The sequence below is a fragment of the Homo sapiens genome, chromosome 17 (genome assembly GCF_000001405.40).
Source record: "Homo sapiens chromosome 17, GRCh38.p14 Primary Assembly".
Taxonomy (NCBI): Eukaryota; Metazoa; Chordata; class Mammalia; order Primates; family Hominidae; genus Homo; species Homo sapiens.
Genome location: NC_000017.11, coordinates 13619133 through 13691221, shown reverse-complemented (window position 1 = coordinate 13691221; position 72089 = coordinate 13619133). Strand labels below are relative to the sequence as shown.

The 72089-nt window shown below is 38.5% G+C and overlaps 1 long non-coding RNA gene across 1 annotated transcript, besides 7 other annotated features; it reads right to left on the bottom strand.

The window, feature by feature from the left end:
- Positions 18739–19238: an enhancer, noted in NCBI's record as "H3K4me1 hESC enhancer chr17:13575301-13575800 (GRCh37/hg19 assembly coordinates)". NCBI's record gives its function as "activates a minimal SCP1, AML or CMV promoter by ChIP-STARR-seq in naive H9 embryonic stem cells {active_cell/tissue: H9 hESC(naive)}" and the evidence as "EXISTENCE:reporter gene assay evidence [ECO:0000049][PMID:30033119]".
- Positions 19239–19740: an enhancer, noted in NCBI's record as "H3K4me1 hESC enhancer chr17:13574799-13575300 (GRCh37/hg19 assembly coordinates)". NCBI's record gives its function as "activates a minimal SCP1, AML or CMV promoter by ChIP-STARR-seq in primed H9 embryonic stem cells {active_cell/tissue: H9 hESC(primed)}" and the evidence as "EXISTENCE:reporter gene assay evidence [ECO:0000049][PMID:30033119]".
- Positions 47087–47888: an enhancer, noted in NCBI's record as "OCT4-NANOG-H3K27ac-H3K4me1 hESC enhancer chr17:13546651-13547452 (GRCh37/hg19 assembly coordinates)". NCBI's record gives its function as "activates a minimal SCP1, AML or CMV promoter by ChIP-STARR-seq in primed H9 embryonic stem cells {active_cell/tissue: H9 hESC(primed)}" and the evidence as "EXISTENCE:reporter gene assay evidence [ECO:0000049][PMID:30033119]".
- Positions 47889–48690: an enhancer, noted in NCBI's record as "OCT4-NANOG-H3K27ac-H3K4me1 hESC enhancer chr17:13545849-13546650 (GRCh37/hg19 assembly coordinates)". NCBI's record gives its function as "activates a minimal SCP1, AML or CMV promoter by ChIP-STARR-seq in naive and primed H9 embryonic stem cells {active_cell/tissue: H9 hESC(naive and primed)}" and the evidence as "EXISTENCE:reporter gene assay evidence [ECO:0000049][PMID:30033119]".
- Positions 50249–50766: an enhancer, noted in NCBI's record as "NANOG hESC enhancer chr17:13543773-13544290 (GRCh37/hg19 assembly coordinates)". NCBI's record gives its function as "activates a minimal SCP1, AML or CMV promoter by ChIP-STARR-seq in naive H9 embryonic stem cells {active_cell/tissue: H9 hESC(naive)}" and the evidence as "EXISTENCE:reporter gene assay evidence [ECO:0000049][PMID:30033119]".
- Positions 56984–57484: an enhancer, noted in NCBI's record as "H3K4me1 hESC enhancer chr17:13537055-13537555 (GRCh37/hg19 assembly coordinates)". NCBI's record gives its function as "activates a minimal SCP1, AML or CMV promoter by ChIP-STARR-seq in naive H9 embryonic stem cells {active_cell/tissue: H9 hESC(naive)}" and the evidence as "EXISTENCE:reporter gene assay evidence [ECO:0000049][PMID:30033119]".
- Positions 57485–57985: an enhancer, noted in NCBI's record as "H3K4me1 hESC enhancer chr17:13536554-13537054 (GRCh37/hg19 assembly coordinates)". NCBI's record gives its function as "activates a minimal SCP1, AML or CMV promoter by ChIP-STARR-seq in naive H9 embryonic stem cells {active_cell/tissue: H9 hESC(naive)}" and the evidence as "EXISTENCE:reporter gene assay evidence [ECO:0000049][PMID:30033119]".
- LOC105371544 (uncharacterized) lies at positions 63572–71490 on the bottom strand. Its single transcript, XR_934239.3, has 3 exons — positions 71135–71490; positions 69377–69557; positions 63572–63654 (listed from the first exon to the last, which is right to left on the bottom strand). It is a non-coding gene; the product is annotated as an uncharacterized LOC105371544 (long non-coding RNA).
- Between the last annotated feature and the right edge of the window lie 599 nt (positions 71491–72089).

Below are 72089 nucleotides of genomic sequence, written 5' to 3'. Positions count from 1 at the left end.
ATAGCAGTTTTATTCATAACCACTAAAACCTTAGAAGTGGCTACGATGTCCTCCAACAGGTAAATAATCAATGGTATATCCATACAATGGGATCCTACTTAGCAATAAAAAAGGAGGAGCTATCAACAAGCTATGCAAAGACATGGATGAATCATAAGTGCATATTTCTAAGTGAGTGAAGTCAGTCTGAAGAGGATACATACAGCAAAATTCCATTTATATGACATTCTGGAAAAGTCAAAACTGTAGCAGTCATAAAATTCAGTGTTTGCCAAGGGTTTGGGGATAGAAGAAAGAATTGAATTGGTGAAGCTGGAATTATTTTAGAATGATGAAACTATTCTATATTATATCACAGTAGTAGATACAGGAAACTATGCATTCATCAAATTTCATAGAACTTATAGCACAAAGCATGGAATCATTATTATTATTATGCTTTAAGTTCTGGGATACATGTGCAGAACGTGCAGGTTTGTTACATAGGTACACATGTGCCATGGTGGTTTCCTGCACCCATCAACCCATCATTGACATTAGATATTTCTCCTAATGCTATCCCTCCCCTAACCCCCAACCCCTGGACAGGCCCCAGCATGTGATGCTCCCCTCCCTGTGTCCATGTATTCTCATTGTTCAACTCCCACTTACGAATGAGAACATGCAGTGTTTGGTTTTCTGTTCCTCTTAGTTTGCTGAGAATGATGGTTTCCAGCTTCATCCATGTCCCTGCAAAGGACATGAACTCATCCTTTTTATGGCTGCATAGTATTCCATGGTGCATATGTGCCACATTTTCTTTATCCAGTCTATTATTGATGAGCATTTGGGTTGGTTCCAAGTCTTTGCTATTGTGAACAGTGCTGCAATAAACATACATGTGCACATGTCTTTATAGTAGAATGATTTATAATCCTTTGGGTATATACCCAGTAATGGGATTGCTGGGTCAAATGGTATTTCTGGTTCTAGATCCTTGAGGAATCACCACACTGTCTTCCACAATGGTTGAACTAATTTATACTCCCACCAACAGTGTAAAAGCATTCCTATTCTCCACATCCTCTCCAGCATCTGTTGTTTCCTGACTTTTTAATGATCATCATTCTAACTGGCATGAGATGCTATTTCATTGTGGTTTTGATTTGCATTTCTCTAATGACCAGAGCTTTTTTTCATGTATTTGTTGGCCACATAAATGTCTTCTTTTGAGAAGTGTCTGTTCATATCCTTTGCCCACTTTTTGATGGAGTTGTTTGATTTTTTTCTTGTAAATTTGTTTAAGTTCCTTGTAGATTCTGGATTAGTCCTTTGTCAGATGGATAGATTGCAAAAATTTTCTTTCATTCTGTAGGTTGCCTCTTCACTCTGATGATAGTTTCTTTTGCTGTGCAGAGACTCTATAGTTTAATTAGATCCCATTTATCAATTTTGGCTTCTGTTGCCATTGCTTTTGGTGTTTTAGACATGAAGTCTTTGCCCATGCCCATGACCTGAATGGTATTGCCTAGGTTTTCTTCTAGGGTTTTTATGGTTTTAAGTCTTATGTTTAAGTCTTTAATACATCTTGAGTTAATTATTGTATAAGGTGTAAGGAAGGGGTCCAGTTTTAGTTTTCTGAATATGGCTAGCCAGTTTTCCCAACACCATTTATTAAATAGGGAATCCTTTCCCCATTGCTTGTTTTTGTCAGGTTTGTCAAAGATCAGATGGTTGTAGATGTGAGGCATTGTTTCTGAGGACTCTGTTCTGTTCCATTGGTCTATATATCTGCTTTGGTACCAGTACCATGCTGTTGTGGTTACTGTAGCCTTGTAGTGTAGTTTGAAGTCAGGTAGCATGTCACACTACCTGACAGCATGGAACCTTAAGGTATGCAAATTTTTTAAAAATTTAGGAGGTCAAGGAAATTCCAGAATGAAGTATAGAATGTAACAAAAGAAACTGTATTACAGGTAGGGGGAGGGTCCAAGGTGGACATTTAGGAACAGCGCTGGTCTGCAGCTCCCACTGAGACAAATGCAAAAGGTGAGTGACCTCTGCATTTCCAACTGAGGTAACCATATTTTCTTATCGGGAGAGAAATGAAAAAAGCAGGGTGAGACCACAGTTCAACTAGGAACTGCACAGGGCAAAGGGACCTTCCTCCCACAGCCAAGAGAGTGGTGAGACACTGTGCTACCTGCCCAGGGTTCTACACTCCCCACAGATTTTTGCAATCTGTGGATCAGAAGATTCCCTCGTGTGCCTACACTACCAGGGCCTTGGATCCCTAGCACAAAACTGGGAAGACCCATGGCAGCTGCTCCAGTCAGCAGCTGTTCAGGCAGGCACTGAGCTGCAAGAGTTTTTACATACTCCGGCAGCTCCTGGAATTCCAGATTGATTAAATACTTAAATTAAGACCCAAAACTATAAAAATACTAGAATAAAACCTAGAGCAAATTATTCTGGGCTTCGGTCTAGGCCAACTTTTAATATGTAAAAATGCAGTTTCTGCAAAGTACAATAAAATGAAGTTCAATTAAAAAAAAAGAAGAAGAAGAAAAATTGTATTACAATGGCGAGGCGCAGTGACTCACACCTGTAATTCCAGCATTTTGGGAGGCTGAGGTGGGTGGATCACTTGAAGCCAGGAGTTTGAGACCACCCTGGTCAACATGGTCTACTAAAAATACAAAAAATTAGCTGGGTATGGTGGCATGTGCCTGTAGTCCCAACTGCTTGGGAGGCTGAGGTGGGAGGATTGCCTGTGTCTAGGAGGTCAAGGCTGCAGTGAGCCAAGATTGTGCCATTGCACTCCAGCCTGGGTGACAGAGTGAGACTCTTTCTCAAAAAAACAAACAAACAAAAAACAAAGCTGTATTACAAATATATGAAATAATCTCTCTGAATGGGATGGGAGAATAAGGACTAACTTTTGGCATGAATAGAATCTGTAACACTAAAGGGAAAAGGAACTCTGCAGAAGCAATGCACTCTATTTGATTAAGCTTTTCCAACAATAGTATGGGTTAACAATTTGGAAACCACGATACAATTGACCCTTGAACAATGCAGGGGTTAGGGGCATCAACCACCATGCAGCAAAAATCCATATATAACTTTTGACTGCTACTAGTGGTCTAAAGTTGACTGGAGGTCTTACTGGTGACATTAACAGCCAATTAACATATGTTTTGTATGTTATACGTATTCTATACCATATTATTAAAAAAACTAGAGAAAAGATAATGTTATTAGAAAAATAATAAGAAAGATAAAATATATTTACTATTCATTAAGTGGAAGTGGTTTATCATAAAGATCTTCCTTCTCATTTTCTTCACATTGAGTAGGCTGAGGAAGAGGAAGAAGAGAGGAGCTGATCTTGCTGTTTCAGGGATGGCAGAAATGGAAGAAAATCTGCATATAGGCGGATCCACACAGTTCAAATTCATGTTGTTCAAGGATCAACTGTACATGTATAGTGGAATTTAAAAATTAAGTGGACGGATGATGGATTGTGGGAGACAAATTTCTCACTGTTTGAATAGGAAGTTACATTTAAGCAAGGAGAGGAGATTAGAATGATCAACAGGGTAACATATTAGAATGAGAGACATCAGTAAAACTCATGCTTAGTTTAAATAGATACAAATAGTTACATATAAAAATATTTATAGATATGTTTCACACACATGGCTTAGTATACATCTACATATATCTCCTTGACTTATCAACTAGGCCTAGATGCAATACCACTCCAATTGAATGAGCACATCTAGCATCTAGATTTTGGTTTTCTTTTCTTTCTTTCTTCCTTTTTTTTTTTTAATTTGAGATGGAGTCTCACTCTGTTGCCCAGGCTGGAGTGCAGTGGCACGATCTCAGCTCACTGCAACCTCCACCTCCCAAGCTCAAGTGATCCTCCCACCTCAACCTCCCAAGTAAATGGGATTACAAGCATGTGCCACCATGCCTAGCTAATTTTTATATTTTTAGTAGAGATGAAGTTTCACTGTGTTGGCCAAGCTGCTCTCAAACTCCTGACCTCAAGTGAACCGCCCACCTCGGCCTCCTAAAGTGTTGGGATTACTGGCATGAGCCATCGTGCCTGGCCCAGATTTTGGTTTTCAGTACTATTCTCCAATTAAAAAAAAAAAAAAAAAAAAAAAAAAACAAGTCTTGGAGAAATTGGTGATTCTAGGATTAAGGCAGGAAATATACTAGATGAGCCTAGAGCATCTCATAGTAAAAGTAAAAAAGTGCTGAAAAAGGAAGTAAGTGCTTTCAAACAAACACACACAATTATGGGAATATGTTAAATGGATAAAAGGGCCAAATGAAATAACTTCCAGTGGCCAGAACTAAAACAACCTGGGCAACAAAATATTATAAATAAGGTAGAATTAGATTATAACCCAAGGTATAAAATAAATGTTCATGAGTTTATGCTGATATAGATACATGATTGAACAAAAAGTAAACGGAGGAAAATAGACACATCTCCTATGCAGAATTTCAAATAATCCTCAAAGAGATGGAGCATAACTTCCTATATTGAGAGCTGTACACAGTGACATCCTTCCAAAGAATGGAGTATAAAAAGAGGAAAAAAAAATAGCCTCACAGCAAAGAAATCTGAAAAACATCACTTCAACCAAATGACCAGTTTTGACATCAATATTGATAAGTCATGTTGATAGTATTTAGCCTTGGTATGATGTGATAAGTGGCACTTTACCTCTGTGGTTTTCCTCCCAGATACTCATAACCCTGTCTGATTGTGATATATTTACAAAATAACTAACCAGTATCCCTCAAAACCTTCAAGGACATAAAAAATGAAGAAATTCTTGATAAACTACCAGAGCCACAAGGAACATAAGGCAATACACTAAACACAGTATGGTCTCCTGGATGCCTACATGGAATTATGAAATAGAAAAATAACTTGGATAAAAACTAAGGGAATGCAAATAAATATAAACTTTAGTTAATATGAATGTATTAACATTGGTTCATTAATTATGGCAAATGTACCACACTAATGTAAAATATTAATAATAGGAAAAACTGCTTCTGGGGTATATGGGAACTCTCTGTATTATCCTCATATTATTTGTAAATCTATTACCATACAAAAGGAAAAAGGTTTATTAAATAGATGTCGATTAACACATTTATAGAATTGGCTTATCAGAAGATTAGACATAGCAAAAAATTAATTCAAAAACTTGTACAATGGAAATTATCCCATGTAAAAGGAAGAAAAATAATTTTTTTTTTTTTGAGATGGAGTCTCACTCTGTTATCAGGCTGGAATGAAGAGGCACAATAATGGCTCATAGAAGCTTTGACCTCCTGAGCTCAATGATTCTCCTGCCTCAGCCTCCTGAATGGCTGGGATCACAGGTGTGTGCCACACCATCTGGCTAAATTTTTTGGTTTTTGTAGAGACAGTCTTGCCATGTTATCCAAGATGGTCTTGAATTTCTAGGCTTAAGCAATCCTCCTGCATTAGTATCCCAAAGTGCTAGAATTACAGGCAATAAATTTAAAATAGAATTACATTACTATAAATTATAATGTTTGTGAAGTAATATAAACCAATTTAAGATAGACTGAATTAAGTTAAAGATGCATGTGGTAATCTAACCATAAGAAGGCAATAAAAGAAGAACAGAACAAAAAATAGGTGAGTCAAGTAGAAAACAAATAGCAAAATGGTAGAATTAAACTTAACCATATCTACAAATACATCAAATATAAATTAACTGAAAAGTCTAATTAAAAATTATTAATTGGCAGCCTGAGTTAAAAAAAAGAATGATAATCTAATGGTCTTTACAAAAGGTACAGTTTAAACAGAGATACACTGAAGCTAAAAGATGGAAAAATATATACCCTAAAAACACTAATTACAAAAAAAGCTGTTGTAGCTGCATTAATATCAGACTAAAAAATGAGTAATGCAGGAAATAATGGGGAATATTTTATAATAATAAAAGGATCAATTCATCATGACAACATAACAAACATAAATGTATATGCTGTGACTAACATAGTTTCAAAATATTTGAAGCCAACAGTGATATATCAGAAAAGACAAACAAATTCCTAATCATAAAAGAAGTTTTAGTAGTTTTCTTTCAGTAATAGATCAAAGAGTAGCACAAGGATATAGAATAGTTGAAAATCACTTTTAACCAGCTTGGTCTTATTGATATTTTTGAAATTGTTTCCCCATATTTTTATTATAGAGTCTTTTCAAATGTACTTAGAACATACACCAAGATAGACAATATTTCTAGCTATAAACAATCTCAACACATTTTCAAAATTAAAATCCTACTGAATATGTTCTGAAAACCCAATAGAATTTTTTAAAAACAGAAATAAATTTATAACTAAATTAAAACACACACACATCATTAAAGAAAAAATCAAAATAGAAATTTGAGAATATTTTGAGCTCAGTAAGAAGAACACAAAGTATCAAAATTTGTGTATGGAGGTAAGCAGTACTTAGCAGCAAACTTACAAGTTTAAAGACATATATATGTATACACACATATATGACAAATTTAAAAGGCATATATATAATAAGAATCAATTATTCAGTTTACTAAAACAACTAACATAACAAGAACAAATTAACATGGATAAAAAATAAAGAGCAAAAATCAATGAAAAAAGACAAGGTAAATAATAGAAAACATTAACAAAACTAAAAATTTGTTTGTAAAAATATTAATAAAATTGATAAACTCCTAGAAAAAGCCATCAGAAAAAGAGGAAAAGCATAATTTGCCAGTATCAAGAATAAAAAAGAAGCCATCTCACAGATTTTTTAGCTATTAAAAAGATTGCAATAGGGTATTATTAACAACTTTGTGCCAACAATATTGATTACTTGGAGGAAATAAACAAATCCCTTGACAAACACAGATTTTTTAAATTGGGCACACACACACACACACACACACACACACACACAATAGAAAATTTGAATATCCCTGTGTCTTTTAAATACACTTAAACAAAATATAATCTTTTCCACAAGGAACACTAGGTCTAGATGGCATAAATGTGAATTTTTCTTGAAGGAAGAAATAATTTCCATATTATACAAACTCTTTCAGACAATTAAAAAAAAACAACAACAGAACTCTTGTCTTCTGGTTTGGGGGCAGGATAGCCCTAATACTAATACAAGAGAAAAACAATACAGGAAAAAAAATCACTGAATAGTATCTTTCATGAACATAGAGAGGTTCTTAACAATGAGCAAATAGAATCTAGCTATGTATAAATGGGAAAATAAGGCTACCAATCCAAAAAGCTTAGAAAACTCCAAGGTAGGATGACATTTACTTCTAGACACATCACAGTCATACTGCAGAAAAACAAAGATAAAAAGATGAACTTAAAAGTAGCCAGAGAGGGGGAAAAAAGAAACTGAATATACAGGAAGACAATGATAAGAATGTTACCTGACCCTTCATCAAAAATAATGGAAGCCAGAAGATAATAGAATAATATTTTTAAAGTGTGAAAGAACAATTAACTGTTATATTTGCTAAAAACATCCTTCAAAAACTAATGGTGGCATAGAGATATTTTCAAACAGACAAAAGTTGAAAGAATTAAACTCCAGCAAAACTATCCTACAAGAAATAATAAAATAATTTACATAGGTTTAAAAGCAGTGACATCAGATAAAAACTCAGCTTTATAAGAAAGAATAGAGTGCATTTAAAAATATTTTGAAAATTATTTTTTGTTTTCTACACATAAATTGTTAAATATCCTTAAAGAGTACTGACTATGTAAGGTAAAAAAAAACCCAAAAGAACATAGATTTTATGCAATATGTAGAAGTAAAATAATAAGGCCTCAAAAGGCAGAGGGTAATAATTGGAAATATATTGTCATAAATATCTGAAATTGTGAGGTAATTAAATATTTTTGAGATAGTCATAATTTAAGAGTGTATATGATAATTTTTAAAGCAACTGTTTAAGAAATGTAAACCATGTAACTAAAAAATTATTAGAGGAAAAAATACTAAGATTAAACAGGATAATGCATTATAACCAAGTGGTGGTAGTCTCTAGAATGCAAAGTTGTCTCAATATTCTAAAGTCAATCAATATATTCACCATATTAATATAAAGTTTAAATTACATAATCATCTCAGTGTAATAGATATAGAAAAAACATCTGATAAAAGTCACTGCCCATTTATGAGGGGAAAAAAATCCTTCAGAAAACTGAAAGTAGAAGACTTTCTCAATCTGATAAAGTGTTATGCACATTATACTTTAACACAAAATATTGAACACCCTAACATCAAGGAGAAGGCAACAATCTTTGTTTTTCCCACTTCTGTTTGACATTGTACAGAAAGTACCGTAAGCCAAAAAAACAAAACAACCAAAAAAAAAAAAACAGAAGAAAGCACAAAGAACAGGAACAAGTAGAAATTTTACATTAAGTAAAACTGTCTTTGTTCATACATGACATGATTGTGAATGTAAAAATCCAGGGAAATCTACTTAAAAAAAGCTAGAATGAAAAGTGTAAGTATTTCTATACACAAGAAATAGAAATAAATAGGAAATGAAATTAAGTAAACAACATCATTTATAATAGCTTAATAGTTAAAATCCAAGTACAAATAAATAAATTTAACAAAAGATGTGCATCTATACATAGAGAAATTATAGTTCTAAATAAATGGAGATATATACCATATTCATGGATTTGAAGATTCAATCTTGTAATCTTTATTTTTCTCCCCATCAAAATCTATAGATTCAAACAATCTCAAGCAAAATCCAAGCAGATATTTTTGTAAAAATTGACAAACTAATTCTAAAATGTATACGGAAGTGCAAAGTGCTTAGAATGACCAAGTTTTAAAGATATAAAGTTAGAAGCAGGTTAAAGATATACAGTTAGGAGATTTACATTGCCTGATTTCAACACAGAGTGTAAAACTACAATATATTAGGCAATTAGTTATTGGCATAAGGATAGACAAATAGATTAATTGTACAGAATAGAGAACTTAGAATTGTATTCATATTTGTGAAGTTTATTGATTTATTAAAAAGATGTTAATAAAATTCAGTAGAGGAAAAAGTCTTTTCAGCACGTAACGTTAGAGAAACTGGATATCTCTATAAAAAATTAATCTTCACCCTTTTATTATGTCCTATACAAAAATTAGTCAGATGAAACATATACCTAAATATAAGAGCTAAAAATTAGAAAGCTTCATAATGAAAATATTGGAAGAATATTTTTATATTCTTGAAGTAAGCAAAAAATAAACAAAAACATGGATGAATCTCAGAAATATTATGTTGAATGAAAGAAGCCAAATATGAGTCTATACTATATGATTCCACTATATGAAGTTCCAGAACAGGCAAAAGTAATCTCTGGTTACAGAAATTGGAACAACAATTTCTCTGGAAGAGAGATATTGACTGGAAGTGCCACACGGAATGCTTCAGGGGCAATGGAAATGTTCTGTGTCTTGATTTGAATGATGTTAGAAGGGTATGAACATTTGTCAAAATTTGTTGAACTATACACTTAAAATCAAAGCATTATACTGTATGTAAAAAATACCCCAATTAGCAAATTTATAAGCAGGAATCTCCCTACTTTTGGTCAAAGCACCTCTGTCATTTGAAATATTGAGGTAAACCAAATCAGTGAGGTGAATTATGATTTCTCAATAAAAGCAGAAAGGGCAGATTTCATTTGGGGGACATATAACTACCTCTTCTCAAAATCATTCTCTGTCTGATGGTTAAATCCTAATATTATTTCGACAGAATGTGATTTAAAAAATAATTTCAGAGAGAAAGAGACCAACACAAATGTATTAAACATTGTTATCATAGTAAGGCAGCATTAATCAAGGACTGGATAAAATAGGAGGAAGGAGCTGAAAAGGAGACATCAGAGAAAAGGAAAGAGAGACAAAAAATTTACTTCATTCTTGAAGGAAAAAGATGTCCCTAAACAATCTGAACTCTATATTGTAGTGAATGGACTTAAACAACTCACTAACTTTGGTGACATCTCAGCAATTCTACTCACCGTATGTATGATTTTGGTGTGTCATTTTAACTCTTACCTTCACTTCCCTAAGTCTAGAATAGTAACTGCTACACCAAAGCTTATCATAAATACAACTTAAAGGGAAGTCTAGGCCAACCCTTTCCCCTAATCCTTTGAAATCTGCACCAAATACAGGGAAATAATGAGTCTTTATACTGCTACCCTTGTGTTCGTAGAGATAACTGGAGATGATATTTAGTCCACAAATTTGAAGAAAAAATTTCACAAAGTGAAAAAAGAGGTTGATTTCAAAGCTTCTTCTCGTTTTTTGTCTTTTGTTTTTTTTTTGTTTTTGTTTTGTTTTTACTTGAAGGCAACTATCTGATATAGATGGTTTTGTGGTTTAAGGAAGCAGAAAATGAGCATGATTTTATACACACCCATTTCTTCTGGGAATGTTTAAAGGAAAGATAAAAGATTGCTGACACTGCTGTATATAACATGGAAAGTATTGTGGACTGAAAAACCTATATTGTCCCAGCACTTTGGGAGGCCGAGACAGGCGGATCAGGAGGTCAGGAGATCGAGACCATCCTGGCTAACATGGTGAAACCCTGTCTCTACTAAAAATACAAAAAAATTAGCCGGGCGTGGTGGCGGGCACCTGTAGTCCCAGCTACTCAGGAGGCTGAGGCAGGAGAATGGCGTGAACCCGGGAGGCAGAGCTTGCAGTGAGCCGAGATCGCGCCACTGCACTCCAGCCTGGGCGACTGAGCGAGACTCCGTCTCAAAAAAAAAAAAAAAAAAAAAAAAAAAAAAAAAAAAAAAAAAAAAAATCTATATAGGTTATGCTGCATTTACGGAAAAAAGTTTCTTATTTTCCATGTAGACCATATGTTCTATGAAAACATTGTCTATTGTTGGGAGATATGTGTAAGTGTTTAGCCTTATAGTTAAGAAAATCATACGAAGAATAAAAAAGACATATCTAGACTTCATATGAGAGAGAAGAGACTTTGAATGGGATTGGATTCAAAGGATTAAAACCAACCTTGAAGTTCTCTAATATATTTTGGAGACTCATAACTGAATTTCTCTGCTGAAACAACGTATGATGTATTTCTCAACTTAATGCCTTAGCTTTTAGGAAAACATGTTTCTGTAGGATAGTGTGGCCTATGGTTTGCCCTGGAAGAAAAAGATGATGAAATCCAAGGTGATATCAATCCTCATAAACTGCAGATGTGGATTTTTAAAAGACAAGCAGAGATTTGAAACAATAATTAAAAAATATACCTCTCTGAGCATGAAGGAAGGGAGACTTGGGAGACTGAGAACAGGAGTTTGAACTGGGCCAGGCTTGGGAGACTGAGAACAGGAGTCTGAACTAGGCTGCTTCCCGAAGGCTATGATGAAGAGCTACTTCATTTATTCATCCATTCACCCAACTGTCTTCTATTTATTTATTGCCTTTTCTTTGGGGCTCGATGAAAATCATATTTTACATGCAGTTTTAAGTTATTCTTTCCTCTATTGTATAGAAAGTTCCATCTCTATAATATCTGTTGTAAATAGAGACTGGTATGGTAGGCTTGGAAGAACTGAGAGATACAAGAGCAAGGGAAATTTTCCTGTCCCGTTTCCTCATCTCCTGCTAATATCACAGGAGAAACAGCATCACCTGGAGGGGGAAGTCAGAGTTCCAGAGTTTTAGGCAATGGTGGGCAGCACAGCCAGTATGGTTCAAGAGGGAGCCAAGAGCAACAGAGAGAAACATGCAACCCAAAGCAGCAGCTGCAAGGAGGAGCAAGAAACAGTTTTAACACAAACTCCCCTTTCCCAAAATATGGGGAAAGGCAAGACTAGTCTAATACTTGCATTACATATGGATTATGTCAGATAACATATATTCTGCACATAGTAAGCACTGGATATATGGTAGCTATTAAAATAATAATAATAAATCTAAACGAATCCCACCTGGAACTATTTATCTGTGGAGGAATCTGGAGAGAGAGGTATGGCAGATCAAGAAGCCTCTGGGAATGAAGTAATATTATTTAAAACATCAACAAATACTGACAACATAGAAGCAATGAATGCTACAGCTGGGAAGTCTCAGTTATTTTAGTTTAACACTTTCATTTTACAAATGTATTAACTGAGTCCCCAAGAAATGAAGTGACTGGCTCAAAATCGCCCCGTATTTGTAGCAATGGAGCTGGGATTTTTTTCCAATAAAGTGGAATTTTTTTTTTTTGGATCATTTCCCAAGAAATGCTCAATGTCTGACATCCGCAAATAAATTTAAGAAAACTCTAAATAATACTTATAATAGATTTATCTTAGTGGGGATGTTACTGGCAGACAGTTTTCCAGAAAAATGATGCCATTCAGTGGGTTGGGTTTCAGTGATAAACATCAACTCAAAAGAATGAAAATTCTTCCCTATAAAATATCATAAAGGATGTTCAATTTTGTGAGTAACCTGAAAACCTGGTTTTCAGTTTTCCATGTTTGTATACACTGACAGTCTTGCTGAGACAGTAGAAAGTTATCTAAACCTCTTTTATACTACAAAATTGGAGTTCTTTGGACCAGGACCAAGGAAAGGGACAGAAGCCAGCCTGCTAATACAATGGGGGTTGTGACCATGGGATAAGGAGAGAGCTTGCACCCAGCACAGCCTGTGGTTAACTCAATGCAGAGAAGCTGGACTTGCAATGTTAGCCACAATCCTTTATCTCCATTTGGAATCTTCCAACTATAATTTTTAATTGATATACAATATTTTAGATATTTATTGAGGATATGTGAGTATTTGTCACATACATTCCCCTTTCCCCATATCCACACCAACATCTATTGTTTTTTTGACTTTTTAATAATGGTTTTTCTTGCAGGAGTAAGATGGTATCTTATTGTGGTTTTAATTTGCATTTCCCTGATAATTAATGATATTGAGCATTTTTTCTTAAGTTTGTTGGCCATTTGTGTATCTTATTTTAAGAAATGTCTATTATGTCCTTTGCCTACTTTTTAATAGACTTACTTGTTTTTTCTTGCTGATTTGTTTGGGTTCCTTGATTCTGGTTACTAGTCCTTTGTCAGACGCATAGTTTGCAAATATTTTCTCCCACTCTGTAGGTTGTCTGTTTACTCTTCTGATTATTTCTCTTGCTGTGCAGAACCTTCTCAGTTTAATTAGGTATCATTTATTTATTTTTGTTTTTGTTGTGTTTGCCTTTGGGGTCTTAGACATACATTCCTTGCCCTGGCCGATGTCTAGAAGAGCTTTTCCAACATTGTCTTGTATAATTTTCATAGCTTCAGGCCTTATATTTAAGTCTTTGATCCATCTTGAGTTGATTTTTGTATAAGGTGAGAAGTAGGGATCCAGTTTCATTCTTCCACATGTGGCTTGCCAGTTTTCCCAGCACCATGTATTAAATAGGATGTCCATTTCCCAATATATGTTTTTGTATACTTTGTCAAAAATCAGTTGGTTGTACATATTTGGCTTTATTTCTGGGTTCTCTATTCTGTTACATTGGTCTATATGCCTGCTTTTATACCAGTACCAAGCTGTTTTGGTAACTATAGCCTTGTAGTATGATTTGAAGTCTGGTAATGTGATGCCTCCGGATTTGTTCTTTTTGCTTCGGATTGCTTTAGCTATTTGGGCTCTTTTTTGGTTCCCTGTGAATTTTAGAACTGTTTTTCCTAATTCTGTTAAAAATGGTCTTGGTATTTTGATAGGAATTGCATTGAATCTGCAGATTACTTTGAGCAGTGTGGTCATTTTCGCAATATTGATTCTTCCAATTTGTCAGCATAGGATGCACTTTCATTTGTTTGTGTCGTGTGTAATTTTTTTTCAGCAGTGTTTTGTAGTTCTCCCTGTAGTGATCTTTTATGTCCTTGCTTAAGTATATTCCTAGGTATTTAATATTTTTTGCAGCTGTTGTAAAAGGCATTGGGTTCTTGATGTGAGTCTCAGCTTGGTTACTGGTGGCGTATAGCAGTGCTACTGATTTGTGTACATTGATTTTGTAATCTGAGACTTTACTGAATTCATTTATCAAATCTAAAAATATTTTGAAGGAGTCTTTGGAATTTTCTAGGTATACAATTTATATAATCTGCAGATGGTGATAGTTTGACTTTCTCTTTTCCAATTTGGATGCCCTTTATTTCTTTCTCTTGCCTAATTCCTCTGACTAGGACTTCCAGAACTATATTGAATAGGAGTGGTGAAAGTGGGCATCCTTGTCTTGTTACTTTTCTCAAGGGGAATGCTTTCAACTTTTCTCCATTCAGCATGATGTTGACTATGAGTTTGTCATATATGGCTTTTATTTTTTTTATTTTATTTATTTATTTATTAAAAAAAGACAGGGTCTTGCTACGTTGCTCAGGCTGGTCTCAAACTCAGGGACTCAAGCGATCCTCCCACCTTAGCCTCCCAACATGTTGGGATTACAGGCGTGAGCTGCTGTTCCTGGCCTGGCTTTTATTATTTTGAAATATGTCCATTCTATGCTGAGTTTTTTGACTTTTTATCAAAAAAAGCTACCAATTTTCTTTAATGCTTTTTCTGTATCTATTGAGATGATAATATAGTTTTTGTTTTCAAATTCTGTTTATGGGATGTATCACATTTATTGACTTGCATAGGTTAAATCATCCCTGCATTTCTGGGATGAAACCCACTTGATCATAATGAATTATCTTTTTGATGTGCTGTTGGATTCAGTTAGCTAGTATTTTGTTAAGGATTTTTGCATCTAAGTTCATCAGGGAAATTGTTCTGTCATTTTTGTTGTGGTTGTTGTGTCTTTTCCTGGTTTTGGTATCAGAGTGATACTAGCTTCATAGAATGATTTAGGGAGGATTCCTTCTTTTTCAATCTTTTGGAATAATTTCAGTAGAATTGGCACCAGTTCTTCTATGAATGTCTAGTAGAATTTAGCTGTGAATCCATCTGATCCTGGGCTTTTTTTTTTCTGTTGGCAATTTTTAAATTACTGATTCAATCTCGCTGCTTGTTACTAGTCTGTTTCTATTTCTTCCTAGTTTAATCTAGGAGGGCTGTATGTTTCCAGGAATTTATCCATTTCCTCTAGGTTTTCTAGCTTGTGCACATTAAGGTATTCATAGTAGTCTCGAATGATCTTTTGTATTTCTGTGGTGTCAGTTATAATGTCTCCAGTTTCATTTCTAATTGAGGTTTTTTGGATCTTCTCTCTTCTTTTCTTGGCTAATCTAGCTAATGATCTATTGATTTTGTTTATTTTTTTCAAATAACCAGCTTTTTCTTTCATTGATCTTTTAATTTTTTTGTTTGAATTTCATTTAGTTCTGCTCTTTTCTTTGTTATTTATTTCCTTCTTCTAGCTCTAGGTTCAGTTTGTTCTTGTTTCTCCAGTTACTTGAGGTGTGACATTAGGTTGTCAATGTGTGTTCTTTAAAACTTTTTGATGTAGGCATTTAGTGCTATAAGCTTTCCTCTTAGCTTTTGCTGTATCCCAGAGGTTTTGATAACTTGTGTCATTATTATCATTCAATTCAAATTATTTTTAAATTTCCATCTTGATTTCGTTGTTAACCCAGAGATCATTCAGGAGCAGATTATTTAATTCCATTTGTTTGTATAATTTTAGGGATTGTTTTTGGAGTTGACTTCTAGTTTTATTCTACTGTGGCCTGAGAAGATACTTGATATGATTTTGATTTCTTAAAATTTATTGAGACTTGTTTTGTGGCCACTCACATGGTCTATCTTGGAGAATGTTTCATGTACTGATGGGAAGAATGCATGTTCTTCAGATCTTGAGTAGAATATTCTGTAAATATCTGTTAAGTCCATTTGTTCTTGTGTGTCACTTAAGTCTATTGTTTCTCTGTTGACTTTCTGTCTTGAAGACCTGTCTAGTGCTGCCAGTGGTATACTGAAGTCTTTCACTAATATTGTTTTGCTGTCTATTTTGTTTCTCAGGTCTAGTAGTAATTGTTTTATGAATCTGGGAGCTCCAGTGTTTGGTGCATATAAATTGAGAATTATAATATCTTGTTAAATTAATTCATTTGTTATTATATAGTGACTATCATTGTCTTTTTTTTTTTTTTGAGATGGAGTCTCACTGTCACCCAGGCTGGAGTGCAGTGGTACGATCTCGGCTCACTGCAGGCTCCGCCCCTGGGGTTCACGCCATTCTCCTGCCTCAGCCTCCCAAGTAGCTGGGACTACAGGTGCCTGCCACCACGCCCGGCTAATTTGTCTTTTTTTTACTGTTGTTACTTTGAAGTCTGTTTTGTCTGATATAAAAATAGCTATTTTTGTGCATGCCTGTTAATCCCAGGGAGGTTGAAGTGGGTGAATCACCTGAGGTCAGGAGTTTGTGACCAGCCTGATTCACATGGTGAAACTTCGTCTCTACTAAATACAAAAAAATTTGTATTTTTTTTTGTACACTGGGTGTGGTGGCGCATGCCTGTAATCCGAGCTAATTGGGAGGCTGAGACAGGAGAATCACTTGTACCTGGGATGCGGAGGTTACAGTGAGCCGAAATCACACCATTGCACTCCAGCCTGGGCAACAAGAGTGAAACTCCATCTCAAAAAAAAAAAAAAAAAAAAAAAAAAAAAAGAAAGCTATTTCTGCTCTTTTTTGGTTTCCATTTATATGGAATACCTTTCTACCTTTTTCTATCCTTTTACCTTGAGTTTATATGACTCTTTCCAAGTTAGGTGAGTCTCTTGAAGACAACAGATACTTGGATTGTGATTTTTTATCCATTCGGCCATTCTATATCTTTTAAGTGGAGTGTTTAGGCCATTTACATTCAACATTAATATTGAGATGTGAGGAACTGTTCTCTTCATCGTGTTAATTCTTACCTAGATAGTTTTATTGCATTGTTATTGTTTTATATACCCTATGAGTTTTAAGTTTTCAAGAGGTTCTATTTTGATGCATATTGGGCTCTCATTTTAGGGTTTAGAACTCCTCTTAGTATTTGCTGTAATACTGGTTTAGTAGTGACAAGTTCCTTCAGCATTTGTCTGAAAATGACTTTATTTTTCCTTCATTTATGAAACTTAGTTTTGCAGGATACAAAATTATTGGCTGACAGTTGTGTAAGGAGGTTGAAGATGAGACTCCAGTCCCTCTAGCTTATAAGATTTCTGCTGAGAAGTCTGCTGGTAGTCTGATCAGTTTTCCTTTGTGGGTTACCTGATGCCTTTCTCTTACTGCTGAAGGAATTCTTTCCTTCATATTGCCTTTAGATAACCTAATGACTACATGACTTGCTGAAGATCTTTATGCTATGAATTTCCCAGGAGGATCACTTGTACCTGGGAGGCAGAGGTTACAGTGAGCCAAAATCGTGCCATTGCACTCCAACCTGGGCAAGAAAAGCGAAACTCTGTCTTGCAGTGTCCTGGATTTGGATATCTAGATTTCTATCCAGGCCAGAGAAGTTTTCCTCAATTATTCCCTCAAATAAGTTTTCCGGACTTAACTGTTTTCTCTTCTCCCTCAGGAACACTGATTATTCTTAGGTTTGGCCATTTTACATAATCCCTCATTTCTTGGAGACTTTGTTCATTTCTTTTGATTTCTTCTTTATTTTTGCCTAATTGATTAAATTCAAAAGCCTTGTCTTCAAGCTCTGAAATTTTTATTTTACTTGTTCTAGTCTATCATTAAAACTTTCCCCTGCATTTTGTAATTCTCTCAGTGTTTCTTTAATTTCCAGAACTTCTGATTTGGTTTTTCTTTATGATATTTCTCTCTCTAGAAATTTTTTAATTCATATCCTGAACTGCTTTTTTAATTTCTCTATGATGGTTTCACCTTCCTCTGATATCTCCTTGAGTAGCTTGATAATTGACCTTCTGAGTTCCTTATCTGGTATTTTGAAGATTTCATCTTAGTTTGGGTCCATTGCTGGAGAGCTAGTGTGATATTTTGTGGGTGTTATAGCATCCTGTTTTGTCATATTAACAGAGTTAGTTTTCTGGCTTCTTCTCATTCTTGAATGTACATATGATTTGACTGTGTTTCTTTGAGTTTGTTTGCTTGTTTGTTTTTAAATGCTTTTTTCCCCTTAAGGACAAGACTTTAATGCTTAAAGTTAATTATAGTCTAATTCAGTTATTGGTGCTTTCAGGGGTGATGACTCTATAAGAGTTCCTTGATTACAGAAAGTCTTTGTATGGTGGCTTTCTTATATGCTGGCTGTAGTAGCAATGTGCCAAATGTATGAGCAAGTTCACTATCTTCTAGGGGGTTGGAATGATCAAGGTATTTTAAAGCTTATCTTATCCCCCCCGTGGCATGCACTTTTTTTATTTATTTGTTTTTCCTCAATGTTTTATTTACTGGTTTGATGATTTAGGATTCATTCCTGGGTAGGAACTGGTTGCAGATAAAGCAGGTGGATAAATGAAGTTGCAACCTTGACAGAGGTGGGTGGAGGAGGCCTCAGTCTGTAGCACTAAGGTCTTATCAGGGGAAAGAGTTGGAGCTACTTCAGCTCCCCAGCTGGGTCAGCAGGAAAGGTATCCACCTCTCAGACACACTCCTGTCTCAGTGCTCTGGCTACTCACATCAGATAGGCACCCCTTTTCATCTGTAGGAATGTTGATGTTCCAAGCAGAGAAGAACTGTGACTCTGTCTCTCATGCAAGCCTGAACCTGGAGGGTGCTCCTTTTGTGGGGATGCAGTCACCCTGATAGATCCCAGAAAGGCTGTCTATAGTTGCACTCATGCTGAGATCTTGTGGAAGAAGCACCACTGTGCATACAGTGGTAGACAAGTGAGGAAAGATTTTTTCTTCTCCAAGACCCCTCATGTGCATCAGGGCTGTCTGACTATTGGGATAGAGCTGAAGACTTTTTCTGCTGGGTCCAGCACTGCAACTGTGCCTCTGCTGAAAGAAACTACACCAGCAAAATGATCCAGTGTTCAAGGCCTGCCATCCAGATTATTTTGTCCCACAGGGCGTTTCCTTGGTGTGGTGCACTCTCCCTTCCCCTAGAAGTGGGAGTCCCTGGGAGCCAGACTACTGTGAGCGAGCTGAGTTCCAGTCAGCCTGAAACTACCCTGAGTCATAAGCTTTCCCTGTGAAGACAGAAATTGCGGCTTTCAGGCCACGCCCCTCCCCATCGGCTGCAAAGCTGGACGCCTGGCTCCTCCATTCATGACTCCTACACTTGCAGCCTACTTTTCACTCTCCCGCTCACTCCAGCCCTGACCAAGGGAGTTCATCCCCATCTGAGGTTACATCATCATGATACCCAGCTGGGGACTTCTTTCAACCTGCGACCACTTCCTGAACTTTTTGGCAGTCCTCTGCAGGAACCCCTGTGAAGAACAGTAAGGAATAGCTGTCCCCCAGCTCGCACTGGGATCTGGGAATGCATGCAAGGGTCTTCCCACTGCTGCTCCTACTTTTATATTCCACAACCCTCCCAAAGTTGGTTCCTGTGCTGGGTGGGGTTAGGGCCTTCCCCTATGGCCTGGACTTTCAGGGTCCCTAGTGGGGGTGTATGTCTCAGAGGCAGTCTCTCCTTCTCTCACAATCTGGGGACTTGCAAGCCTTCACCTGACTCACAGTGTGGGCTGCAGCCTCCTGCTTCCTTCAAAGGGTATGTAATTCCTTCAGTTTTACTGTTCAGTTCCTGTGTTGCTTCTTGAAAAAAATTTCACAGTGTGAATCGCTACACGCTATTTCGTCCCTCCAAGTGGGAAAGGTATGCTAGCAATGCCTCTAATCTGCCCCTTTGAACAAAACAAACAAACACACAAAACAACTAGATGCTTTTTATTTTCTGCTTTTGCTTGATTGTTCTGGCGAGGACTTGCAGTGCTATGTTGAATAAGAGTGGTGAAAGTGGGTATCTTGTGTTCCAGTTCTTAAAGAAAAGGTTTTCAGCTTTTCCTTATTCAGAATGATGTTAGCTGTGGGCTTGTCATATGTGGCCTTTATTATGTTGAGGTATGTTCTTTCTATGCCTAGCTTGTTGAGAATTTTTATCATCAAGGGATGTTAAAATTTATGAAATGCTTTTCCTGCATTTATTGAGAAGAATTGTTACATGGTTTTTGTCCTTTATTCTGTCGATGTGATGTTTTATATTTATTGATTTGCATACGTTGAACCATCTTTTCATCCCTGGGATAAATCCCACTTGATCACGGTTTATTATTTATTCGATGTGCTGTAGAATTTGGTTTGTGAGTATTTTTGTTGGGATTTTTTGCATCTGTGTTCACCGGGGGTATTATCCTATAGTTTTCTTTTTTGTTGTTGTTGCATTCTTGTCTGCTTTTGGTAACAATGTAATACTGGTTTTGTAAGAATGAGTTACATTCTTATGAAAGGAGAATTCTCTCCTTTTCATTTTTTGGAATAGTTTGAGGAGAACTGGTGTTATTTATTTTTTGAAAGTTTGGTAGGATTCAGCAGTGAAGCTATTCAGTCCTGGATTTTTGTTGGGAGACGTTTATTATGGTTTCCATCTCATTACTTATTATTGGTCTGTTTAGGTTTTCTATTTCTTCCTGACTCAATGTTGGTAAATTGTATGTGTCCAGGAATTTATCCATTTTGTCTCAGTTCTCCAGTTTGTTCGTGTGTAATTGTTCATAATAGTCTTTAATGACCGTTTGTATTTCTGAGGTATCAGTTATAATGTTTCCTTTTTCATTTCTGATTTTTTTTTTTAGGTCTTCTTTCTTTCTTTTCTTGGCCAGTCTCACAAGTGGTTGATTAATTTTGTTTATATTTTCAAAAATCAGCTTTTTGTTTCATTCACCTTTGTATTTTTTTAAGTCTCTATTTTATTTAGTTCTGCTGTGATCTCTATTATTATTTTCCTTCTGCTAACATTGGGCTTAGTTTGCTGAGTTTTTTTATCCTTTCATTCAGTCTATACTATATTCTTTAAGAGGAAATTTCAATATATTTACATTTAAGGTTAGTATTGATATGTGAGGTCTTATTTCTTTCATTTTATTAATTCATTTCTGGTTGTTTTGTATATACTTTGTTCCTTTTTTTCTCTCTTAATATTCGTCATTGTGGTTTTCAGTAGTAGTAATATTTGAGTCTTTTCTTTTCCTTTTTCATATGTTTGCTCTACCGGGGGTATTTATGTTGTCATGTGTTTTTATGATTGTAGATACTGTTCTTTCACTTCCGGGTGTAAGACTCTTATGCAGTTTTTGTAGGGCCCATCTGGTGGTGATCAATTTCTTCAGGTTTTCCTTGTCTGTGATAGACTTAATTTCTCTTTCATTTATGAAGAAGAATATTACTGAGTCATCCTTGGCTGACAGATTTTTCTGTCAACACTTTGAACGTATCATGCTATTCTCCTCTGGTCTGTTAGGTTTCTGCTGAGAAATCATCTGTTAGGGTTTTGTTTTGTTTTTTTTTATAAGTGGCTAGATGCTTTTGTATTGCTATTTTCCAAATTTTTCCCTTTGACTTTTGACAGTTTGACTATAATGTGCCATAGAGAATACCTTTTTGCACTGTATCTGTTTGGGAATCTCTGAGCTTTCTGTATCTAAATGTCTAAATATCTTGCTAGACTTGGGAAGTCTTCATCTATTTTTTATTAAATTCATTTTTGAACTCTTTTGTTTTCTCTTCACCTTCTGGTATTCAGAGAATTTGAATATTTGGTGGCTTTGTGTTGTCCCATATATCACATAGTGTTTGCTCATTCTTTTAAATTCTGTTTTCTTTATTTTTGCCTAATTGGGTTATTTTTAAAGACCTGTCTTCAAGTTCTGAGATTCTTTTCTCTGCTTAATCCACTGTATTGTTGAAGCTTTTAAATGTACTTTATATTTCATTCAATTTTTTAGTTCTAGAATTTCTGTTTTTTTTTTAAATGATCTTTATCTTTCTGGCAAATTTCTCATTGATATTCTGCATTATTTTTATGATTAATTTGTATTGTGTAGTATTCTCTTGTATCTCACTGAACTTCTTGAAAATCAATATTTTAAATCCTTTCTTTAGGATTTTGTAATTTTTTTACAATTAGGATCTGTTGCTGGAGAATTATTGTGTTCCTTTGGAGATGCCTTATTTTCTTGCTTTTCTCTGTTTCCTATGTCCTTATGTTGATATATGCATATTTGGTGAGACAATTGCTTCCTTTAATTTTTTTGAATTTGCTTTCATAGGAGAGGATTTTTCTTGAAGATATATCTATGGTGTTGGTCGAGTAGGACACTTTGGTTTTGATTCTTGGTGCATGCAGTAGCGTAGTTTCTGTATGAGTTCCTCTGTAAACAAAATCAATGGTGTCTGTGATTTTCTTGGTGGCTTAAGGGGTTATTGTTAGTGAAGGCTGCAGTGAATTTTGCTTGAGACAGGGATGTCAGGTGGGCCAGTCTTCAGAACCCAGTGGTGGCAAGGGTGGCCTGAGTGTGCCTGTCCTTGGGATCTAGGGTGGCATATGCAGGCAGTGGTATTAGCAGGTCAGGTGGGCCAATTCTTGAGTCTCTAGGTAGCTTGCTTGGATTCTTATAATGGAGGAAGTAGGTAAGTTATTGGGCTCCTGAACAGCAAATGTGGCCCAGGTAATGGCAGTTAAGTGGTGGGACAACTCTCCGAGTCTTGAGTGGTGCACACTGCACAGTGGCTGTGTTGGGCTAGGTGGGTCAATTTCCAGGCCCACAGGTAGTACATGCAGATGGATTCTAGCCATGGTGGTAGTAGCAGGGTGGGTGTGTCCAACTGCAGGCACTTGGGAGGAGTGCTCACATGCCCAGATTCCCCTGCCTGCAGCTTCTGACACTCTGGGTTGCTGCCACCAGGGCTGAAGTGGCGAGTGGGAGGGAGGTTGATGCTGCCAGGCCGACAGTGGTGGACTGGCCTGGGTGGTCCCCAGGCCACTTTATTACATGCTCTGGCACTGGGAGCAGGGAGTGAAGCTGGGCCACGGGGGCTTGTCCTCAGTTCCCTGGCAGTGCAGGCACTGGCTGTGGTAGGCAGAGTCAGGGTGGTCCCCAGAATCTGGGTAGAATGTTCAGCTGGGGGGTAGCAACAGCTGCTACTGAAGAGGGCAGTGTTGCTCTCAGTGGCAGCCGCAGGCAGGCAGGTGAGGAGCGTGCACTTTGTTCATATTTCGGCCTTTGTGCTGGCAGCCCTCACTTTGCTTGTTCCTCAGCCCCGGCAGCAGCAACCTCCCTCCCACTCGCCACTTCAGCCCTGCTGGCGGCAACCCAGAGTGTCAGAAGCTGCAGGCAGGGGAATCTGGGCATGTGAAAATGCATGGTGGCTCCACTGCCAGGGGCAACGGAGTCACTGTTGGCGGCCCATGCCTTGGTTCTTTGCAGTCTATTGAGGGATGAGCTCTTAAAATGGCACCTTGCTGTAACTGCATAGGACTCTGGGCTGTGAGGGACGCACTGTGAGCTTCCTTGCTGGAGCGTTGTGTGGTCTCCAGGAAGCTCCCTATATCAGCTTCAGGGCCTGCTATAGTCAAGAGACTCTCCAGTGACTATGTTTGCAGGAGTCTATGGTGGGAATGTGGACCGCTGGGGGGGTCTCTGATTTACTCTTTCCTCACAATGGGGAGACTCTCCAGGTCCCCAGTCAGTCTCAACCCAGCAGGCTGCCTCATTTATCTTTCCTTCCCTGCTTTGGGGCTTCCTGTCACTTCTCTGTTGAATTCCAGTGTTCTCTCTCAGACGATCTATTTGAAGTGTTACTATCTGCTCACTATTTTGGTTCTTTGTGGAGAAGGTGAGTATGAGATGTCTGTAGTGAGCCATCTTGAAGCCTGTTCTATAACTGTCTTTGGTCAGTAAGCTATTATCCTGGGAAACAATATCTATTGTCATGCACAAAAATATCTTTACACATCGTGAAATGCTGTCACAGAGGGGAAGGGATGAACTTCAACTTTCAGAACCAGCACTAGCACCTGTGGTTTTTAATTCTTAGATTTTTCCAGGAGATCAAGACGTCATACCACCATTGTTAATTCCAAGTTGGTAAAGGTGTGTAACAGCCAAGGTAGCTGCTGTGCCTGAGGTCAGATGGTCTGGATCATTAAAAATAGTCTTTCAGCCAGGCGCAATGGCTCATGCCTGTAATCCCAGCACTTTGGGAGTCCGAGGCGGATGGATCACCAGAGGTCAGGAATTCGAGACCAGCCTAGCCAACATGGTGAAACCCCGTCTCTACTAAAAATACAAAAAGTAGCTGGGTGTGGTGGCGCACACCTGTAGTCCCAGCTACTCGGAAGGCTGAGGCAGGAGAATCGCTTGAAGCCGGGAGACAGAGGTTGTGGTAAGCCAAGATTGCACCACTGCACTTCAGCCTAGGCGTCAGAGCAAGAGTCCATCTCTCTCTCTCTCTCTCTCTCTCTCTCTCTATATATATATATACACACACAAGTATTATTTTATTTATTTATTTATTTTTCTACAGTAGGACAGCTGCTTTAACATCTATTTGCTCATGAATCCAAATTCTGGTCAACCTCTTAATAAAGAAGTGACCTCTGCCTGGCCGCCACACCGTCTGGGAAGTGAGGTGCCCCTCTGCCCGGCCACCCCGTCTGGGAAGTGAGGAGCACCTCTGCCCGGCTGCCCAACGTCTGGGAAGTGAGGATTGCCTCTGCCCGGCTGCCACCCAGTCTGGGAAGTGAGGAGCTCCCCTGCCCAGATGCCCACCATCTGGCAGAGGAGCGCCTCTGCCCGGCCACCGCCCTGTCTGGGATGTGAGGAGCACCTCTGCCCGGTCCCCCAACCCTCACCATCTGGGATGTGAGGAGCACCTCTGCCCGGCCCCCGCGTTGTCTGGGATGTGAGGAGCCCTCTGCCCAGCCGCCCCGTCTGGGAAGTGAGGAACATCTCTGCCCGGCCGCTGTGCAACCTTCCAATTGTGAAGTGATAGCCTTGTGTGTGATCTTTCTGCCTTCCCCAAGTTTGCATTTTCGACATTAAAGTTTACTTTTTAATTAAAAGTTAAAAATAGATAAATAATAAAGAAGTGGCCAAATTAACCTATCATCAAAAGCTTATTATGCTGACATACACAGTTTCCTTAGAAACAATGTATGTCTAAGCATATCTAGTCCTCTCTTCTCCAGAGTCTCCCAGAGATTTTCCATATGCAAGTCTTGCCTCCCTTATCTCAGGTTTTCTGTCTGTCAACCGTCTCCCCAGGTCAGGTCTTCTTTATAGGGATCCTCGTTTTAGGTGCTGCCCAGATGCTACTCCCAGCAGTGCAAAGGGTTTTATTCTCAGGATACGGAAAACTCATATTCAAGCTCTAGGTGAAGGAGCTAAAGACAAAAGCTGAGTCTAAAATGGCATGGATGTTGAGGTTGAGATAGTGAGTAAAGACTAGAGAACAGAAGAATAACTGAAAATAATTTCACTCTTTTTACCTACTACTTAGAGAAGACTATAACTTTAGATATACACACACACACACACAAATATATACATATTAGGTTGGTACAAAAGTAATTGCGGTTTCAGACTGTGAATTTTAAATCCATATAGCTAATTTCAGACACATCTTTATTAAGCAAAATAGGAACGATTACAGTCAACACATTCTTGCCAATGAGAAATAAGTTTGTTTATTCCTGTAGGTATAACAAGCCTTCCTTCAGGACTCGACGAACTCTTGGAAAGCATTTTCTGAATTCTGCTGGTTGTGAAAGCATTTTCCCTGCAAAACGTTGTCTAGATGCTTGAAGAAGTGGTAATCGGTTGGCAAGAGGTCATGTGAATATGGCGGATGAAGCAAAACTTCATAGCCCAATTCGTTCAACTTTTGAAGCATTGGTTGTGCGACATGCAGTTGGGAATTGTCATGGAGAAGAATTGGGTCCTTCCTGTTGACCAATGCTGGCTGCAGGCATTGCAGTTTTCCATGCATCTCATTGATTTGCCAAGCATTATTCTCAGATGTAATGGTTTTGCCAGGATTCAGAAAGCTGTAGTGGATCAGACTGGCAGCAGATCACCAAACAGTGACCATGACCTTTTTGTGGTGCAAGTTTGACTTTGGGAAGTGCCTTGGAGCTTCCTCTCAGTCCACCTACTGAGCTGGTCATTGCTGGTTGTCATATAAAATCCACTTTTCATCACATGTCACAATCCGATTGAGAAATGGTTCGTTGATGTTGCGTAGAATAAGAGAAGACAACACTTCAAAAATGACGATTTTTTACATTTTCACCCAGTTCATAAGGCACCCATTTATGGAGCTTTTTCACCTTTCCAATTTGCTTCCAATGCCAAATGACCATAGAATGGTCAACGTTGAGTTCTTCAGCAACTTATCATGTAGTTGTAAGAGGATCAGCTTCAATGATTGTTCTCAATTGGTCGTTGTCAACTTCTGATGGCCAGGCACTATGCTCCTCATATTTTTTTTTTTTGGGGGGACAGAGTCTCGCTTTGTCGCCCAGGCTGGAGTGCAGTGGCGCGATCTCGGCTCAATGCAAGCTCCACCTCCTGGGTTCACGCCATTCTTTTGCCTCAGCCTCCCGAGTAGCTGGGACTACAGGCGGCCACCACCTTGCGTGGCTAATTTTTTTTTGTATTTTTAGTAGAGACAGGGTTTCACCGTGTTAGCCACGATGGTCTCAATCTCCTGACCTCGTGATCCGCCCGCCTCAGCCTCCCAAAGTGCTGGAATTACAGGTGTGAGCCACCGCACCTGGCCTATGCTCCTCATCTTTAAGACTCTTGTCTCCTTTGCAAAACTTCTTGGACCACCGCTGCACTGTATGTTCATTAGCAGTTCCTGGGCCAAATGTGTTGTTTATGTTGCGAGTTGTCTCCACTGCTTTATGACCCATTTTGAAAAGCTCCAATTTACTTTTGGTCTAACATCATTTCCGTAGTCTAAAATAAATATAAAATAAACAGCAAGTAATAAGTCATTAGCAAAAAAAAAAAAACAAGACATGCATGAAAATGTGTAACATAACCACATTTATTTAAGAATGTATTCTAATATCAAATGCCAAATTTAAACAATGCAAAAACTGCAATTACTTTTGCGCCAATCTCATTGTATTTTCTAAAACACATTTTATATGATATATACATTCATATATAAGAGTATTTATATATGTATATTTATACGTAAATTTAAAAATACAACTCAAATAGCTACCAGAGTTAAACCCTTAATTCAGTAATTTACATGGCCCGCAATTCCTGTGAGAGATCAGAGTCACTTGTTCTGATTTCTACAGGAAGGCACTCTGAGAGCTGGACCCCTTTTTACTGGATAAGGAGCTGCGTCAAGCCTGGGCTTTACATCTTTTTGCACTACCCAGACAAAACAATCCCTGAGACCTCCTACTTGCCATGTCATTACCACTACAGAACCAAGGAGGGGCTGTACTTGCTTCCCTCTTAGATGTTCACTGTTTCATTCACACCCAAGATTCTCTAGAATTCAGAGAAATTCCCCAAAACTCTTTGGGCCCCTTTATCTTCCTAAGTCACATCTCAGAAAACTTCTCACTATTTGTGAAATCGACAGCCCACATCACAAGTACACCCCTGTGTCTTTTCCTTCTTCAACTTCCCCAACCAGCTGCTCTCTGTAGCATCAGGATTTGGATTATATCAATTCTTTTGACATTGCCTCTTTTGGATCTTTGTTTTCCTAAGGGGAGCCCAGTTTAATTGAGTGTGGATGTTAGTATCATACAATCAGCAGCCAGATGGTCCAGAGACAGGGATTTTGATACATGTGGTCTCTGTCCTTCAGAAGGAAGTGATTGCTGCTTCTCGCTGTGTCTGAGATGCTGTAGGTATTGGCAGTATTAACAATAGGCCTCTCAGTGCAAAGCAAACGTGACATATAATAGAGCACAATCTCATCCTGAGATGTCTTTCTCCTAGTATGCATCCTCCAGCCAGCAGAGTTCTGGAGAGAATTCTGAGACTGCCACAGGGCATCTGGTTCCAGTTCAAATTCGCAAAGTTTGTAAATGAGTGAACTGAGGCCCAGATAAGACTCCCTCAGAAAGTAAGTTACTGGCAGACACAAAACTAGAGGCCAGATTACTAAACTCTCATTATAGTGCTCAGTTTTACCCACATTCTGGATCTAGATAATTAAAATAGAATGCATAATCATTTACTGTATATCTAGTATATTGTATAGTAGTGTATACATAAATATTAAAAATTAATATAAAAAGTACATGAAAATACAAATAAGTTAACATAAAGAAAAGTCTCAAAGTGGTTATAACTGCATTGACACATGGAAGGAAACTGCTTTTACAAGAGAAACCAGGAGTCAAAAAAGTGATGTGACCTGGGGAGAGAGCTGCTGTGACATCCTCAGAATTTCTATGACTATGATAGTAACCCATGAAATTATTTGACATGTAAGTCTTGTGTATTGAGATATAGTGCAGTTGCCTAGACTTATGGAAATACTGAATGTGGAGGAGAGGATAGCCAATACCCCTCTTCCAAGTTCATTTCAATTGTTTATTCAACTAATATTAAGCTTTTATTATATTGTAGACACTGTGCAAAGCATTGGAAATGAAACAGGTGACCAGATCATCATGGAATTTTGTCCTGATGGTACTTAAGAGTCTTTAAGCCTAGAACTCTAACACCTGGTGTGACTACACTTAATAACTCCATAATATATACTGGAAATTTGTGAAGAGAGTAGATTCCAAGTGCTCTCAGCAAAAAAAAAAAACAAAAAGGGAAAAAAAAGATAGCTACATGAGGAGATGGACATGTTAATTTGTTTCAATGCAGTCATCATTTCAATATGAATATATACATCAAAACACACTGTACATGTTAAATATATACAACTTTTATTTTTAAAAACACTCTATGGAAGAATATGAAGTACGTCACAGAACGTCAGGAAAAACAAAGTAGTTTTATCAGAAAGCGTTGTGGAATTCCAACTTTAACTCATTGGGCATGCTTCCATATTTGCTGAATTGTCTAAAATTTTAGCTTTAATAAAATCATTTCTACTATACAAAAGTATAGTTGTGATGACAGTGTGATATTTCAGTGAGTCTAGATAAATATATCAATGAAAAGAATGTGGCTTCCAGAAGTAAACTCCTACGGACATGGTCATTGATGTTTGACAAGACCAATAAGGCAACTTAATGGGAAAAGTTTTCTCAACATACTGTGCAGGAACTGAATAGTTACGTGGAAGAAAGTAAGCCTTGATTCTCACTTCACCTGATACACAAAAATTTATTCAAGATGGGCAATAGAGCTAAAATAAGAGGTCGAATCATAAACCTGCATGAAGAAAATATAAAGGAATATTTACAACATTGGGGTAAGGAAATATTTAATAGCCAGCAAAGAAAAAGCACTAACAATAAGGGAAAAAATACTGAATTGGATTTTGTAGAAATTTAAAATTTCCGCTTAACAGAAAGGACCATGAAATTATTAAACAATCAAGCCACAAACTGCGAGAAAATATTATCAATACATATATCTCACAAAGAACTGTATCCTGAATGCCTGCAATTTAAAAAGTTTAAAAATAAAAATGAACAAAGACTTAGACACTATAAAAAGAAAGTGTACAATAAACACATGTCTATAAACATGTAAAAAGCTGCTCAACCTATCCAGTCTTCAGGAAGGCAGGCTGTCACCACATTCCCATGCAAATAACGGAAATAAAAATATTTGACAACAGCAAGTGTTGGTGAGAACAAGAAGCAACAGAACTCTCATTTATTGCTTGTAGGAGGTATAAAATGATGTAACTACTTGGGAAATTTACTAAACAAGTTCTTATACAGTTAGTCTTATACCTTCTCTTTGACCCTATTACCCTAGGAAATAACTTTAAGTAATGAATAAATAAATAACTACATCTACAAAAAGATTTGTGTAACAATATTAACAGCATTATTCATAATTGCCAAAATGAAATGAGCCAAATGTACAACAGAAAAATGTACATCAAGTACCCAGCAATAGGAGAAAATGAACTATTGATGCAATCAGCAACATGAATGAATCTAAAGAGTAATTATGTTGAGTGAAAAATGCCAGACACTAAATGATACGTACTGTGTAATTCACTTATATGAAGTCCTACTTCTGGCAAAACTAAGCTATGGTAATAGCAATATAAATCATGGTTACATTTGGTGGTGGTGGAGAGGGAGTGGTGGCTTGAAAGGAAACAAAGGAAAGTCTCAGGTTGATAGAGATGTTCTGTATCTTAATGGGGGTGGTGGTTACTTGGTAGTTACACTTGGATGTAAAGTCATCACATTACACACTTTAGTCTGTGCAATTTGTTTGCAGATAAATTATATCTCAATTTAAAAGGTTACACTGTGAAATATTTTTGATTCAGCCTTAAGTCTAAAAATCAACTAAAAAGCCCTGAAGGATATATATATATTCTTATATATATATTATTATATATATTTGTATATATATATTCTTATATATATTTGTAAATATATATTCTTATATATATATTCTTATACATACATCTATATGTATGTATATATTGAAAAAATGAATATTATTAAGATTTCAGTTCTTTCTCATTAACCTATATATTCAATGTACTTTCTATCAGAATACCAACAGACATTGTGCTGAACTTTAACAAGTTGGTTCTAAAAATTATAAAAACACAAACAGCAAAAGTGAATCTGGATAATATTTACATGAATTTTCACTGAGATGTCCATTTATATTTTGAGCACTTTTCTGGATATATTATAAATCAGTTAGAAAAGTTAAAAAGATTTACACCTTGAAGAATTCCATTCTAAATGTCTAAGAGAAATACATGTGCACAAAGATATATGCAGGAGAATGTTGACTGCTTATCGCTTTAAGAGCAAAGAATTGGAAACTGTCTAAATAGGAATATTTTAAATAAATAGCACTATTATTTCAACTATAAATTACTATCAAGCACTTACAGAATTTTAAATTACTATGTGGAAAATGTGATTACTCAATGATAGTTTGATTCCAATTACAAGTATGTTGTGCACATATTTCATATAGATGAACGGAATATATTTTGTATTATTTCAGTTTTTTCTTCACAGTTACCTTTATTTTATTTTATTTTTTCAATCAGAGTCTCGGTCTGTCACCCAGGCTGGAGTGCAGTGGTATGATCTCGGCTCACTGCCACCTCTGCCTTCCGAGTTCAAGCGATTCTCCTGCCTCAGCCTCCCGAGTAGCTGGGACTACAGGCACCCACCACCATGCCCAGCTAATTTTTGTATTTTTAGTAGAGATGGGGTTTCACCATCTTGGTCAGGCTGGTCTTGAACTCCTGACCTCGTGATCCACCCACCTCGGCCTCCCATAATGCTGGGATTACAGGCGTGAGCCACCGCACCTGGCCCACAGTTACCTTTAGAAAATTGAATTCATATTGCTGATGATGAAATGAGTGTATGGTAAGGGACTTTTTACTTTTTCTTCCAATTTTTTTTTCTTTCTTTTTGTCAGGTTGGATAATTTCTATTGATTTATCCTTAAGTTCATTCAATCTTCTGAATGTCCATTCTAATATTAACCCTATCCAGTAAATTTTAATTTGGATATTAAAATTTTCAATTCTAGAATTTCCATTTGATTTTTTGTATACTTTGTGAGATTTCCTATTTTTTAAATTTATTGTGGGCATATTTTTCTTTCTGTCTTTGAGCATAGGTAAAATTGTGGCTTTAAACTTATTGTCTGATAGCCATGACATCTGAGTCCTCTTAAAGTCAATTTCTGCTGATTCCCTTTTCTTTTGAGAATAGGTGGCATTTTCTTGTTTATTCATATTGTCAGTAATTTTGGATTGTGTGCTGGACATTGTTAATGATGTGTTGTAGGAACTCTGGCTTCTAATAGGTTCCTCGTGTTTTTGTGTTTTTTCCTTTTTTTTTTTTTTTTTTGAGATGGAGTCTTGCTCTGTCCCCCAGGCTGGAGTGCAGTGCAGTGGCACAATCTCGGCTCACTGCAACCTCTGCCACCTGGGTTCACGCCATTCTCCTGCCTCAGCCCCCTGAGTAGCTGGGACTACAGAGGCCACCACCACGCCTGGCTAATTTTTTGTATTTTTAGTAGAGACAGGGTTTCACCGTGTTAGCCAGGCTGGTCTCGATCTCCTGACCTCGTGATCTGCCCGCCTCTGCCTCCCAAAGTGCTGGGATTACAGGCGTGAGCCACCACACCCAGACAATGTTTTTTTCAATTGGGCAATTAACTTGGCTAAATTCAAGCTGAAAATTCTGTCTCCCCTGTGAGAAGCAGCAGCTGAAATGTTAGTCCTTTTAGCCTTAGCTGGGCTTCTTGGAGTCTACACTACATACACATGGTTAAGGGGTAAGACCAAGTTTGGAGTTTATACACATAATCCTGGGTATTCTCTCTAGGACTCTCTCATTTCCAGATGTTCCCCTTATTTTCTAGTGGCTCTAGTTACCCTGAACACTGTTTATGAAATTTCTATCCAGTAATTACTACTATTAATCCATTGCTGTATTTCCTCCTTACTCTCCTGTGTGCCTTGTATCTTTGTATATATAAATACCATGTATTTTGAATTAAAATTGGGTTTATTTTACAAACATATATTTTATATCTTGCTTTTATCAGTTAAAATTGCCTTTTGGGTATTTTCTTATATCATTATATATTATTCATCTTTCAATGTAGATATTTCCATAATTTCTCTTGGGTTGTTTTGAAATTATGCTATCATAAATAAGAGTGAAATCAATTTCTTTCACATAAAAGTTTATTCACCTCTCTGAATATTACCTTACTTCACACTTCTAAAAGCGAAATTACTAAAACTTGGGTTAAATAATTAACCTCACCATCTATCACTTCCTAGGCATTCTGGGTCACTGGATAATATGGAAACTGTTATGTTCATCCTCCTCAAGAAAAGGAAGTATGAACCTAAATGGTCAAATTGTGGGTCATTTATTGGGCTATGTTCACTGGAAGCTAGGTTCCAGAGTGTTAAATATTCCTTATAATGTACAGGTTTTCCTTAGGAGGTTTTGTGTATCCTGAAAGATCTATTCCAAGCTCACCATTTTGCTCAACTTTTCCTCTTATTCACATGCATGCTTCATTTCACTTGTCTTTGCTATGAATTTCTGTATCACCTGGACTGCCAGAGGATCTTAGAATGTCAATATCTGTAAATATAAAACTTAAAAGGCTTAGAGGTTTCTTTTAGGCATTGAGTCTGACCACAAGTTCTAAACCAACTTTTTCAGAGGGTTACATAGGAGGCTCCAGGTTCCCAACTGATTATCAAATGGCACATAACGTATTTGACCGAAGAACATTGAACTTAGGAACTTTCATAAAGACTAGCAAAATCACATTTCAGAGCAAGAGCATGCCAAGAGATGCAGCAAGACCATGCAGAAGAGATGCAGGCAACTTTGGCCATTATTTGGACCTGTGGTTAATGGATGCCAAATAGACAAGTACAGAATCTAAGAAAACACAGTTAGGACACTTGTTTATAATGAAAACAATTAAAATGCAAGCGTTATTTGGGTAAATGTTTAAAAGAATTAAAAAGAAGCCAGAAGATTTTATACAACCTGCCCCTTCCACCTCATATCCTGCTACCCTGCAGTGGGCTCATTCTGCCTCAGCCATTGACCTGTTGGAGATTCCTGGAAAAAAGTAGGCATGGCTCTGCCTCAGGGCCTTTGCACTTGCTGTTTCATCTACCTGGAAAGTACTTCCCCAGATAGCTGCAGGATTTCCTTCCTCAAGTCTTTACTCAAAAGTTACCTTCTCAGTGGGGTCTTCCTAACCACCCCTTCTAAAATGTTAACCCCACTTAACACATCTAGCCTCCTTTCTCACTTTGTTTTTTGCTCTTTAGCACTTATCACTAACATGCTAAATATTTTAATTTTGAATGTCTGTTCCCCACTAAAATGAGGGTAGGGATTTGAAAATGAAGGTAGGGATCCCTTCCCTGAGGGTAGGGATTTGTTCGTTTTACTCACTAATGTACCCTCAGGCCCAGTGTCTTTCAAGCTAGTAGTAAGGGAAAAATGTTGTGAGTTGAGCAAAAATGTTAGTGGAGAATAGAGAAAGAGAAAGCTTCCCCCATGCAAAGAAGTCTGCAGGTTTAACCGTTAAATAAAATAGATATAAGTATATGAATATGTAGAAATAAAATATACATATAAAGAGAGAGTATATAAAACACACAAATATACATATACTTATATACATAGTGAGATGGTAGAACCTTTAGCATGCATTGACTTATACCAGCAGCCTTCATGTTTATTTGAACCACAGGACTCTTTGTCATTGAAAACTATTTTGGAAAAGCTGGTCTCAGTTATGGCTATGGGGAGAGGAAAGAAAACTGGCATCTCTTTCTTTTCTCTTCTTCTCATTTCCTAAGACAATGAGAAACCCAAGGCTTCTAAGGATAGTTTCAGACTACATCTTAATGTTGTCCAGCCCAGGATGCCAATGTTTTATCGCACCTCCCTCTTAGCTCACATCTTTTGTCTGCCTACAGCAACTTATCTCCCTTCCAATTTTCATATGGCTCTTATGCCCAACTCAGGCATTGTCTGACTTCTGCCACCCCTCCCAGACGACCCCCTTCCCTCTGTGTCCCCACCCCCACAGCCCAAGTCTAGGCAAGGCATCCTTTTACATGCCCCTAGGACATATTTCACACACCTTTCTCATAATGTCTATTACCCTGTTTTGGCTGCAAATGGGTGGGTGAGATTGTAATTATTTGCAAAAGGCATAGCACCTCGTTGCTTCATAGATATTCAAACTTGAGCAGTGTATTAAGTCAGTTTCATGTTGCTATAAAGAAATACCTGAAGCTGAGTAATTTATAAAGAAAAGATATTTCATTTTGGCTCGCAGTTCTGCAGCCTGTACAGGAAGCATGGTGCCAGCCTCTGATTCTGGTGAGGCCTCAGGAAGCTTCCAATCATCACAGAAGGTGACAGGGAGCCAGCATGTCACATGGTGAGAGTGGGAGCAAGGGAGGGAGAAGGGGGAGGTCCCAAACTTTTAAACAACTAGATATCACAAACTAATTGAGTGAGAGCTCACTTATCACCATGAGGATGGTGCTAAACCATTCATGAGGGGTTTGCCCCCATGATCCAATCACTTCCCACCAGGCACCCACCTCCAACACTGGGAATCACATTTCAACATCAGACTTGGAGGGGACAAACATCCAAACTCTATCAGGCAGCATTTCTTTCTTCAGGCTTAGTTTCTACCTTAAAGTATCTGGTGTCTTAGAATTCTTAACTATTCTGAGTCTCAGTCATATTTTCCAGCATTGACGTGATTTATTAACCCATATATCCTAATGTCACTAGGAAAACCTGATCACAAACATAATCTGATGGTGTTCTGTTTACAGGCCGTAACAAGAGTTTAAATATTGATTAAATATTTGTGCACTGATGTCCATAGCAGCATGATTCACAATAGCCAAAAGGTAGAAGCAACCCACGTGTTCATCAACAGATGAATGGATATCAAAGTGAGGTAAATCTATACAATGGAATTATTATTCAACCTAAGAAAAGAAGGAAATTCTGACACATGGGTGAACCTTGAGGACATCATGGTAAGTGAAATAAGCCAATCAGAAAAAGACAAATACTATATGATTCCACTTACACAAGGTACCTAGAGTAGTCAGTTTCATAGAGACAGAAAGTAGAAACAAGATCACCAGGGGCTAGGGAGAAGAGAGAATGGAGAGTTATTGTTTGAGGAGTATAAATTTTCAGTTTGGAATGATGAAAAGTTCTCGAGATGGATGGTGGTGATTTTAAGTACACGAGTGTACTTAATGCCACTAAATTGTAGATTTAAAAGGGTAAATAGTAAATCTTAGGTTACACATATTTTCACGAAATACTTTTAAAACATTGATTACATTCAGTGCCTGATTCCTAGATATCTTACCTCTTTGCCTTCTTCTGGCCGTTAGGTAAAATCTGAATGAATTAAAGAGACAAGTTTATTTCCATTGCATGGAATAAGCCTCAAATATTGATGAGAATAAATCCTGCAGTGCAATCTTTATTGTTATGTACACTCACTATCTTCACTGCTTTTCCTTCCTGTTTTACAAAATAAAACTTCTCTGAAGTTGTCTTTTAAAATGTTCTTTGCTAAGAAAATTTTAGTTTATTATATTTCACTAGGGACCATAGAAGCATTTATTGCACAAATTTCTCTGTGTGCTGTGTTTTGAATAACTAAAGTACGACTTGTAAATTCTTAAAATTTGTTTATCAGCTTGGAACAATAAAAGTGATAGTCCACGTATGAAAACATGCTTTAAATAACTCTAAATGCATTCTTTTTTATGTAACTCAGTAAATTTTGTATATTATGTGCATTTGGCCTGCAAATGACATTATCAATTCAATGAAAATATTGTGAGAGTTATTTCATTTATGCAATAGAGATTTAAAGAAAAAACTTTCATTGTTCACATTTTAGACAATGGGATCATGTAAACATAAATCATGGAGAAGAGGTTTCCATGGAATGCCTGTACAGTAGTACTTTAAAAGCTTCTTACATTTTCATAGCTCATTTGTTATTAGATGGCATTTTAATAAATAATAATTTACAATTTAAGGATAGTCAATAGTTAATATAATGATTCAGAAAACTATGCCTGCCTCAGAAAGACCTTAAGTCTAAGTATATTAAGCACTATTTTTAGCACATGTATTATTAACATATACTAATATTTATATATATATTTCTATGTGCATTTTTTCTGAACAGAGCATAAGAAAATAGGTTTTTCACATGCAGAAAATGTGAATTCTTTTTTAGAAATAAGGGATCATTTTAAAAATAAAGTGATCAGGTTTCATAGATTGATCTTGAAATCCTGGTTCTTTTTGGGAAAAATCCTTTCCTTTTTGCAGTTTCTGCATCACTTATCTGGACCAAATCTCTCGAGTGTCATCTTAAGAGCTGTCCAAAACATAAATCATGCCAAATGGGTAGTAAAAAATGATAGAAGGTGATAAGCTGATTTGCACCATTCTTCTTTCTGACAGTTCTCTGTGATCTGCATTGTGATAACTGTAAGTCATGGAGCCCCGGGTCCACTCATCATTGCTCTTTGCACATACCTCCAGGTGTGCCAAGGGGCACAGTGAGGCCCATGGAAAGCTGACAGAGCACAGTACAGAGGAGAACGTGGATGGGGTGCTATGGATGAGGAAGCCTTGGCTCCTCTGCATCTGAGTTCGTCCACAGGACTATTGAGCATCTTCAAGGCACAGCCACTAGTTTGCCACAGAGACAGCCATTTCAAGAGAGCCCGGGTGGAAGCTGCAATGCCCTTTATGATTAATCTTGGAAGTCCCACCGTCCCGGCAGCCCTACCCTATTGGTCACATGGAGCATCTCTGATTTGGTGTGGGAGGGAAATACACAAGAATGTAAATGTCCAAAGCCTGGGTCACTTCTCACAGATCACAAAGCACTCCTGGAGCAGCCCCCACCTGCTTCCTCTCTGAAGTCTCACCTGAGCTGTCCACTACTGCTCTTCTCCTCCTACCCAGGGGAACCCTTTTTTAGGTTATTGCAGGGTGTAGATGGAAGGCCCACATTTTCTACTGTTGTTAACCAAGGTAATTGTCCAGTGTGCATGAATTATTTATCTCACTCATAACTACCCGAAATTCCCCTGAGGCATTGGTTTTCAATGCTGGCTGCGAATTAGAACTACCTGAGAAGAGAGAGAGAGAGGGGGGGACGGGGGTGGGGGAGAGAGAGAGAGAAAGTATGTGTGCGTGTATGTGTGTGTATTCTATTTTATATACAGTCACGTGCTACTTAAGGATGTTTCAGTCAACAATGACTACTTCCGGGATGGGGGGCCGGTGAGATTACAATACTGTATTTTCATGCTACCTTTTCTACGTTTAGACACACAAATACTTACCATTGTGTTACAATTGCCTCCAGTATTCACTGCAGTAACATGCTGTACAGATTTGTAGTCTAGGAGCAAAAATAGGCCTTTCTATATAACCTAGGTGTGCTGTAGACTGTGCCATCTGGGTTTGTGTAAATGCACTCTATAAGGTACACACAATGACCTAACAACGCATTTCTCAGAACGCATCCCCATCATTAAGAGACGCATAACTGTATTATCCTTTTTATATTCTATTCTATTTCAACAGTAATTCTCCCGCATCACAAACGTGAGCTTCCCCAGTCTTTCTCTGATTTACTTGATCTGGAACAAGTTCCAACAAACTAATTTTTTTTTTTTTTTTTTTTTTTGAGACGGAGTCTTTTTCTGTCTCCCAGGCTGGAGTGCGGTGGTGCGATCTCGGCTCACTGCAAGCTCCGCCTCCCAGGTTCACACCATTCTCCTGCCGCAGCCTCCCGAGTAGCTGGGACTACAGGCGCCCGCCACCACGCCTGGCTAATTTTTTTGTATTTTTAGTAGAGACGGGGTTTCACCGTGTTAGCCAGGATAGCCTCGATTTCCTGACCTCGAGATCCATCTGCCTTGGCCTCCCAAAGTGCTGGGATTACAGGCATGAGCCACCGCGCCTGTCCAACAAACAGTAATTTTTAAAAATTGTCCTTGAAAAATCCCAATGTGTGTTACAAACCACTGCATACGTGTTTCAAAAACAAAAGCTAGAGAGCCTGGCTAGATAAAGCGCACAAATGTTAACTGTATCACTCAATACATTTTTAGCAACTATGCCAAGCATATCCAAACTGTGGTCCCTGGGCTGCATGCAGCCCAGGATGGCTTTGAATGAGGCCTAACACAAATTCATAAACTTTCTTAAAACATTATAAGATTTATGCATGTACCTTTTTGTTTTTAAGCTCATCAGTTATTGTTAGTGTTAGTGTGTGTTTTTTTGTTGTCATTGTTGTTTTTGTATTTTTTTTGAGACGGAGTCTCCCTTTGTCACCCAGGCTGGAGTGCAGTGGCACAATCTTGGCTCACTGCAACTTCCACCTCCTGAGTTCAAGCAATTCTCCTGCCTCAGCCCCCCGAGTAGCTGGGACTACAGGCAAGCGCCATCATGCCCAGCTAATTTTTGTATTTTTTTTTTTTTTTTCGGTAGAGACAGGGTTTCACCATGCTGGCCAGGTTGTTCTTGAACTCCTGACCTCGTGATCTGCTCACATAGGCCTCCCATAGTGTTAGTGTATTTTGTGTGTGGCCTAATTCTTCTTCCAATGTGGCCCAGGGAAGCCAAAAGATTGGACACCCCTGGCTACATCATCCAGTTCATTATAGTGCAATTACAGCACACCAGAGAGCTGGCTGGTGGTCCTCCCAGTCAAACCCTCTCAAAGGTAGCCACTATTCTGACTTTTATCACCCTATATTATTTTGCTTATACTTGAACATTATTTATATAGAATGATACAGTATGAACTCTTTTGTGTCTGTTCGCTTTTTTACACTCAATAGTTTGAATGTGAGATGCATTCATTTTGCTGCCATTAGTTGCTTCTTTTTTAGTGCTGTTCAATTTACCATTATTTGAGTAAACTATACGTTATTTATCCGGTGGATTATTTCCAGTTTTTGGCTAACAAAATTGCTATGATCCATTCTGTGGATGTCATTTGGTAGACATAGCCATTCATTTGTGATGAAGTAGAATTCCACAAGCAGCATTTTGGAATCATAGGTTAGGCATCTGCGGAGCTGGAGAAAATATTACCGAACATCTTTCCAGAGTGGTTGTACCAATTTTCCCTTCCATCCCCACGGTATAGGAGTTGTAATTACCATGCACCCTCATCAACACTTTGTATTTTCAGTTTTTTTCAATTTTATACATTCTGGTGTATAATATCACAATGTGGCTTTAATTTGCATTTCCCTGATGATCATGAAGGGCACATTTTTATATATGTATATAAAACATATAATTTGGATATCTTTTGGATACTTTCTTTTGTGAAGTGCATATTCAAATCTCCTGCTCACTGTGCAACTGAATTTTTTTCTTTTTTAAAACTATTTATTTGTAGGAGTTGCTCATGCATTATGGATATAAGTCCTTAGTTGGTTATTTGTATTGCAGATATTTTGTTTCCAGACAATGGCTTGCCTTTACTCTCTTAATAGTATATTTTCATGAATAGAAGTACTTAATTTTCATGAAGTTCAAAATTTATCAGTATATTTTTTATGGCTTTTTTTGGTATCCTGTTTAAGGAATCTCTGCCTTTCCAAGATCATAAAGATGTTTTTATAGATTTTTTCTAGAATATTCTATTAAATCCTTCTTTAGTAGCTGTGAAGGCAGAGCCAGTTATTTACTTCAGCCGGAAGAAGAAAAAAGAGAAAATACAGAAGAAATTGTGAAAATATGAGATAATACCTAAAAATAGTATCTCAGTACAATTTTATCTGCTAGATTATAGGCTCTTTGAGGGCAATAACTGTGTCTTACTCATCTACACATTTAGTTCAATGGCAAGCTCAGTGCCTCACACACAGCAGACATATATAAAAATAAAGCTGAATTTGCTTACTACCCAAGTTCAACCTCTGTGCTCATCCAAACAAAGAGCCCTCACTAAAAACCAACAAGAACAGTCAATATGCAAGATGATGAGAACTTGGAAAAGCCTTAGACATGGCCCAACCAAAGTCACATCACGGCAAAGGAAGCAGACGGGACTTCCCGGGTCACACACCAACTTAATGACAGGGCCACAATGTGACCCCAGGACTCCTGCCTTCCGGTTCACAGACCTTTCCCACATTTCAAATCCTCCTAGAAAACCCCAGGTCTATTTTTAGAGAACCCACATGAGTGTCAGCTGTTAGATTTCTTCACTGTTGATTCAACATATAAACAAAAGAGTTCTGCAGTTCTTACTATGTCTCTCTGTTGAATTACCAAGAGGCAATCAGCAGGAAACTAAAAACATCATAAACTTGAAGGGGAGCTGTGGAAAAGGGAGAGTAATAAAAAAATATTGGTTTTGGGTAACATTGTCTTCACGTAAGGGCTTGTATGGTTACGACCAATTTTGAAGAGGGCTTTGATTCCTTCCAGGCAATCCATGTTAGCTCACACTTGTGTATTCTGTTCCCACTTACTTCAGACACAGGTAACTGAAATTCCATGTGTACCAGTAACTGTAAAAGCACTTGCTTCATCCTTCCTTAAGGCAAAAGCATTTATTTAAACTGGATGTTTCACATTGGAAGCCTGTGGGGTGGATAAGGAACACAGATGGGGTCATCCATTTATATGTTTAACAAGCCAAAATTTTGCTAAAGTTTCACATAAAAAATAAGCAGAATGTCTAGATTTTTTTTTGAAAAAGAGAATTGATCTCTTAAAGAGGAGAAGAAGAATCGATCTATGTGATAATAATAGATTTGCATCTCGACAACGATGCACTTGAGTTGGACTGGCTTGCTTTCTTTCATTCATTGCTTCATTCATGGACATCACCTCTCTTCCCTCTGTGGGCTTTTGACTTAGGGGCCCTGACTTAAGCAATAGCATAAATTAGGTAATATTATTTTCTGCTTATAGCCAAAATATGCACTGAATTTTTTAAAATTCTAACATATATATACATTCTAAGTTTTATATATATTGTGCTATGGACTGAATTATAAGCCCCAAAATTCATGTGTTGAAGCTTTAACCCCTAAATGTGACCGTATTTGGAGATAGATCCTATAAGAAGGTAAGTAAGGTTCCATGAGGTCTGATAGACTGAGCATGGTGACTTATGCCTACAATCCCAACAATTTGGGAGGCCAAGGCGGGTGAATCACTTGAACTCAGGAGTTTGAGACCAGCCTGAGCAACATAGTGAAACCCTGTCCCTACCCAGAATTAAAAAATAAGCTGAGCATGGTGGCACACACCTGTGGTCTCAGCTACTGGGGAGGCTGAGGTGGAAGGATCACTTGAGCCCGGGAGTTAGAGGTTGCAGTTAGCTGAGATCATGCCACTGCACTCCAGCCTGGGTGACAGAGTGAGACTCTGTCTCAAAAAAAAAAAAAAAAAATGAGTAATTAGGTCTGATAGGATTAGTGCCCCTGTGACAGGAGATGTCTGAGAAGTCACTTTCTGTGTGCATGCCCTGGTGAAAGGCCACGTGAGCACAAAGCAAGAAGGCAGCCATCTGCAAGCCAGAGAGCCCTCACTGAAAACCAACCACACTGACACCTTGATCTTGGACTTCCTAACCTCCAGAACTGTGAAAAAATAAATTTCTGTTGTTTAAGCCCCTCAGTCTATGATATTTTGTTATGGCAGCCTGAGCTAACTAATACACACATGCATACTGCAAGTTAGATCTTTTCAGCTCCTCCATAAACTGCACATTGACTTCACTGATCCTGGAGCATTCTGGCTTCTATTTGGCTGCCAGTCAGGCATTAAAAACCTCATTGACATCTTCCTGCTACTCATTCTGTACGTTAAATGGCCTCAAAGGGATTTAAAATTATTTTGGCATAATTCTTCCTCTAAGGGAGGCAGTGGCTTCATGGATGTAACTCTCAGCATCTACTTGAATCTATGTCTTATCCATAACTGTCTCTAATGATTTTCTGAAGCGACTGGAAGTCTCTTACATAGGGACTGTGTAACGGCACTGTCTCAGCTTTGATTGTCCCCAGTTCCCTGTCCTAGAGTTATGACATTCACCAAGAAAGTGATACAACGCAGGTACAACTTCAACAAAAACAAATACCAGAATCAGACTCTTCTTACTACAATTTAAAACACAACACATGCTCTTATAGCATTTTATTTGAAAGTTTCTGAAATCCCATCATTTGAAAACAAACGCATGCATTTTTGTTTTAAGAGACACTAATAGTGACCTAATATGTATATTCATTCTCACCCTGGGGAAACTATATTATTTGAAAGTTTTCGCTTTTTTGAGCTCATTCTAGGGTTGCGATGAACAAGGCTAGATTCTGCAGCTATATTTCATGAAGTATCATTATCCTTCTGCCAAAGAAAACTAATGGATGGCTGGAAGGAAAGATACAATTTGGAGGCAATTAATTCTGCTTCAAATCCCAGTTCACCCATGCTAAATAGCACTTGAATCCCGATTCAAGATTTAGTGTCCAACGGCCTCTGGAAGCCGGTTTGGGCTGCTCTTCATGGCTCCATTCTGCAAAGGGCCTGCCTTTTGTTCCACTTCCTCTTGGCCCTGTGCTTGTGGGCAATGAGATCAGTGATGGGCTGCTTCTTGTTCAGTTTACCGGGGCCTCAAGCTGCTTTATGCCCTGATTTACAGCACGAAGGGAGTCTCTGATGAGCTGGTGCTTGATACGTTCAATTTGTCCCAACTACAGCAGGGCTCATGCTGCCATCTGCTTGTGATGCTGCAACAAAAACACTTGAGGAATGAGCCTGTCTTTGTCTCCCTCCTGACACTGTTTGGTATATTCTGGAATGGAAATGGCATTAGCAAGCCAAAGATACTTCATGCTCATAGAATCATCCTAAACAGGAGGTGCAGCCAGTGGCTCATCAACAAATATCACTGCTAGGATTATTCCAAAAACATCGTCTTCCACTCATGATTTACAAACACAAGGGGATATGGTTGTTAAGCAATTGCTGCTAAGAGATCAGCCCTTAAGCCCATCCCTTCCCTTTTTCCTCTTACAGAATCACACTGGCTGCAGGCAGCCCTTTGGGAGCAGCTGAGTTTGCTGACTAAGAAACAAATTCTCGGACAATTGGCCTCACCTTTCATCACTTATTTTGGTGCCTTCCTAAGATCCGATGCTCTGCAAGCTCCAGCTTGCTTTGCTTTGATGGTCTTACACCAGGCCCTGCCATTTACTAAGCCACCTTAGGCAACTTAGCACTTCTGTGGCTCTGTTTCTCATCTGCACATGAGGGTTGTTGCAATATGATGCAATACTTTTATTATTTATCATTATTATTATTGTTGTTGTTTATTTAAAGATGGAGTCTCTCTCTTTCACCCAGGCTGGAGTGCAGTGGTGCAATCTAGCTCACCGCAGCCTCAAACTCCTGGGCTCAAACGATCCTCTAACCTCAGCCTCCTGAGTAGCTGAGACTACAGACATGAGCCACCACACCCAGTCTGATACTGTGATTTTTGAAGAGTACCTGGCACACAGTAAATGCTCAGCAAATGTTAATTACCATTACCATTATGGTGTTTCAGCTTACACCACTCTGAGTGAGCCAGGCTAGAAGTGGGGAATCAAATAAACACAGGGAACAGAACCCTGAACTGAGGCTTAAGTCCAGAGACCCTGGTTTGCTTTCAACTGTATCTTTTAAAGTTCAAAGCACAGAACTCAACTCTTTCATTTTGCAGAGAGGGAAACAGATGGGTAAAACGGTTTGAATGTGGACATTAGGGAATTACAGAGACTTTGCTCAGAGTCCTAATTGTGCCACATACCAGCTAAGTGACACGCAGCAGTTCATTCAATCTTTCTGAGTCACATCTTAGTGTGATCCCACATCTTAGTATCCAACTTTTCCTCCTGCCTCACAAGGCTGTGGTGAGGACCACCTGGGCTTCCTGAATGGTAGCAGTGGTGGCTATTCTTGTTCTTGCCCAATTCATGCAACTTGAAGTGGTAGAGTTCCACCTACCTTGCAACTCCAATGGCTGACTCCAACTCCAGGATTCCTTCCTCTGCTGCCTGAAGAACAGCAGACATACACACACAAAAATCAGAGGTCTGGTGAAGCCCAACACTGATCCCATTCTACACGTAGGACAGCAGCCTCCATCCAGAGCCCTCACAGATGTGGGGTGAGTAACAGCAGGACGAAGCATGGAGGTGGGAAGAGTGTTCACTCAGAAACAGAGTCTTGAGCCCAAACTCCGCTCCCCTCACCCCCGTCTGCCTAGACTTTGTGATCAGAGAATTTCGTGAACATCTTAAGTGTTTATAGACCTGCCTTTCCCAGATCCCAGTCTCTGAGGTTAAATTGATTTTGGTCATCATAATAACCAGATATTATGGGAAGGCTCAGTTCATCTCAGAGTTCATTGCCATACAGAGGCTGTGTTAGAAACACACAAAGGCAAACTAGAGAGAAGTGAGGAAGCCAGCATGTGCACAGTAATGGTACATGGCAGAGGGTGGTGGAAATTCAAATGCATCCATGAGGGAGTTGAAAGAAGGATGTGGTTAACATGGTTTGGTCAGGGGGAAAACATGTAATAGAATGCTGAGCACTTTATGTATGTAATCTAATTTAGTCCTTAAAGCATTCTCCCACAGACAAATGCAGTTTAAATTTCACAGATGAAGGTTAAATGCTAAAGCCATATACTCAAAAGAGCCAGAGCTAGGAGTGGAACCTGAGTCTGTTTTGAAGCAATACTGCAAACCCTTTCTACTGTATCACACTGCTTCTTAACATTTATGGAGCACTTACTGTGTACTGCGTACTCTGCAATGTATGCCGCATATATTACCTTATTTAAACCTCAAATAACTCTTTTGAAATAGATGTTATTATTCCCAATTTCTGGTAAAATGGGGCTAAGTAACTTGCCCAAGATGATACATTAAGTAAAAGGGCAAGATTTGAACCAAACTTTTTAAGCTTCAAAATCTATGCCTTTTTTACTGTACCATAATTTTCTTTCTCATTATTCTATAAATTTTAAACAAAACACTCCCAAATTCAATCAGGCATTTAATAATGCATTCTAAACTATGCAAAATTTAGCATATTCCTCACAGTCACTATCAGACCTTTTCTGCTTATCTTTGGGGCCAAAAACTGCCTCTCTAACTGTGCAGTGCCACCAGATCACATCACTTCTTGCAATATAAAACCTCTAAGCCAAGTAGGGCAGTTATGCTGGGACCTTCAAATACCTTTTTCATAAACACCCCTCCAAACCAGAGGGAGACTAACCCTTCCCTTCACCTGTACCCTAGAACTCATTTGCCAATAGATCCTGACTTTCAAAGGCAACTGTTCCCTTTTTGAATACTTTCTGAAATTTGGAGAACTCCTCAAGCTATATATATGCTCAAGTCTCTCCTTTGGCCTAGGGATCCACTTTTATAATTTGGGAAGCTGAGGAGATCAATTTGAGCAAAATAGTGCTGTGTCAAAAGTGAAATACGTAGAACGCACAGTGGTAGTATGAGGAATTAAATGATCTAATGACTTTCTGCTGATAAGATTACAGAGAGGTGAGAAAATAATCTATTCTCTCATCAGAAGTCCAGGAAGAAGTTTCTGGATCTTTTCTCTAAAGGCAGAAATCACTAATTTATCACAAGAGACTTTCTTTCTTTCTTTCTTTCTTTTTTTTGAGACTGAGTCTCGTTCTGTTGCTCAGGCTGGAGTGCAGTGGCGCGATCTCGACTCACTGCAACCTCCACCTCCCGGGTTCAAGTGATTCTCCTGCCTCAGCCTCCCGAGTAGCTGGGACTACAGGTGCATGTCACCATGCCTAGCTAATTTTTGTATTTTTTTTTAGTAGAGACAGGATTTCACCATGTTGGCCAGGATGGTCTCAATCTCCCGACCTCATGATCTGCCCAGGCATAAGCCACCGCGCCTGGCTCAGGAGACTTTCTTTATACAAAATCCACTTGTTTTCATTTGATCTATTTTTGTTTCGTTTTGAGGCTTTTGATACATTCACATTGATTGCATTATTAAAATGATCTCTGGCTGATGTTTGTCTCTTTGATCTCTCTTTCTTGATCTTCCTTGACCCCACTAGAATAGTGAGGGCAATGACAGTGAGGTAGAAAGGCATGCAGACGGGTTCCGGGTCTAAACTGGCCATGTTTCTCAGTTAGGGTGACCAACTTGTCCCAGTTTGCCCGGAACTTTCTCAATTTTAGAACTGAAAGCCCTGCATCCTGGGATATTCCCAGTCTTGGACAAATCAGAATGTCACCCCATCCTACAAGGATGAGAGTTTAAAAGAGGTATGGCTGAGGCCTGGGTATAAAATTAGTCCAAAAAACCAAGAGGCATTTGGCTAGAGTCTCTTTAGTTTGAAATAAGAAGAACTTCCAGGGGTAGAAACCCCCGGAAGGTATGTGAATAATAGATGCTGAGCTCACCCTAGAGTTTCTGACCCAGCAGGTCAGGGTGGGGCAGAGAATCTACATTCCTGACAAGTTCCCCAGTGAGGCTGATGCTGCTGGTCCAGGGACCATACCTTTAGAACCACCACCCCACAGCTGATAAACCTTCTCTGTGAAAAGTGCAGGATTCCTCCAACTATGATTGCGCCAGACCCATCTTGCCACTAAGCCTGACCTTGTACATGCCCATTGAGCTATTTTATTCTTGCTAAAGTCTTTATTGTTCAGAGAGAGAGAGAGTGAGTGACAGACCAGCAACACGGCCACCATTGATTAATGAGCCCCCGCTGCCCCGGTGCCTTCAGGATCCTCTGGCATGCAGCTTTTGCCCTCATTGCCTGGATTTGAGGGAAAGAAATAAGAGGTCTCTTTAGAAAGCCTTGAAGGGCTAAGGCTAGAGAGGTTGAGCAAGGCTACAGATCATTGGAGAAGTACCAACCTGACCCTCTCCAACCCACAACAAAACCTTTTCTTGAGTGATTAGCCTCAGAGAAAGGTGATTTGTTAAAACTCTGGGTTCACGCTTTTGTGCCCTGGGCCTAGGACATCTGGCAGGAGCCAGAGAGCTCTCTGATACCAGGCTTGAGCCCCCATTCTCATTCACTGGACTGTGCATCATTGAAACACTGGCTACTCATTCTCATGCTAATCCGTGAACTCAGAGAGCAGATGTGAAACATTTGGTTCTGTTCTTGCTCACTTGTAAAGAACTAATGCAACTTTTTTTTAAAGGGAAGGGCAGAGTTGGGCTGAGAGAGGGGTTAAGGTGAAGGGGGAGGGAGAAAAGGAAGAAAATGGGGTGAATTCCAGGAAGAAAGAAAAGTTTACGTGAATGACTTTCTGTCTTGGTGGGCCAAAGCACTGCAGTTTATGTGAACTTCAGCCAAACCAATATAAGGCAGGAAATACAAATTAATACTAGAGGAATGAAATACTTCCAACTTGCAATGTACATATTTTCTATAATGCAAGGATGGTAAGATATAGAGGTTCTCTCCAGTGAGATTCCATGAGCCTTTTTCTCTCTGCCCTGTGTAAAAACACTGTCTTTAGGGGCAAGAACACTTTATTCCAACCCCCAGGCATTTTACACTGTAATTACTTTATATTTAGAATGCCATTCAAAAGTTGACAGTAGTTTAAGTGGAAGCTGGAAGTTATTCCAAAAAAAAGTGTCTATTTTACTATAGGTATTTCTTTTTTTATCAATAGAAAAATACATATAAATTCATTGGAGAGATGAACAGATAAATAACTTCTAACGCTGTCAGAGATTTAATACCCTTATTCCTACGTGGTTCATTTGACTAAAGTGCCTATACCATTGATGAAATTGTAAATCTGTTAATGACAACATTGATTCAGTGGAATATCTAGATTTGTTTCCTCCACTGTCATCAGGAAAATTCTTGGGGAAAAAGACTTATGATACATTTGCTGATGGCATACTGTACCTCTTGCCCAGGATTTGTGGTCTGTTTAATGCATGCCACAGATACAGGCTGACATCTGCAAAGCATGCCAACTCGAAATTGTTTACAACTGTCACCCAAATGTCCTCTACATTCCACCAGCCAGCATCACTCACTTTAACAGTTCTGCTGCGTCAGTAGCCTCTGCATGTTAAGTGGACAGATTGCCACCTTCCACCCCTGCTCCTTTCTAGAAGTCTCTTAAATGACTGCTGCCCAAGCTTCCCTAGTGATAAGAATGACCTGGAGTGCTTATTAAACATAGAACTTCCTGGACTCTCCCCTAGAGATTCTAATTCGATAGATATAGGAGGCAGGGGTTCCACCATCCCTATCAAGTATTGAGGATGAGTTTGATCAACAAAAAACTCTAGATCGCATTGCCCAAAAGAGTATTTTTGGAAGTCATCTATGTGGCAAATAAGGTCTAATATACTGAGCCACGTACTCTCTGCTCCAGCCATTTCTTCTTCTCTAGAGCTGCTATCTGCCTAGGTTTGCAGGTCAGGTGTTTGGGGGACCACGTTTGACCTTTGATACCTTAGGTTGCCTATTCTTACTTTACTACCATTACCTAGAATTTTGGGCGACTTGTCTCCTGATATTTAGCACACAGTTCTCTCTCTTGTAAGTGATTCCTTCTCATCCCCATTCCACGTTTAGGAAGAGAGGCTTGGGGACATTGAATAATTAAGGTCTTCAGATTCGTTTTACCCCTGAGTCCTCTGGGGGAAAATGTTCCCTAAACATTTGGCCTTCTGGGAAAATTGTTATTTTTAAGTTTGCCACTAGAGAGACCCTGAGGAGAGCCTTCTTCAATCCTAATGTGGCACTGTCCTGGGAGCCACCATTCCATGGCTGCCCTGTCCTGAATTGAGCCCACACTTGGGTGCTTTTTTCTTCATAGTGATTTTCTCTCAGTAGCCTCTCTCCTGTACATACCTGTAATCTAGATACACACACACACACACACACACACACAAACATGGGCCCACACAAGCAAATTTAAAAGCATGAACACAGGCACATGCATGCCCACACCCACATATTCACGCACAAAATTCATACATAATTGCATATATGCACATCTCAAAATCCTCAGACATATTTTTAAATGTCTAGACTTATCTTTGGGCAAGGTTCTTGTTTATTCTCATAGAGCTTTTTAGCTTATCCAAATCATAGCATGTACAAAGGCACCTGCTCTGGTGACCCTGATCATCCACATATAGATAAAGAGGCCTTCTCTCTATCCTGAACTCAAGGAAGATCTTGAACAAAGGTATCAGCCAACGTCACAGGCTGGTGTAGGCAACTCAACCAAGACACCTGTTTCCACACCTTTTGAAGAAGTTGTTACTTCATCCTAGTATAGAGACAGAGGGAAAGTTTCCTCTTTGCCCACTGAAGGTTCACTGAAAATGAACTGATAAAAGGCAGATTAATAAGAGAAAAAGAACTACAACATTTATTTAACATGCATAAGCACAGAAGTCATACAGAAAGTATGAGGCTTGAAGAGGGACCAGATGGTTGAGGCTTAAATACTCTCTTCGTAGGGAAGATATGTATGGACCTGGGAGGCTGACATCATTTTGTAAATGATTCTCTTTGGAAGCTGGATGGAAAAATGAGGGTGGCACAGTGCTGGAACAAAGCTTGTCTTATGCAGATCAAGCCCTCCAGGTAATCCCTCAGAGCTGGCCTTGGGAGAATAGATGAAAAGTCTGTCTGGGCATGGCAATTACTGCCAGTCTTTTCTCTGTGGCTGATCTTTCCCGGTTGTTTGATGAGATCCCTAGGGAGAGGGTCTTAAGACAATTGCATTTCTTTTGGGAAGAAGCTTTCTTAGTCAGACAAGAACTTTCTCTACGTCCCTTCCAGTGTTTCAGGAAAGAGAATCAGAGAGACAGGGAGGCAGGGGAAGGTCAGAGGGAAAAAGTTTGATACTGAAGCTTACTTTTGTGGCCTTTCAATTTTCAAAGCACTCAGCATGCCAAAGCACCATATTTTGGGGAATTGTCTTCAGTGTCCCAAAATTAGAACCATTCAATCAGTTCTACGCATTTTTGATTTCTACTTCAGTGCTGCTACTGATGTCTCTCTTTTTTTGTTGTCGTTTTAATAGTTGTTTGTTTGTTTGTTTTGAATCTTTACCTATCCAAATCCTCAGTATTAAAAAAAGAATCCTCCATTCAGCCTTCTGATTCTTCCAGGCATCACTAAGCTCCTTCCCTTTGGAATATCTAATCTTCTATAATTTCCATTACATAATTTTATATTTAATTACATATTATAGGTATCATTAAATATCATTTCAAGTACAAATTTCCATTCGGTCTATGAACACTATGAATTCCATTCTGAGATTCCTTTAGCCAAATTCTGTTTCTTCTATGGTATTTATTTTCTTCCTTTTATAGTTAATATGTTTTTCAAGTGTCAACCTGATGTCCCTAACTAGATTGTAAATTAGTACATCAGTCAGCAAAGACCTACTGATTACTAACCATGAGCTGGGGAAAACTCATTAGCAAGGTAGACTTATTTTTACTCTGATTGTGCTCGCAGTTTTCCAATTTCCTCCAATTAGAAACTAAATTTATGTCCTCAAAGACAATTGCATATCCTAAAATCTTATATTATTATTGCTAAGACAATTGCATATGCTAAAATCTTATATTATTATTGCTAAGACACCTTCGAAACAAGATAAAGGGTTTAATCGGTACAAGATATAAAATACACATCTCTTAAGTTTGGCTATGTGCCCATAGTCAGGTTTAAAGAGTTAGTAACGTGAGATAATAACAATAATATTTACTATTTATTGGGCACTCTCTATGAGTCGGGCACTCTATTAAGCCCTTCATGTGTGTTACCAGAAGGGGTCCTGATCCAGACCCCAAAAGAGGTTTCTTGGATCTTGCACAAGAAAGAATTCAAGACAAATCCTTAAAGTGAAAGCAAGTTTATTAAGAAAATAAAGGAATAAAAGAATGGCTACTACTCCATGGGCAGAACAGCCCTGAGGGCTGCTGGCTGGCTATTTTTATGTTTACTTCTTGATTATATGCTAAACTAGGGGTGGATTACTCATGAGTTTTCTGGGAAAGGGCTGGGCAATTCCCAGAACTGCAGGTTCCTTCCCCTTTTATACCATATAGGGTAACTTCCTTTCATTGCCATGGCATCTGTAAACTGTCATGGAGCTGGTGGAACTGTCCTTTAGCATGCTAATGGATTATAATTAGCATGTAATGAGAAGTGAGCTTGACCAGAGGTGACTTTCCTTGCCATTTTGGTTTTGGTGGGATTTGGCCAGCTTCTTTGCCACCTGCTGTTTTATCAGCAAGGTCTTTGTGACCTGTGTCTTGCACAGACCTCCTATCTCATGTTATGACTAAGAATGCCTTAACCTCCTGGGAATGCAGCCCAGTAGGTCTCAGCCTTATTTTACCCAGCCCCTATTCAAGATGGTGTCGCTTTGGTTTGAATGCCTCTGATGTATGTATCAAGTCATATATTGCTCATAACTCACTTTTAATGGTGTATTATCATGCTAATACTACTATTATCCCTGTGTTTCAGATAAGGAAAAACTGAAGCTAGGAGAGACAAGTAACTTGTCCAAGGCAACTGACAGGTGGTGGACTCAGATTCAAACCCTGGTCATTCAGCTACAGAGCTTGTGCTCTTCACTGCTATGACCTCGGCTTACACCCTAACTCTCAGGTTTACTGTGTAGCCTCTGTAATACTGGGGAGAGTACCTGGCCATAGTAACTGTTCAAAAAAGTGCTAGCAATCAATAGCGAATTGTGCAGTTTGGCTTTATCTTTGTCCAAGTATTCATTAGGCAAATAATACTTTAGTTTCTTACTACTATGATTTTGCCATGTTTTTTAATTATAGTTTTCTTGTCTTGTTGCATTGTGGTCAGAAATTACGATTGATGAAATTTATGCTATTTAAATGTTTTTAACTTAAATATATGTATATATAATATTCTCTAATTTATGTTTTGAACCAATTTAAAATATTTTGCTTTCAGTAAATTAGTATGACTTTTATTCTAAGATGGAACAGGTATATTTGGTTTAATTTCAATGATTTTAATATATGGCTTTTGTTTCTTATGCTTCCCTTCTATTTTCATTGTTTTCTATGCCACTATATTTTCTGGAAATTTTACACATGCATGTGTTAGTTTGGAAGACATTCTGTCTGCTAGAAGTTCTGCTTATAGTTGTATAATGTCTTTCATAACTGATAAGCATTCTTTTAAACTTATATTTGTTAATTTTGAAATGATAAAAATGAAATTATAATTGGTGAGTTCCCTCAATGAAACATGAATTCAGTTATACTTTTGAAATGTTTTTTCAGTATTTTAAAATTAATTTATGATTTTTTAACCTGTCACATTTGTCTCAAAAATTATAAGATGTAATATATAATATTTATTACACTGCTTGTATTTATGGTTTTAGATGGAGTTTTAACTTGCTACTTACAGTGTTTTTACTTTTGATTTTTTTTTTTTTTTTGAGATGGAGTTTCGCTCTTGTTGCCCAGACAGGAGTGCAATGGCGTGATCTCGGCTCACTGCAACCTCCACCTCCCGAGTTCAAGTGATTCTCCTGCCTCAGCCTCCCAAGTACCTGGGAGGCACCACCCACACCCAGCTAATTTTTATATGTTTAGTAGAGATGGGGTTTTGCCATGTTGGTCAGGCTGGTCTCGAACTCCCAACCTCAGGTGATCTGCCTGCCTTGGCCTCCAAAAGTGTTGGGATTACAGGCATGAGCCACTGTGCCTGGTACTTTTGAAATTTTAGTTGGTTAAATTGTGCCTTCAATGAGTTTTTCTGAAAGAATACACTGGTAACATTGTTATTGAGTCCTTTTACTATCTCTGAAAGTCATCCTATCATCTTTATTTGAGAATGACAAGTTGTCTGGATAGAGAATTCTACTGTTTTTTTGCTAAAGTGTCTGAGGAGATATTTGAGGTTGATGCTTTAGATGTCAATGATAGTGATACAGGAGTTAAGAAGACATTATTTAGGCAGATAGTGAGAGGGAGGAAGTCCTTGGTAATGTTTTCCTTTTAATAAAAAAGCAGCCCCAAATCATTTTCTTTTCTAACAAAGAGCAGCCTGTAAAATCAAGCTGCAGGCATAGACAAGCAAGTTGGAAGCTTGCACGGGTGAGGACGCCGTGCCAATAGGAAAAGGCTACCTGCAGGGAAGCCTTGTCCAACATGGCGGCTCCATCTTCCCCTTACCTTGTCAACCACGTGCCGAGTAAGGAGCAGGCAACATGGCCCAGCCAAGTACAGACTGCATTTGCATAATAAAAGGTTAGGGTGGGGTAGCCAGCTTCCTCGTGGGCTATGTAAATGTTATACCTGGTCCAAGCAAACTCTGGGCCTTATGTAAATCCTCAAGCCTGTCTATAAAACTCTGTGCACTCCAAGGTGGGCCAGAAATCCAGCGGTTCTCCTTTCTCTCTTTTGCTTATTAAATCTCTGCTCTTAACCTCACTCCACCTGTGTCCACGTTCTTGATTTCCTTGGCATGAGGAAACAAACCTTGGGTATTTACCCCAGACAACAATGCCGCTTCAGTAGCCCTAAAAAATTTGTTAAAAATGGTTTGGCCTTTCCTCGGTTTCAGCTTTTTCTTTTCTTTCTTTCTTTCTTTTTTTTTCTTTTGTTTTTGTCTTTGTCGTATTTGTTTCTTTCTATTTATTTCAGATGGTGCTATATATGGAAGTTCCACCTTTCCTCAATTTCTTAAAATTTTAAATTAAACATATATGAAGCTTCTCAATACCTGTTATCAAGGTTACTTACAGAATTTATTGACATTATATTTCATATTTTATTTTCTATTTTCAACTTATTATATTGTCATATCTGATCTCCTCATGTAAATTTAACCCTCTAACTATATATAAAAATTTTAATATTTAAAAAAATTCAATATTCCGTATCAGCCATTTAAAAACCATTTCTGTTTCTTTTCCACTTCTACTTCAAATACATTTTTTTCAATAAATATTATGAAACTAAATAATTCAAACTTAAAACTGTTGGAAGTTTAAATTATTTTTCGAGCCTTGAGATGAATGAGGCTATTTGGCCTGAGCCACCTAACATGCAGCTGTAACTCCTGCTTTTTCCTGAAAATCATTAGGAAAGGCTTTGTAGCATAAGAGATAAGACCTCCTCAGATCGTCACTCCTCCTCACAGAATGTTAAAGCAATCATTCTTGAAATGTAGCAAGCTGTAATCAAATTGCTACAGCGTAGGTACTGACTTTGTTTGGAAAACGTTGCAACCCCTGTTAACTGCCTATATAAGTGAAACTGTAACTTCCCCACTTTGGAATGCTGACCCATTGTTTTGGAGTCTGTATTTCCCAAGCGCTTATTCTCAAGCTTTCCACTTGAATAAACTCGATATATTAGTCATATTTTCTGAATCTAATTATTTAAGGCTGACAATATGAATATATAATACTTTCTGGATATCTGAATATATACATACATATATATGTACGTATAATCATTATATTACTTTTCTGTGAGGAAAAGACCTTTAATAGGTATATAATACTTTACTTAAAATAGTTTTCCTTGAAAACTTTACACACATTGCTCCATTGTCTTAAGAGCATTTAAAGTTGTAGGAAGCTCTGAGGCTAGTTGATTTTTCATCATCTTTAGATAGCCTTTCCTTTCTACCTGATTTTTTCAAGTACTCTCTTTTTGTTATTTTTTTTAACTCCTTTTTATCTGAGGATTTGCTTTGTTTTGCTTTGTTCTGCTCAAGAAAGTTCTCGTGTGTGTGTGTGTGTGTGTGTGTGTGTGTGTGTGTGTGTGTGTGTTTTGAGATGGAGTCTCGCTCTGTCGCCCAGTCTGGAGTGCAGTGGCGCAATCTCAGCTCACTGCAACTTCTTCCTCCTGGGTTCAAGTGATTCTCCTGCCTCAGCCTCCCGAGTAGCTGGGACTACAGACACATGCCACCATGCCCAAATATTTTTGTATTTTTAGTAGAGACGGGTTTCACCATGTTGGCCACGATGGTCTCAATCTCTTGACCTCATGATCTGCCCGCGTTGGTATATTAAAGTGCCAAGATTACAAGCGTGAGCCACCACGCCCAGCCTCTCCCATGTTTTAAATTCTTGTTTTGGTTGCATTTGTTCTGGAGAACCCCTCAATAACACTAAAGATTTACATATTCAATCTTTGTTCTTTGTTCTCCACTTCTATCATCTTTCTCATGTTTTTAATTATCTTTCTTTTTTCTGCCATCCTGGGATAACTTCTCCAATTTACTCTCCATTTTCGAATTCTATCTTCTTGAGGATAAATTTTGTTTTCACTGCTTCTGTTTTCACTTCTTTTGTTTTTATCACCTTTTTAGTATATTAATATTATCAAGCTTCTTATTTATTTCTGTTTTGTCCTACAGAGTCTCCCTTTTAATCTCAGTTTATCTAGTCATCTCATTCTTTTTTTTTTTTTTTGAGATGAAGTTTCACTCTTGTTGCCCAGGCTGGAGTGCAATGGCATAGTCTCAGCTCACCACAACCTCTGCCTCCCAGGTTTAAGCAATTCTCCTGTCTCAGCCTCCCGAGTAGCCGGAATTACAGGCTTCAGCCACCAGGCCTGGCTAATTTTGTGTTTTTAGTAGAGAAGGATTTTCTCCATGTTGGTCAGGCTGGTCTCGAAATCCAGACCTCAGGTGATCTGCCCGCCTCAGCCCCACAAAGTGCTGGGATTAGAGGCGTGAGCCACTGCACCCTGCCTCATCTCATTCTTATCTCTTGTTTCAGTGAGCCAATATGTTATTTTATTTTATTGAGAGCCAAGCGAATGTACTCTAAAATATACCAGAGAAATATACCATAAAATGTCATTTGGAAAATTTTATTTTTCTCTGTTTATAGTGTCCTTAAACATATATTTCCTTTTACTCATGCATGCATGATGAGACTTCTATCTAGGAATTATATTTGATTTCTAGTGGATTGAGTAAGTTCTTCTTGAATTCCTTTGAACTTTACCTATATGCGTGATTGCAGTCTCTGACACATCATCCTCATAATCAATAAATATGGAGACTATAAAAAGATTCTCTAACATAAAGAGAAACAAGGCAAACAAAACAAATTTAAACTTAGCTTTCTTATCTACTTAAAGGAGATAATAACACTTAGGTCACAGGAAATATTGCAAGATTAAATGCCTAAGATGTTTGACATACTCCCTGAGAAATACTTAACAGATATAGCTCTTATTATTACATCAGTGGAGAATCTAGTTATTATCCAGAATATTAAATTGGCATGGAAAAAGCATCTGGTTATTGAAACTTTGGATATGTAAAAATAGCATTCATGGATAGTACTCATTTCTTACCACATCATTGCAAAATTACAAACAGCCTGGGAGTCCTTCATTTTTATTCTTCACCTTGAGAAGCGTGTGGACAATCTAACTACCAATATCATCCTTTACGTAACTCCTTAACTCCCTTTAAACATTATACTTCGGGCTGGGCGCGGGGGCTCATGCCTGTAATCCCAGGACTTTGGAAGGCTGAGGCGGGCAGATCACGAGGCCAGGAGATTGAGACCGTCCTGGCTAACACGGTGAAGCCCCGTCTCTACTAAAAATGCAAAAAATTAGCTGGGCGTGGTGGCAGGTGCCTGTAGTCCCAGCTACTCGGGAGGCTGAGGCAGGAGGATGGCATGAGCCCGGGAGGCGGAGGTTGCAGTGAGCCGAGATTGCGCCACTGCACTCCAGCCTGGGTGACAGAGCAAGACTCTGTCTCAAAAAAAAAAAAAAAATTATACTTTTGGGCAGGAATTGTGTTGATTCAACCAAATGTAGGCAAGTCTAGCAAGTCTGTGGTTACAACCAGGTTAAGTAAAAACATCTAGGTTGTTTGAGGATACCAGGTGACCATCTCTGCCTTTCTCTAGGTAGACTAGTCTCATCAGCTATTTTCATCATTTGCCCTGTCTGAACCCCAGTTATGTGCAAATCATTTTACTTTAAAAAGACTATATTTTATTGCTTTCTGAGTTTTCAACATTTCAAAAATGCTTTTTTAAAGTCCTATTTCATGCCGGGCACGGTGGCTCACTTTGGGAGGCCAAGGCGGGAGGATCACGAGTTCAAGAGATCAAGACCATCCTGGCCAACATGGTGAAACCCCGTCTCTACTAAAAATACAAAAAGGTGTGGTGGCAGGCGCCTGTGGTCTCAGCTACTCGTTCGGGAGGCTGAGGCAGGAGAATCACTTGAACCCAGGAGGTGGAGGTTGCAGTGAGCGGAGATCCTGCCACTGCACTCCAGCCTGGTGACAGAATGAGACTTTGTCTCAAAAAAAGCAAAAACAATAACAACAACAAAAACAAAAAAAAAGTCCTGTTTCAAAAAATTGTACATATAGACACATCAGTACTTTTTCCTCTCACTCTTTCTCTCTTAACTAATATTTTAGAACTTCATAGCTTTGATAGGCTTCCTGAATATAACTTCCTCTTCATATTTTCCTCACCATAAGAATTTGCTCCTACTCTTTTTTTTTTAATGGGTCCAGTGTATTGATTTAGAAATATATTTTTCCCTTCAAATAAATATAGAAAATGTCATTGCAAAGGACAGAAAGATGTCTAAATTTCAGAGGCTATTTAAATAGCTTTTTCAGTTTAGCAATATTATAATTACTTCTTATTTTTTCCCTTCCTTGTTTGAAGAGTGACACAAACAAGGTAGTCTAAAGTGAATGTCAGGAAAGAGAAGAAAAAGGAAGATAGAGTAAAAAGCTAACCAAGCTGAACTATTCTAACATTAATGCTTACTTCCACATTGCAGGCTTGTACAAAGTGATATAGAATTTTGTAGTTCTTAGGGATATTCAGGGTTCAAATCCTGACCACCCACCACATCACTTAATCTCCTTGTGCCTTAGTCCCTCATTTTTTTTTTTTTTTTTTTGATGGAGTCTCACTCTGTCGCCAGGCTGGAGTGCAGTGGTGCAATCTCCACTCACTGCAACCTCCGCCTCCCAGGTTCAAGTGATTCTCCTGCCTCAGCCTCTCAAGTAACTGAGACTACAGACTCATGCCACTACACCCAGTTAATTTTTGTATTTTTAGTAGAGACGGGGTTTCACCATTTTGGCCAGGATGGTCTCCATCTCTTGACCTTGTGATCCGCCCACCTCGACCTCCCAAAGTGTTGGGATTATAGGCGTGAGCCACCGCGCCCAGCCAGTCTTTCACCTTAAAATGAGACTGATTATCACGTTGTAAGGTTGTTAATGAAGATCAAAAAAGTTGATATGTGAAAAGAAACTAAAATCGCACTATATAAATGTTGGGTTCTCTTTTATTTATGTTAGATTAAATCTGATATATCCAAGTTTGTTTCTCCAATGGCATGTGATCAGAATTTCATCTGTGTAAAAGTTGCAAGGATTTTTTTAATTGATAACTTCACTGAATTAAGAGTTCTACCCTAAGTGATTCAATATTAGATTATGACTCAACCATGATTCAAATGTACATGAAGATATCATTTATACTGATTTCCTTCTGTCTGTGATCCTCATTATGTCAGTTTGGTGAAGTAAATTTAAAGAGTTAAATTTCAGCAGCTGTATGAGTAATGATATTGCACTTCATTTAAAATTGCTACTTGATCCAAGCATTCTGATGGGACACCTGGCAAGGTTAGTTATGCAATAGAAGCTGTGGGCTGGTGGCAAATGCTGGCTGTGAAGTCATGTGTAGTAACCAAATTGATAAAGGACATTTGCTTAAAAATGTTTTGGGGCACGCCTTCGGCCTTTGAACAACTGCAAGCACAGTGGAGTGGAAAGAGTGCAGACATGGGTTTGAGAGTTCTGAACCTGGTCCAGCAGTTCTAAGATCATAGAGTGGAGCAGTAAGGTTCAGACTTGATACAGAGAAAGCATCCAGCACACAGCTAATACCTATGACATTAAGTGGTAGTAGTGTGGGTTAAAATGAATGTCTGATAGTGAATACTAATGAGTAGCCACACAAAGCAGGAATCAGAGACACTTGGTCTTTCCAGTTATTTAATCTTAGATAGAGATTCAGCACTACCCTTTTCTAGGTGGGTGACTTTGAAAAAGTTAATTTAAATATCTAACCTTCAGTTTTATCTCCGGCAAATTGGGAATAATGCTTGGAGAGGTTGTGGTAGAAAAAAATGTTAGAAATATTATGTGTAGTGTGACTAGCTGAATGTGTAACGTAATAAATGCTCAATAAAGAAGCTGGCTTTCCCCGGCAATAGATTTTATATCACTTCTTTCCCTCTATCCCTGCATATTATGTGGGGTGTGCTGAATTCCTACTAACCCTAATAGGAGAGGCATCAGTTTCAAGAGGCCAAAGAAGAAACCCAGAGCCAGCAAATGAGACGTGGGGTACTATTATTATTTTATTATTATTATACTTTAAGTTCTAGGGTACATGTGCACAATGTGCAACTTTGTTACCTATGTATACATGTGCCATGTTGGTGTGCTGCACCCGCTAACTCATCATTTACATTAGGTATATCTCCTAATGCTATCCCTCCCCCATCCCCCCACCCCACAACAGGCCCAGGTGTGTGATGTTCCCCTTCCTGTGTCCAAGTGTTCTCATTGTTCAATTCCTACCTATGAGTGAGAACATGAGGTGTTTGCTTTTCTGTCCTTGCAATAGTTTGCTCAGAATAATGGTTTCTAGCTTCATCCATGTCCCTACAAAGGACATGAACTTATACTTGGGGTATTATCAGGGGTTTACATACAGGGTACAGAATCCAGTGGCGATGAGTTGAACAAGATACCTGCCTTACCTACAGTCTAGTGGTGGCGAGCTAGGCAGCAACACTGCAACCCCCTGCAAAGAGCATGCAGTTTATATGACATTTTCACCTAATACCCTCCCCTTAATTACCTCCTCCTGGTAAGTTTCATTTAACCCAAAACTCAGGAGCTCAATCCCCTGTATGGCCCATGGGTGCTCGGATGTTCCTCATAGACAAGGAATGGATCTCCCGATTGGCCATGCCCAGTTTCCCAAGCACGGAACACACATTCAGATGCCTGTGCCATACAGGGTGAATCTAAGGGTATGCCTAAGTTATTGCTATGGGGTGTGTTTGCCCTACAAGTCCATTTACTTTCATCATAGGAGTCATCATTCAATATCCAAACTTAAATGTATTTGCTTTTGTTTTATATATTTCTTCAGGCCACCTTTTTGGTGACAGCGAGAATTATCCCTATTGTTCTTTTTTTTTTTTTTTTTGAGACGGAGTCGCTCTCTGTTGCCCAGGCTGGAGTGCAGTGGCATGATCTTGGCTCACTGCAACCTCCGCCTCCTGGGTTCAAGCAATTCTTCTGCCTCAACCTCCCAAGTAGCTGGGACTACAGCCGAGTGCCACCACGCCCGGCTAATTTTTATATTTTTTTATTAGAGACGGGGTTTCACCATATTGGCCAGGATGGTCTCAAACTCCTGACCTGGTGATCCACCTGCCTTGGCCTCCCAAAGTGCTGGGATTACAGGCGTGAGCCACTGCACCCAGGCCCTTCTTGTTCTTAACTCTATCCTTAGTATGCTGCACATATAAGTCACATAATAAATGTTGGATAAATGAACAAAATAAATTGTTATTATTACTATTATTATTATTGATTTGGATACCTGAGAGTAAATAAGTCTTTTCAAGCTTTTCATATATGTTTTAATTGTTTTTAGTATTCTACTAGGTGTTGTTTTTTTTTTTTTTTGAGATGGAGTCTCACTCTGTTGCCCAAGCTGAAGTGTAGTAGTGTGGTCTTGGCTCACTGCAACCTCCACCTACAGGGTTCAAGTGATTCTCCTGCCTCAGCCTCCCAAGTAGGTGGGATTACATGCGCCTGCCACCATGCATGTAATTTTTGTATTTTGTTTTTTTTTAAGTAGAGACAGGGTTTCACCATGTTGGCCAGGCTGACCTCAAACTCCTGACCTCAAGTGATCCGCCCGCCTCAGTCTCCCAAAGTGCTGGGATTACAAACACGAGCCATGGGGCCCGGCCTCCACTAGGATTCTTGTCCTGAGTATATTACACTCTAGCAAAATGTTTACAAGCCTTTTTTGCCCTTAGTTTAATAATTCATAATTCATATATTATGCCGTATGGGTCTTATTAATATTAATAGGTCTTGACCTTTCTATACATCTGCACTTGAGTAAGAACTAGCTGCATTTAATGACTGGATTGATGAGACAGGGATTTGTGCCAGTGGAGTTAATTATGGTGACAGGTAGATTTTGGATCAAATAGAAAAAGCTACCATTGTTTTCAAGAGATTATTGGCCCAATCATCACAGGTGCCAAGAAATTTAATTGAAAGGCTTCCTAAAAATCTTCTGACCTCTCCTGACCTCATTACACCTGCCAGGAGGCAACAAGGGCTATTGGAAGGAGAAAGTGAAGATGGGAAAGAAATGGAAGAGATTCCAATTTCGAATTTGTTTCCTGAGAAACAAAACAAAATAAAACTGTTCATTGACAGTTTGGTCTTTTTGTCTCTTGTTTGTTATATCATGCTCTAGGTTTTTATAATATCACATTAAATTCGGTGATTTATGTTACCATATATTTTAAGTTTATAATTAAAGTATCAGCTAACAGATTCTGCTTAAAGTGTGTTATGTAAATTATCTTACCCTGCCACAAAATCTTCTATGATATATGTGTGTGTGTGTATATATATATATATATATATATATATATATATATTTTTTTTTTTTTTTTTTTTTTTTGAGACAGAGTCTCACTCTGTCACCAGGGTGGAATGCAGTGGCATGATCTCAGCTCACTGCAACCTCTGCGTCCTGGATTCAAGTGATTCTCCTGCCTCAGCTTCCTGAGTAGCTGGGAATACAGGTGCACTCCACCATGCCCAGCTAATTTTTGTATTTTTAGTAGAGACGGGGTTCCACCATGTTGGCCAGGATGGTCTCGATCTCTTGACCTTGTGATCCACCCGCCTCAGCCTCCCAAAGTGCTGGGATTACAGGCGTGAGCCACCGCGCCTGGCCTCTTCTATGGCATTATTAACATCATGTCCATTTTAGAGATGACGAGGCTTAGAGTAATATGCCCAAGGTGTCACAGGTGCTAGATAATTGTGTGGCGATTTGAACACAGGTGAGCCCACAGGTGTAATCACACTACAGGGGTTCACAAGCTGTGATCCAGCAACCCTAGCTTAAACTTGCTAGGAATGCATATTTTCTGCCTCACCTTAGACTTACTGAGCTAGAAACTCTGAGTGGGAGCCAGAAATCTGTATTCTATGTGACTCTAAGGCAAACTGATATTTGGGAACCACTTCTATATTGTCTTCTCCTCTGCATGGATGTAATTAAAATGTATATTTGCTAATCATTCACCAATAACTTGAATTACTTTACTATCTTCTCAAATCAGTGTCCTTATTTGAATTAAACTCAGCCCAGTATATGTAAATTACTGAGTTAATATCTTTGTCATGTTAAAAAATAAAGCATTCAAGTGTCAATTACAAACATACATAAAGAAAAGTAGTATATCCCCTCATTAAAGGCAATTAGCCTCTCTTAATAGAATTCCTAGAAAGATATTGGAGTTGGAATTGTACGGATTTAAATTACAGATCTCAGGCAAATGTTTAACTATGATATTGGAAAGTGGGAGATTAAATGTTCATTTATGTATGCAAACAGGCAGAGATGCAATTACACAGATTCCAATGCTGGTTTACACAGTCTAGGCAAAAGACCAGTTTATTTGTGTATCAATTTTTCTTCGGAGGCCATAGCATGTCGGTCTCTGTCTGAAATAGAAAATATATGAGTTAAAAAGAAACCATGATCCAGCAATTACTGCTAGGTATTTACCAAGAGACATGAAAGCGTATGTCCCCACAAAGTCTTATACAGCAATGCTTACAGCAACATATTTGCCCCAAACTGGGAACAACCCAAATGTTCAGAGCAGGTGAATGAATAAACTGTGGAATATCCTAAAATAGTCTACAACTCAGCAATAAAAAGAAAGTAATCGATGCTCACAACAACATAGATGAATCTCAAGCTAATTATGCTGAAAAAGTCAGACTGTAGAGATCACATAATGTATTATTCTTTTCATATAAAATTCTAGATAATGCAAAGTAATGTATAGAGACAGAAAACAGATCAGATTTTCTGGGAAGTAGGTTGATGATGGAGCAGGTAGGTGTAGAAAGGGGCTAATGATATGTTGAGTATCTTGATTGTGAATATGGATGCATAAACTGTGTATACTTATATATGTCAAAAGCTATTGCTTGTACAGCTTTAACATGTATGGTTCATTGTATATCAGTTACACCTCAATACAACTTTTAAACATTTCAATTTAAATAGTTACATGTGGATAATGGCTACAGTCTATGTAGAAAAAATATAATGACTCACCATCAGTTGTGGTGACTTCAACATCCACATAAATGACTCACCCCAATCCTGGTGCTCCTGTTGTTTGACCTCCTTATTTCCACCAACTCTTTCCCTCACTCCATTTCTGCTACCTACTGCTATAGTCATACCTAAGACCAGCACTTTACAAACTGCAAGCCATAACCCAACAATACGTCTAAAATATAGTAGGTTGCAACCTGCAATTTTTAATGAAATAGAATAGATGGGAAATACCAGAGTATTTCTGGCATTATCTTAGTGTGTCTCAGTGGTAATGATCAGTAGTGTTTTGTGAAACTTAATTATACACGTAGGGATGTAAGCATGTGTATGTATATTGAATTGCATGTAAGATTTTTTACTGTAGGTTGCCGGGCGCGGTGGCTCACGCCTGTAATCCCAGCACTTTGGGAGGCCGAGGCAGGTGGATCATTTGAGGTCAGGAGTTCGAGACCAGCCTGACCAACATGGTGAAAACCCATCTCTACTAAAAATACAAAAATTAGCCAGGCGTGTTGGTACACGCCTGTAATCCCAGCTACTCAGGAGGCTGAGGCAGGAGAATTGCTTGAACTGGGGAGGTGGAGCTTGCAGTGAGCCGAGATGGAGCCACTGCACTCCAGCCTGGGTGACAGAGCAAGACTCCATCTCAAAAAAAAAAAAAGAAAAGAAAAGAAAAGAAAAAAGATTTTTTACCATAAGTTAAAGTCAAAAAAATTCCAACATTACTGCCTTGTCATCATTACCCATAACTGTACTATCTCCAAAAGCCCTCAAATCATTGCATCCTATTTTTATTCATTCCTCACATGTGTATGTTGATTCTTCTGTTTCCACTGTTTGATATTTCCTTGTTTTTTTTTTTTGGTTTGTTTTGTTTGTTTTTTTGAGATGGAGCTGCGCTCTTTGTTGCCCAGGCTGGAGTGCAGTGGCACAATCTCGGCTCACCGCAACCCCTGCCTCCCAGGTTCAAGCGATTCTCCTGTTTCAGCCTCCCAAGTAGCTGGGATTATAGGCGCCTGCCACCACGCCAGGCTAATTTTTGTATTTTTAGTAAAGATGGGATTTCACCATGTTGGCCAGGCTGGTCTCAAACTCCTGGCTTCAGGTGATCCAAATCCACCCTCCTCAGCCTCCCAAAGTGCTGGGATTACAGGCGTGAGCCACAGCGCCTGGCCTCTGGTGTCTTTTCCTTTCTCCCAATCAGCTCAGATTCCACAGTTTTTCTTACAATCTCTTCCATCTCTCCCATGTTTCCTCCTTAAATTCCCTTTCTTCTTTTACTTCATAGTTATTTGTTTAAAAAATTACACCTTGGTTGGTCCCAAATCTTGATCTATTTCAACCTACACTCAGGCATCTGAACACAGCTCAAGAAAATGCAAATGAAACTGGGCTGATGAGTTGTATTAAAAAGTTTGTGAGCACAAATGCCAGGTGGGCTGTCTTTTCTGAAGTTCCCAGAAAATTCACTTTCCCCCTTAATTTCACGTCTTCTGTCCCTACCTCAAGAACACACCTTCTGTCCCTACCTCAAGCCTCCTCCAGCAGCAACCCTATAAGCCTGCCTTGAAAAAACAGAAATGAACAGTGAAACACCAGTATGAGAAAAGCGCATTCGAGGTCTTGGTGAGATAAAATAAATACTGAAATAGGATTTCCTGAGTAAGTTAGCATGAACAATAGAAGGTGATGGAATGGTTAAAATGAAAGTTACGTAAGAGAATTCCATGCCTCATCTTCCTCTACCACCAAATGTCAGATTCACCTGTACCTGTACCCATATACTTTGCCTTAATCTACCTGTGCCCCGGGCCATTTTCTCTTCTTGGGTATGAGATCTTTTTACTTCTCACCTACCCCAGTATGAAAACTGAATCAGCTTTATCTTGGATGCTAATCACCATGTTGACTTCTGATGAACCCCTGTTCCTGGAAGATCTCTAAGGTTTCCAGTTTATCTATTCCTCCTTATATAAGAATGCCTCCTTACTGTAAATCCTGCCCTTAGATCAAACAACACTGATATTGTCATACTTCAGTTGTCCTACATATCCCTTCTGAATTACCCTTTTCCAGTGGTATATAAGCCCTGGCTCTGGGGAGTAATGGCACCAGGATCCACCATTTTGCCTTGACATTACCTGGGACACAGACTTGGCTTCTGTGTGTAAGTCCCTATGAACTGTTTCTTTCTAAGAAGCTGGATTTGTCAGCCTCTTTTTTTAAGGCTATCAGCTTCCTTGGACTTTGGGGTAGGTTTGCCCACTGTGAAACACCAAGGCCTTAGTTCCTGTAATTGTGTCCTTCCCTTATGGACTGAGTCATTCTTGTCAACATGAAATATAACATATAACATACAACATACAACAGATCTCATCTTTCAAAAAATCTCCTCAACCTTCCCTTCCAGTTTCCAGCCTATTTCTCTGCCCTCCCTTGTTTGCCAAACTTTTCTCTAGCTTACCTAGAATGCTCTTCCTCTCAATTGGAGCATTGCCATCAAGAAACACACATGCTACACGTGTTCCTTTTCCATCTGAAAAAGATGAAGCCCTCTCTAGATCTCACTATAATAATTTAATGAAACCATTATTGCCAAGCTAAGGAATAAATTACATCTTGCTAAACTCTATTTCTTATGTCTAATTCTACTTGGTTAATAACACCACTGGACCCAGTAGACACAGCTGATCTTTCTTGAAACTAGTTTTTCCTCCACCTCATTATGCTAGACTTATTTTCCTCTAACCCCACGGACTGCTTCTTCTTGTGTTTCTTTTCTGGCTTCATAATATGGTTTGAGTGCGTCCCCTCTAAAATTCAGGTATTGCCAATGTGATAGTGTTAAAAGGTGAGGCCTTTAAGAGGTGGTTAGGTCATGAGGGTGCCTGCCTTGTAAATGGGATTAAGGCCCTTATAAAAGAGGCTTCTCGATTGAAACCATCCTGGCCAATATGGTGAAGCCCCGTCTCTACTAAAATACAAAAAATTAGCTGGATATGGTGGCACGTGCCTGTATTCCCAGCTACTCACGAGGCTGAGGCAGGGGAATCACTTGAACCTGGGAGGCAGAAGTTGCAGTGAGAGGAGGTTGCAGTGAGCCGAGATCTTGCTGCTGCACTCCAGCCTGGCAACAGAGCAAGACTCCGTCAAAAAAAAAAAAAATTCCTCCACACAGAAAGTGGCCTTTGCTTTTGCTTCTCTCACTTTTTGCCATGTAAGGACACAGTGCTCCTCCCCTCTGGAGGCTGCAGCATTTAAGCTGCTGTCTTGGAAACAGACCAGACTCTGCAGCGCCTTGTTCTTGGACTTTCCAGCCTCCAGAACTGTGAGAAAATAAAGTTCTCTCCATCATAAAATAGTCAGTCTTGAGTATTTTCTTATAGCAGCATGAATAGACTAAGATACTCTTCTTTCTTTTCCTAATTTTATGTGGGAATATTCCAGGTCTCAGACCTTGGTCTTCTTCACTTTTCTACTTATACTGTTTTATGCTCTCTTCTCAGGACAAAATTAAATTTATTTCCATGGTGTTAAATGCAATCAGGGCCAGGTGTGGTGGCTCACACCTGTAATCCTAGCACTTTGGGAAGCCAGGGTGGGAGGATCACTTGAGGTCAGGAGTTTGAGATCAGCCTGGCCAACATAGTGAAACCCCATCTCAGCTAAGAATACCAAAATTAGCTGAGCGTGGTGGCACATGCCCGTAGTCCCAGCTCTTCGAAAGGCCAAGGCAGGTAAATCACTTGAACCTGGGAGGCAGAGGTTGCAGTGAACTGAGATCACACCATTGCACTCTAGCCTGGGCGACAGAGGGAGACTCCATCTCAAAATAAATAAAAATAAATAAATGCAATTAGTAAGTTGGTGGATCCCACATTTACATCTCTAATCTGAGTTTATATTCTGATCTTCAGATTTATATTTATTTGACATCTCCGCCTAGATATCTAACAAGCACCTCAAACTTAGTATGACCAAATCTCTATATTTGATTTTTGCTTCTGAACCATTCTACCCGGAACCATTCAGTAGCCATTTTGCACTATCTCTGTTTCTCTAAATATTTACTTAAATGGCATAATCATTCTCTGAGTTGCTCAGGCCAAAGACCTAGAAGCCATCTTTGATTTTTCCCTTTTTTCTTATACACCACATTGCATCCATCAGCAGATTCATTTGCTCTCCCTCCAAAATATATTTCAAATATCCTCTCTTATCAGTGTCTTCATCAATAACACTCTAGTTTCTCTCCCAGAAAACAAGTCTCTACACTGATATTCTTGCTCCTTCTCTTGTTCCTATAAAGTTCCTTCCATATGCATTGCTACAGTAATCTTTTCAATAAGTAAATTGTAATATATTACTCTTATTCAAAATCCCTCAATATTTAACCATAACAACTAGAAAGATCTCTATACTGCTTCCCCTGTTTTAAAAGAAGTAAATGATCAAGCCCATATTTATCTAATTTCGTATGTGTTTAATGAATAAATGAATGAGTGAACACATACATAAACGGAAAAATAAACAAAATGAGTAAATAAAGACAACAGAGTTTCATGCTTATGAGCATGGGCTCTGGTATTAGATTACTTGCGGTCATATTTTGGATTCAAAAAATAATTATGGGATCGAGAGGATTTAACTCTGTCTGCAAGGACTGTTTTGATTCTAAGTGATAGAAAATCATCTCAACTAGCCTAAACAAACAAAAAAGAGAGAATTTATTGACTTCTATCACCAGAAAATTCAAGGGCTGATTCTGGCTTCAGGCACATTTTGCTGTAAGTGCTCAGATGATATTATTAGGAATATGTCTCATTTTCTCCATAAATCACCAATGGTATCCTTGTATTGTCTTCAATCTTAGGCTAACCTTATCCAAAATGAGGAAAGAGTTATCTGTTTTCATTTTGTTTTATAGCTAGAGAGTCCATGAAAAAGAGTATTTTTCTTTCTTTTTGTTTGGAGAGTTCCAGCAGAAGTTTTAGGGAAGACTCCAATGGACTGAATTTGGGCAACTTGCCTCATCCTGATCCTATCACTGTGGCCAAGAAAGAGTTAGCCCTGCCTCATGTGTCCACTCACCCTTCTGGTCAGGCAGGATCCACGTTTCCCAAAACACACGGACTAAGAATGGCGGTGTGTTGGCTACCCAAAGACATGCTTCACTTCCCTCACATGTAAAATGGGACAAGAGAGTTCCCACTTCTTAGAATTGTTATGATGATTAAATGGGATGTTATATATAAGTTTTATTGCACTGTGCCTGGCAAAAGACAAGTCATCTGTTAGTGTCAGTTAGATACAAACAGCACATAGAAAACCTTTGGGATGTGGACAATGTTCCATTCAGAAAAAAACTTAAAATCCTAAACACTTCCATCACCAAAAAAGAAAAAAGAAAAATAAATAAAATATGATCTTTGTTCTTGCTCAAAATTCTAAAACAGCACAAGATGCATCTAAGAAAAGAAGAAAGAAAATAACAAAGTTACAAGCAAAAAAAAAAATCAATGAATTGGAAAATAGGAAATGATAGATATAGTTCTCAGTTGCTTTTGTGAACAAAATAAATAAATATGTATAACTCTGGCAAGCTTAATAATAAAGCTGAAAGCAAGTTACTAAATGAGAATTAAAATAATGACATAAATAGATACAATATTTTTAAAAATTAGAATGGGGTGCATACACTATTTGGTAAATATAATAATTTTAGCTTTTTTTAATGTTTATTAAGTAATTATGCTAATAAAACATTGTTATTATGGAAAGAAAACAATTAAGTATAGCAAAACAAGAATGCCTTTTTTTCCACATTCTTTCCCTCTTACTCTCCTTCTTAAAGACTGAACCCGGGAGGCGGAGGTTGCAGTGAGCTGAGATTGTGCCATTGCACTCCAGCCTGGACAACAAGAGCTAAACTCTGTCTCAAAACAAACAAAAAAACAAACAAGCAAACACACCACTGTCAAGGGTTGGGTGTTCATTCTTTTTCCCCACTGAAGCATTTACATGTTTTCCATGTCAGATGGGAAAAATCTACATCTGAGGTTATTCTGTCTGTACTCCTCTGGAACTTGCTTTTTCACTTAAACAAATGTGTTGATGAAAAACTCAGTTAATGACATATGGATCTAACTCACCCAATTTTACACCCTCAGAGTGTTTCCCAGGAAGGTTGCCTTTTAATTTATTCAATCACCCCTCTATTGATGGATATTTAGGATGTCATCAATTTTGCTGTTACAAACAACAAGGAAATTGAGCATCTCTGCATAAACATCTTTGAATACAAGTGCAAGTATTTCTTTAGCATAAATTTCTGGAGGGATTTATCATTTCTATTTCTATAGAGGGTGGCAAATTGCCTTCCTAGAAGTCAACACAAATGTACTTTTCCTGTAACTCTTTCAGATTTTCTATTTCCTGTTTGTCTTTGAAAACATTTTCTATAACCCATGTTTTTATTCGGCCAGTATGTGGGGCCACCTAATAACTAACTCCTTTCACACATTTCACCACTCCCCAGAAGCAATTTCTACCTCTCATCGGTCAGAAGAATAAAAAACAAAGATGGTCTCTCTGTTTTATCTCACCAGACTTGAGAATATTTGTAAAAATCATCAGGATTATGCCAATTTTCCAGAAGGCATAGAAGCAGAATTAAGCTTGACTCCCCAGCTCTGTTCTAGTTAAATGAGATTTCCTCTCTTTTCCTTTTATTTTAATTGATGGATTTTAAAATGGGAGAGAGGTAAATTATTTCTTCATGTTCATCAATTCCTTTAATGGGAAAGAGATTTACTGTGTAGAAATTTCAGTCATAAGGTGGATGCCTACCTCTTTTCTAGGAGTGTAATAACCTCTTGATCCTCTCTGATATTAATTTTACTTATTGAAAGTGTTTTTGCTGTTGTTGTTTCCTCTGTTAGCTATTTTATCTCCAGGTGTTTCTTCTTTTAATCCAATTAAGTATTGACCTTTCCCGTTGGTTCAAATTAGGTGGAACTCAATGCCGTTACTGATGTCTAACTGTTTTGTAACCCATAAAAATGGCTATTTCACTTGTTCAGCCTAACATTTGGCAAGTCTTGTAAGAGTCCTTGTTTTCATGCCTCTTTTTCTCTATGTAGTTTGGTCACTGTGATAAGGGATTGGAGCTCTGGCCAGCTTGGCCCGTGAGGACCAGAATGTCTGAGGGTTTTTCCACTTCCGGGCCACACGAGGGCACACTGTGGGTGAGAGGGTAGGGGAAAGGGTTGCATCACCCTGAAGAATGGCCCCTCTGTGTTTGGAACCCACCCCTTGACTGTGGCATTGTAATCACATGAGACCACTCTCATCTCTGTAATGGTTTTCTCCGACATTATTTGGACAGACAGTTGGCTCCACATACCTTATCTATGCTCCATCTTGCTTTCATCCATTCTGCAACATTTCTAGTCTACTTGTTACTATTTTTCCTCCCCCTCCACCTAAACTAATAGATTCACTTTGAGTGGGTAGGAACATGGAGGAGTGTGTTCAGTTTACCATCTTGTTCTGACTTCTCATGAATGATTTTAAGGAATAATTACTGATTCAAGAAATGGTAGAAAATTTTAATAAAACAACCATGAACAAATATTTAATTGCCAATTAAGGCTCCAGACCTGAATTGATTTATGAATAATTTTTATATTACCCGCAAGAAATATATAATCCACAAGTAATTTATATTTCTTGGAAAAACAGAAAAAAAGTAAACAACTACAACAACAAAAATTTAAAGTTTATATGTCATTTTAGAAATTTG